Genomic DNA, 72089 nt, shown 5'->3' on the forward strand with positions numbered 1-72089 from the left:
GACATCGCAGTCTAGTACCATGAGTGGTGAAAGTGGACATCGCATTCTAGTACCATGAGTGGTGAAAGTGGACATCACTGTCTAGTACCATGAGTGGTGAGACTGGACATCACTGTCTAGTACCAAGAGTGGTGAAAGTGGACATCACTGTCTAGTACCAAGAGTGGTGAAAGTGGACATCGCTGTCTAGTGCCATGAGTGGTGAAAGTGGAAATCACTGTCTAGTACCATGAGTGGTGAAACTGGCCATCACTGCCTAGTACCATGAGTGGTGAAAGTGGACATCGCTGTCTAGTACCATGAGTGGTGAAAGTGGACATCACTGTCTAGTATCAAGAGAGGTGAAAGTGGACATCGCTGTCTAGTACCATGAGTGGTGAAAGTGGACATCGCTGTCTAGTACCATGAGTGGTGAAAGTGGACATCGCTGTCTAATACCATGAGTGGTGAAAGTGGACATCGCTGTCTAGTACCATGAGTGGTAAAAGTGGACATCGCTGTCTAGTACCATGAGTGGTGAAAGTGGACATCACTGTCTAGTACCATGAGTGGTGAAAGTGGACATCGCTGTCTAATACCATGAGTGGTGAAAGGGGACATCACTGTCTAGTGCCATGAGTGGTGAAAGTGGACATCGTTGTCTAGTAGCATGAGTGGTGAAAGTGGACATCGCTGTCTAATACCATGAGTGGTGAAAGTGGACATCACTGTCTAGTACCATGAGTGGTGAAAGTGGACATCACTGTCTAGTACCATGAGTGGTGAAAGTGGACATCACTGTCTAGTACCATGAGTGGTGAAAGTGGCCATCACAGTTTAGTACCATGAGTGGTAAAAGTGGACATTGGTGTCTAGTGCCATTAGTGGTGAAAGTGGACATCGCAGTTTAGTGCCATGAGTGGTGAAAGTGGACATCGCTGTCTAGTGCCATGAGTGGTGAAAGTGGACATCGCTGTCTAGTACCATGAGTGGTGAAAGTGGACATCACTGTCTAGTACCATGAGTGGTAAAAGTGGACATCACAGTTTAGTACCATGAGTGGTGAAAGTGGACATTGCTGTCTAGTACCATGAGTGGTGAAAGTGGACATCGCTGTCTAATACCATGAGTGGTGAAAGTGGACATCGCTGTCTAGTACCATGAGTGGTGAAAGTGGACATCACTGTCTAGTGCCATGAGTGGTGAAAGCGGACATTGCTGTCTAGTACCATTAGCTATTTTAATGGGACTTGATAAGATTCTATTAATGTATAGATAGATGTGAGAATTGTTATATAGAGTTTCTATCTGGTTAAAAAAATCCTTTGGGATATTAAAGTAAGACAGGGATAAGAAAAGAAAATTCCAGTTAACTCTATCAAATGCTTTGCAAGCATCTAATACTAATGCATACCTGGGGTTTCTTTCCTTCTTAATAAGTTGAATCATGGAGTCTAAAGTTAGAGTATTGTCCTATGTCTATTAGACATAAACCCAGATTGTTCCGGGGATATGAGAGAGGACACGATTTTCTTAAGTCTTTCTGCAAGAAGTGAGGCTAGTATTTTAATGTCAACATTGATTAGTGAGATCTGTCTGTAGTTGTGAGGATTGGTTTTGTCAAGTTTGTTTTTGGCAATAAAGATTGTTTTTGAGTTGTTTATATAGGGATCAGTTAAGCCCTTAATTCTAATGTGATTAAACACCTTCAAGAGTATGGAGGAGAGTTTCTGGTTGAATTGTTTTTAAAAATCTATAGTGAAGCCATCTGGGCCTGGTGCCTTGCCTGGTTTTAACTTCTTAATGACCTCAGTGATTTCCTGTTGTTTGAATGGAGCCGATAGACATGATACTTGATTGCCATTAATCCTTGGAAATTTAAGTTTCCTTAAGAGCTCTTCAATCTCAGAGCTGAGAGCTTGATTGGCATTCACACTATATAATTCTGTATAGATTTGATTAACTATTTCTATTATCTCTTGGTCTGTCTTGTGTAATTTATCTTGGTAATGCAATAAAGTAATTGTAGAGGCTTCCTGCTTATTATCAATTATTCTTCAAGGTTCTAGATGCAGCTTGCACCCACTCAGCATATCTAGCTATGAATTTGAGTTCTTAAAGTATATAGTTTTGCTGCTGTAAATCAAATAATTATTTTTTGTGTTATATTTATTTGGTTCTCCAAATCAGAGCATTGGGTAGTCTGGAATTTCCTTTCGAGCTCCTTAAGTTTAATAACTAAGTTGTTTCCTCACTTTTTTGAAGTATGTGGATTTCTGGATTAAAATACCTATGACTGTCACCTTACAAGCCACCCATTTAACATCATATGGAATATTAAAGTGAATTAGATTGCTGTCCAACTCTGTCAAGATCCCTATTAACTCCCTAACCACTTCTAATTTCAAGAGTAAATTATTATTTACGGACCATTTACATCTATTATAACTACTCAATCCTTTAGTAGACCAATTTATTTTTAACATAATTATTGAATGATCTGACAGAAATCTACATAACTACATAACTGAACCAATTTAAGCAACAGATTAGTCATCAGTTTTTAAAAAGCTTTTTAAGATGTGGAAAATATATATACAGATATATAAAAATAGCTAAAATTATTTTTATGTTCTAAGAGTGGGACGAAGTGAATTTTCTACATATTATTAGTTGTTCTCATTTTAATTTGAATATTTATGTTTGTATTTGGATGGCTTTCATATTATGCATTGAATGGGATTTTGAGAATGTTTCTTTAAACAGTGTCCTGTTCGTGATTGATTAAGTTGATGACTAATATGTTGCTTAAATTGGTTCAATTATGTAGTCTTTTTAAGGCATTGATAGCTGGGTAATAATGTCTGAAGAAGTACATAAGAATTTTTGTACGAAAGCGCTCACAATAAATTGTGTGGTTTTACCTTTTCGCCTTTGTTTTTGTTTTTACAGTTTGAGTTTTGGTTCTTTTTGTTTTGATAAGATCATTAAGCGCTAGTGAAGCTTGATAACTGTATGAGATAGATTTACTAGAACGATCAAACACTAGGTCAGTTAGTGAATTCCAATCTCCTCTAAGTATATAATAATGGTATGGATATTTAAGGAGTAGATTATGTATTTCCAAAATTAAGTTTTCCTGACTTGAGCATGGGCCGTACACATTTAGGAATAGAGTTGGCTTAGGCATTTGATGAAATTAAATAGATTAGTACTAAGCTAACTGCCCTTGTGAGCCATTTTAAGCCTAGCCAAATATCCCTTGTGAGACTTAAACTCTGCACCTTATGTTTGTAAGGCAAACACCTTAACCATTAGGCCACCCTCCCACCATCTACCATTTATATCAGACTTAAAATCAGCAATAGATTTATAGGTTCATAGGTTCATAGGTAGGTACTAGGCTATTAGCCCTAGGGCCTATATAAGCCTAGCCAAACGGTACCCTGGCTTTTGCCACCCAAGAAAATTATTTTCCTGTGCCCCTGTCAAGCAGAGCCACAGAAGTGATCCCTGGGGTGAATTTCCTATCTCCCATCCAGTCATTAAGATTTTTCTTGAAGAGTGCTAATGAGGAGCTTTGTTTGATATAGATAGGTAGTTTGTTCCAGAGTATGGGAAGTCTCTGGGACAGGAATCTATCCCTCCAGCATGTTCTGTTTATTGTGGTGACTAGGTTTAGGTCCCTAGAGTATGTAGCTCGGAGAGATTGGGATTTCTTTGCATGGAGCATGGCCAACAGCTCTGGGTTTGACATATTTTAGGCAGAGATCGCCTCTGAGTAGGTGATATACGACAGAGTAAAGCTGGAGTTTTTTGAGACGGTCTGCATAGGACATATGTTTGAAGCCAGTAATCCTCTTTGTGAGGTATTTCTGTGGCCTTTCCAGTTGTTGTAGATGTCTTGTGAGGTACATACCAAAAGAGGCATTGTACTCTATAATGGGTCTAATGAGTGATGAGTAGAGGGGAACAATGACCTCTTTTTTCCTGGATGAGAAACATTTTGTGATGAGGTGTGCCAAGTAGAAGGATTTCCTGACTACTGTGGCGATGTGATTATCAAAGGAGAGACTACTGTCCACCTGTGTCCCAAGGTGTCTTATCACACTTTCGGTATTAAGTAGACTACCGCCTATGTGATAGTTCATGGGTGCAGAGTTTTTACCCAAAGGGATGACGATGCACTTTTTGGCATTAAGCTTGAGGCCATGGCTTTGACATCAGGCATCTTTCTCAGTGAATCCCTTTTGTAGGATGTCCACATTGTTAGGAGTTTTGATTATAGCTCCTAGTTTGCAGTCATCTGCGAACTTTGTTAGCCAAAGACCTTCTGTGTTAGCCTGTACTTCAGAGAAGTAGATACCAAACAGGAGAGGACCTAGGACTGAGCGCTGTGGTACTCCACTTGTCACTGGTCTGAAGTTGGATTTAGAGTCTGCTACTTTCACGGTGTGGGTTCTGTCAGTGAGCCAGTTGGCAACCCATCTTGTGACATAAGGATTTATACTTAGTTTAGTGAGTTTGTCTATAATTCCAGAGTGGGGGATGGTGTCAAAAGCATTGGCAAGATCTAGATAGGCTGTGTGTACCACCTTACCCTCATCTATGGCTTTGGTGACTGCTTCAAAGAACTCTATCAGGTTTGTGAGACATGATCTGCCTTTTACAAACCCGAACAGGGTATGGTCCAGAGTTTGGCGATTACCAAAGTGATTGTTTCTAAGTTTCATGATGATACATTCCTTAGCCTGGCAGACCAGGCTCGTCAGGCTAATGGGGCGGTAGTTCCCGGGGTCCATGGTGGCTCCCCCTTTGTGGAGCGGGATAACCATTGCTGTGCGCCATTCAGTGGGCACAAAGCCTGAGGTGAGGCTATGATTGAACATAATACTTACATGGGGTGCCAGTTCATTCTGTAGTTCATGTAGAACGCAACCTGGGATGTTGTCAGGTCCCATGGATGCTGTGTTCTTAGATTTGCAGAGTGTGTTTTTTACCTGTGCAGCCATGATTGCAGGTACTTTGCATTCCTCCAGTATAGAGATGGGCCCTTTAGGGGATGAGAGAGGGGTAAAGTTAGCACAGAACCTATCTGCCAGGATGCTGGCAATATCAGTTGTTTCTGTATATTTAGTGCCATTGTGCTGTAACTCAGAGCAGATGTGAGTGTTGCCATTGAGATTCTTGACATAGCTATAGAATGCTTTGTGGTTGTCTTTAGAATCAGTGGCGATTTTTTTTTTTCATAACTAGCTTTGGAGGATTTTATGAGGGATCTCAGCTTCTTACTGAGGCTGACCACAGAGTTCCTCTAATCATGGGATTTTACTCTTTTTTTGCAACAGTTTCTTTCTTCTGTTGTAGAGTTTGTTTATAGCAGGGGACCACCAGACTGGCTTCCTCTTTTTGGAGGATAGCATATTGGTTCTGTTAGGGATTGCACGATCCATGCACTTGTGTAAGTGCTTATAAAGTGCAATTGTATAGGATTCAGCAGTCGTATCTCTATTGTCTGTCAGCATGGGTGTCGTGAAGTTTGCCACTTCTGTCTTAAGAAGTGTGAAGTTGGCTTTGGAGAAATTTTTTACGGTGGTTTCCCTAATGGGGGGTGGGGGTAGGATTTGGATGGCTAGGGTGATTTGCAATGAGGAATTGACCTCTGGTGTGGAACACCAGTTGCCCATGTTGGTAATGACCAGGTCTAGGATATTGCTGGCCCTGGTGGGGGTGTGGATAAGTTGATCCAAGGCATTGGAATTTATGAATTCCAGGAAACATTGAGCACAAGAGTTGGTACATGAGTAGTTTTCCCAGTTAATAGTGGGGTAGTTGAAATCACCCATTATTAGGGTGTTAGGTTGTACCCTAATATTTTACAGTGTATCAAGAAATGAGGAGTGGGAATCCTGGGGCATGGTGGGGGATCTGTAGCAAGCTACAATTTGCATTGTGGTCTTGCCCAGAGTTAGTTACACTTGGATAATCTCAGATGCATTATGCTGAGCAACTAGCCTGGAGGTGTAGATATCCTTAATGAATATGGACATGCCTCCGCCTTTAGTGCTTCGGTCCAGGTTAGGTGGCCGAAAGGTGTGGTATGAGTTATAGCCTGGTAATGCAGGGGTACTCTCTGGAGCATTGAACCAGGTCTCTGTCACTGCACAGATGTCAATGTTCTCCATTTTAAGGAGTGCCTCGAGTGAGTGCATTTTGAGGTTTAGACTTCTAGCATTAAGTAGCATTACCCTCATATTTTGCTTGCTTGTACCTGTTACGGTAGTGAATTTGTCATTTGAATCTTGCCTAAAAAAGGTGCTATAGGGGTGGCAAGAGCCTTAGCCAGTATCCGGAATCCCAAGGGTGACAGGTGCAGGCCATCTCTGGCAAAGCATCGTGGTTTGTCGATCATGTAAACATTGGAGGGGATAAATGTATCTCCAAACACCATCATACTAGGTGACTTCAACTACCCTAATATAGACTGGGAACACTACTCAAGCCCGAACACTCTAACCCAAAGATTCCTGGAGTTCATAAACTCAAATGCCATGGAACAACTAGTCACCATCCCCACAAGAGGAGAAAACATACTTGATCTCATCATCACGAACATGGGATCAAAATGTTCAACACCGGAAGTATACCCCTCACTGGTGAGATCAGATCATAAACTAATCTCGCTGGAGGTCCTCATCCCGCCCCACCTGAAACAAAAAGACCACAGTGAAAAACTTCTCAAAAGCCGATTTCACACTTCTAAATCTAGTGTGGTCTCCTTTAAGGCCCCTGAGCCAGTGGTAAACATTACTCAAACCGCTGAATCACTTACAAATGCCTTCTACCAGCACCTACAGGACTGCATGGATCAGGCAATCCCAAACAAAACTAAGACTCTCTGTACCAAAGGCAAGCGTCCAGTCTGGTGGACCCCAGCCATAAACAAGCTCTACAACAAAAGGAGGAAGCTACTACAAGATAGAGCAAAATCCTTGAAAGGTAAGACACCTTTGATCATTATAAGTAAAAAACTAAGAGCTCTCATAAAATCATCCAAGGCAAATTTTGAGAGAAAAATCGCCAAGGACTCTAAAGAGAATCATAAGGCCTTCTTTAGCTATGTTAGAAACCTAGGAGAAAACTCTCAGATATGCTCAGAATTAGTTCAAAATGATGTGAAAATTACTGAACCTACACACATTGCCAACATACTGGCTGACAGGTTCAGTGCAAACTTCTCCCCTCCCCAAAAGGAGAGATATCTATTCCAGATGATTGTAGCCCCCCAAACATCTCCAACGCCCAGGTGAGAACTGCCCTCACTAAGGCAAAAAACACAGCATCCATGGGACCGGATGGTGTCCCCGGCTGTGTGCTTCATGAACTCAACGAGGAATTAAACCCACAGTTAGGACAGCTGTTTAATCTTAGCCTCACCTCAGGATACCAAGGAGTGGCGCTGTGGTCCCACTTCATAAGGGCGGTGCCTCCACAGACCCTGGAAATTACCATTAGCTTGACAAGCCTTATCTGCAAAGCCATGGAGAGGATCATAATGGAACTCATAAATAAAGACATAGGGAACTTGCAGACTTTGGATCCAACCCAGTTTGGCTTTGTCAAAGGCAGATCCTGCCTCTTAAACTTGGTTGACTTTTTCGAGACAGTCACCAAAGCCATTGATGAGGGAAAGGCAGTCCATACAGCCTACCTCGACCTGGCAAAGGCCTTTGACACAATACCCCACTCAGGTATCATCGAAAAACTCATCAGCTTGAATGTAAACCCATACATCACAAGATGGGTTGCAAACTGACTAAGTGACAGAACCCACAGGGTCAGAGTTGCTGGAGCCATGTCAGACTCAAAGTCTGTCACAAGTGGTGTCCCACAGGGCTCAGTCCTGGGTCCACTCTTGTTCGGCATCTACTTTTCTGAAGTACAAGCAAACACAGGAGGGTTATGGCTGACAAAGTTTGCAGATGACTGCAAACTCCGTAGTCGAAAACACATCTGACACAGATATCCTCCAGAAGGGCCTCACAGAAACGGATAACTGGTGCCAGAGCCATGGTCTGAAGTTAAACGCCAAAAAATGCATAGTCATACCCTTCGGGAAAAACAAGGTTACCCCTAGCTACCATATAGGTGGCAATCCACTGAGCACAGAAAAAGTCATCAGAGATCTGGGGACCCAGGTTGACAGTAGCCTTTCATTTGACACTCATGTTGCTAAAGTAGTTAGGAAAACCTTCTATATCACCCACCTGATCATGAAGGGATTCACATCTAGATCAAGGGAGGTCATCGTCCCCTGTACTCATCACTCATTAGACCTATGATTGAGTACAATGCCCGTTCGAATGTATCTGACCAGACACCTGCTGCAGCTTGAAAGGCCCCAAAAGTTCCTCACCAAAAGGATAAAGGGTCTCAAAAATATGTCTTATGCTGCCCGACTGAAAGAACTCCAGCTCTATTCAGTCTCATACCGCTTGCTCAGAGGTGACCTGTGCCTGACATATAAGGCCATGTCAAACCCAGATTTGATGAATATGCTTCACCTCAAAAATCTAGATCCCTCAGAACCACAAGGGGAGACTTAAACCTTGACACGGTTATAAATAGAACGTGCTGGAGGGACAGATTCATCACCCAGAGACTCCCTATGCTGTGGAACAAAATCCCGGTACATGTGAGGCAGAGCACCTCTCTGGCCTTGTTCAAGAGGAATCTAGACCAATGGATGGGAGATTGCAGATATACCCCAGGGATTACTTCAGTGTCACTGCTTGACAGAGGCACAGCAAAATGATAGGCATAGTTTTTATTCAAACTAAAGGGGTGGCCACATAACTATGGGCTAGGCTTATAAATGCCCTTGGGCAGATAGCCTAGTATGAACCTATGAACCTATGAACCTATGTCATCCCAGGCAAACAGATACTGGATCTCCTTAGAATGACACCAGAAGCTTAGCCAATTGTTAAAGTCAATCATTTTGTCATTGTACTGTAGTATCATTCTGGGGGATGGCAGGATGCTTCTCAGGGCTAGGGTCATACCTGCCTGGACTACAAGATCAGAAAACTCCTCCATGTCTCTTTTCATGTAGCCCAGGGAGGTACATCTCAGATCATTCACGCCAATATGGACAATGACAGAGTCGCATAACGCATTCTATGAACACCTTCAGGAATGCATGGATCATGCAATCCCAAATAAAACCAAGACCCAATCCTCCAAAGGCAGACGTCCTGTCTGGTGGACCCCAGCCATAAACAAACTATACAATAGAAGGAGGAAGCTACTACATGATAGAGCAAAATCCCAAAAAGGGAAGGCATCTCTGATCAGTATTAGCAAAAAACTACGGGCACTCATAAAATCGTCTAAAGCCAGATTCGAGAGAAAAATTGCACAGGACACTATGGATAATCATAAGGCTTTCTTAAGTTATGTAAAGAACCTGGGTGGGAATTCCCAGATATGCTCAGAATTAGTCCAAAATGACAAAAAATAAACCAAACCCACAGACATTGCCAACATCCTAGCTGACAGGTTCAGCGCAAACCCCCCCCCCCTCCCCACCAAAAGGGAAAATATCTATCCCAGCAGAGTGCTGCCCCCCTGACATCTCAGATGCTCAGGTAAGAGCCGCCCTCTCCAAAGCAAAAAACACAGCATCAATGGGACCAGACGGTGTCCCGGGCTGCATCCTACATGAACTCCAAGAAGAGCTAAACCCAAACATAAAACTACTGTTCAATCTCAGCCTTACTACAAGATATGTACCCAAAGAGTGGCATACAGCAACAGTGGTCCCTCTCCACAAAGGTGGTGCCTCAACGGATCCTGGAAACTATCGCCCCATAAGCCTAACCAGCTTGGTCTGCAAAGCTATGGAAAGGATCATCATGGACTTCATAAATAAAGATATTGGGGACCTACAGACACTGGATCCTACCCAGTTCGGCTTTGTTAAGGGCAGATCCTGCCTCTTAAACCTGGTTGATTTCTTTGAAACAGTTACCAAGGCCATTGATGAGGGGAAGGTGGTCCACACAGCCTACCTGGACCTCGCAAAAGCCTTCGATACAATACCCCACTCTGGCATTATAGATAAGCTCACCAGCTTAAATATAAACCCCTATGTCACTAGATGGGTTGCAAACTGGCTCAAGGACAGAACCCACATGGTTGGAATTGCTGGAGCCATGTCAGACTCCAAACTAGTTACAAGTGGCATCCCACAAGGCTCAGTCCTGGGACCTCTCTTGTTCGGTATATATTTCTCAGAGGTACAGGCCAACATGGAAGGACTGTGGCTGACCAAGTTCGCAGATGACTGCAAACTGGGTGCCATAATTGACTCTCCAGCCGACACAAGCATCCTCCAAAAGGGCCTCATAGAAACAGACAACTGGTGCCAGAGCCATGGCCTCAAGCTAAACACCAAAAAATGTATAGTCATCCCCTTTGGCAAAAACAAAGTGCCCACAAATTACCACATAGGTGGTAATCCAATAAGTACAGAAGAAGTAATTAGGGACCTGGGGACCCAAGTTGATAGCAATCTCTCATTTGACAACCATGTGGCGAAAGTGGTTAGAAAAACATTTTATATAGCCCACCTAATCATGAAGGGATTCACATCTAGATCAGGGGAGGTCATCATGCCTCTTTACCCATCCCTCATCAGGCCCATAATTGAGTACAATGCCCCTTTTGGGATGTACCTTACCAGACACCTGCAGCAACTGGAAAGACCCCAAAAGTACCTCACCAAGAGGATCAAAGGGCTCAAACAGATGCCATATGCTGCCCAGTTAAAGAAACTCCAGCTCTACTCAGTGGCATACCGCCTGCTCAGAGGCGATCTGTGATTGACGTATAAAGACATTTCCAACCCGGAATTAATGGACATGCTGCACCTCAGAAAATCCAAATCCCATCGAGCTACGCGCTCGAGAGACTTGAACCTCAGCACTGAAATAAATAGGACATGCTGGAGGGACAGATTCATAACCCAGAGGCTCCCTTCACTCTGGAATAAAATCCCAGTCCAGGTTAGGCAGAGTCCCTCATTGACTCTCTTCAAGAGGAATCTTGATGAGTGGATGGGAGATCGTAGGTTTAACCCGGGTATCACTTCTGTGTCACTGTTAGACAGAGGCACAGTATACTAACCTCGAAAAAGGGCATAGCAAAATTAATTTAAAATGGGTGGCGAAAGCCAAACACACTCTGGCTAGGCTTATAGCCTAGTATGAACCTATGAACCTATTTGTACTTGCTATGGAGTGACCTGAGTGCATGTGTTATGTGGCGGATCCTGACACCTGACAGGCAGCTGAGAGTAACTTTCTCCTTGATTAGCCTGGTGAGTGGAACATCAGTGTGCCTGACTATAGAGTCACCTATGGCTAGAGTGTTGGGTACGTTGTTATGCCTTATGGGCTGTGGTTGAGTGGCACACTGAGTTTGTGGGCTATATGTCATTTGGGTTGTGTTGGGTGGTGGAGGTTGCTTGCGTTTCTGCTTTGGAGGTCCCTTTTGCTTGGGTAGATTTTTTTGAGAGCCTCTGCGAATGTAGGTGTGTGTTTTGTGTTTCTATGTGTGTGTTTTAGTGGTGTAGGTTTTGAGGGAATATGTGATGAGTGTGATGTGGTGCAAGTGTTTACCTTCTCCTCTTGACTGTCTAGTCCAGTCTTGGGTGAAGAGAGCTTTGCTTCCAGTTTGGTTATATAAGAGCATCTCTCGCAGGTTGTAGCGTTGGGTGGTAGGAGGAGAGGGTTGTCTGTGTACATGAGGCAATTGCTGTATTGCCCAAAGATGCCCAGATTCATCAGGTAGACAGGAGAAAACACCAGGAGCTGACCTTTAGACATGCCTGGATAGGTGCTTATTTATTAAGTACTAAAAACTGTTTTCCTCTAGACAAGTGATGAAAGTTGAGTGTTGTTGTAATTTGTAGCTTATTTAGTGCTTACAATGAGTTCTGAACAAGTGCTGAGCTCAAAGAAACAGATTTGAGTGCTAAAACTAGAAAACTGGCTAGTTCTAAGAAACAAAATTAAGCTAGAAGGCTTCCCTCCAACACAGAAAGGCTTGGGGGCTCAGAAGCTTACAAACAATCCTAGATACAGGAAATCTGTATCTGGACTAGACAACTTATAGGAAAGGCAGGAAACAAGCTTAGAAAATATTTTATTCCCAAAAATAATTTTTGACTACGATAGCGACACCTTTGAAATTAGTGCTGTCTCCCGAAGCAAATACGGCTTTAACCCATTTCTTTCTTAGATCTCCCTCCCAGTCATCATGTGGCATATCCGTTTCTTGAAGGAAATATATATTTGCTTCTGATTTAAATATCAGGTGCATTAACAACTGTTTCTTATTCTTATCTTGCAATCTTCTCGCGTTCCATGAGTTTATTGTCCACATCTTAAGTCATAAACCAAAGATTAGTTATTACTACGAGACTTGTTATCAAATAATTGTAATATTCATAAGCCCAAACTTTCTTCTCTCTATGAGTTATGAGAACATAGCTTAATTTAGTAGCACTTAACTCCTCCAAAACTAATCCTGTGCCTATCCATTTAAACTCCCTAACTGGAGGAGTTTGGACGGAACATATTACCAGGTGGGCTAAGGGTGAAAACTGGAGTAACACTGTGAAGGTGTACCCTATCGTATCTAGCATATTCGTTTTTTAAAACCATTAGCCTGTCTTAAACTAAAATATAATACCCTGCCTGTCCCACGATTAGTCATCCTATACTCCACACCACATTCCACTGTTCTCCAAATTAAACTTAGTGCCAGGATTGTGTTACAGTAATATTATTTAAATTATGTTATATCAAAGCTGTATTGCTTTCACAAGATTCCCTAAAGTATTGGTACTCGGAGTGTAAGACACATTCGAGTTAGGGAGAACAAATTTAGAAGTCAAGGCAAGAGCAGCTCTAATAAACATATCCAAATCTGTCCTATGAATTAGAGCCCCAAAGTTTGTTCACTGTAATAAAAATTCTCCATTAGGAAACTGAGAACAAGTCTTAACCAAAGACATCACAAAGACTGGAATGAGTTGTCTTGCAAGGATAGTTAATGCAATTACTCAATTCAACTACTATATCAATCATTAAAATTCACAAATGTCATAGTAAGAGAAAAAACAGAATACAAATGGAATGTCTAGCTTTATCATGTTACGACTCTAGCATTTTCTTGTCTAAATCAACAAACAGATTGACTTGTGTTATTCTTTCTAAAGATACAGTGCGGGTTCTCCCCTCAGAAATACAAATCGTGCATATCAAGAAAAAACAAGTTCCAAAGACCAGTCGCCAAGGCTAATGTGCTCTTGAGATCTTATCTAAAAATGCTTTTATCAGACCAGCGAGATACATGACTTGTATTACAAATATCGAAGGGCGACTAATCTCGACACCTTCTTTTGTTTAGTTCTCACATAAAGTAATTCTTTGTAGAGAACAATTGGTTCTGGAACTCATTATCTCCTAATTTCCAATTAAGTCCATGTAAGGTCAGTCTGAGACAGGGGTGTCTGGAGCCAGACGTGTGTATGATGGTAATGCAAGCTTCCTGAACCATATACACTTTCAATGCAATTCAGACATTAAATTGCATTGCTTACTTAACAGAACAGCCATCACACACCTTTACGATTGGCTGTGTGAGGTGTGTATGCAAAGATTTTAAGATGGCCCATCTATATGCCACAGTACAGGGCAATCGGCTGAAAGTCAATTCCGCTTGCCGAATCCCAGTCTTATTAGGACTTACTCATGTTAATAATATTACCGACATGAAAATCAAAGAGAATCTGGCCAGGAAGTACTTCCTAACTGCACACTACAAAAGTGAATGCATAAACAGCACAGTGTGAACAGCAGCAGTAATGTATAATCGGCATGTATTAACAAAATTCGTTTTAAAGAAACTTTTAATAACAAAGAACCATGCCATACTAGTGTACGTATTAAGGAAAACTAGGAAGATTTAATACATGATACTCTGAATGTAAATATCCACTATTATAAATCTCAAAAGTCACGTCACAGAAACCATCATTACTTTAGCAACAGTACCCATAGTAACAGAACACAACATAGTACCATAGTAACAGTAGCCATACCAACACTACTTCACAAAATTGCTTAAGTCAAAAATGAGCACTGCTGTTTGAAGAGGAAGGAGTGCTTGTTTGAGTTCATCCAAATGTACATTTGTCTTGGATTTCTGTTTATTTGGTGGCTTGATCAGTTCTTGCTGTTTGATTGCTTTTTGCCTTTAAGATAACACTTCCTTTTCGGGGGAGGATATTGTTGAAAGCATTGTTTTTGTAGTCTGAGTTTCTATTATATCGGATTCTTTAGACAACTTGAGCTATCCACTGTGTCCAAGAATTGAATCACACTTTAGGGATGTAGTACAATCTTCAGGCCTGCTCTTACACATGGTGAAGGATACTGTAATGGTACAGTAGTTGCTTTAATGTTTTCCTCAAGTCTCAGCATAAAAAAGGGAGCCAAATCAATAGCTCATTCATTGCAGATTATAGTTATCTACAGGATTGTCACAGTTTGTTAGTAGAAAGTAGGCGTTTGACTGATGTAATTGGATTTTGCTTGGAGCTCCGTGGAGAGGGCCCACCGTCTTGGAATGACCGTGACTCGTGTATTTTTTATCTTTTTTCTCCGCTCACATCATCCTAACAGCTGCCCAGTGGCCCACATCCATCACTTGGTCTTCCAGCTACTTCCAAACTATTACTGATCTATCTGCCAGGATCCCTTTATATGGCACTCTTCCCAAGTACCATACAGTATAACAGTGTTAACATTTCGCAGTACAAGTGCAGATTCATTAGCACCTACACTAAGTGCACGCAATCCGTATCCAACAACATCCCTACTATGTTTTTTGTGCTTTCTAGTCACTTGGAAAGATTACACTAAGTGTACATGTAGTCTATACTTTGCGGTAACCTTTATGAATCCCACTTGATATTTAAGGCTGCAAGAAAGTCAGTTGGAAAACTAAAATTAGGAGCAAGGAGATGCGAGTTATGCTTGTGTTGTCTGTTCACTCAGAATGGTCTACACTTAATGTAGGTGTTAATAAATCACAGGCACTGTTTACACCTCTTTGCACTTTGCAAGGAGCTTGTCTTCCTTGTGCCAAAAATTAGGAAAATCTGAACTTAGTTTTAAAGAATTAATTTTAATCATGATATGGTCATTGCTCATCTTGGAGAGAGTAGTCTAAGAAGCCTCTGCCTCTTGAAGACACAGAGTGTTGGGAGAGTGGCCTAATGGTTGGGGTGTTTGCCTTACAAACACAAGGTGCAGGGTTTGAGTCTCACAAGGAATAATTGGCTAGGCTTAAAATGTCTTACAAGGGCAGTTAGCTTAGTACTAATCTATGAACCTATGTAGGCTATCGAGGAATTACTGGACATCCTTGCTGCAGGCTTGGGAAAAACACATCTCCTTAGCAGAATTCTTCCATCCCTTCATATGGTACCTAAATGGATTGATATAAATGTGGCCTCAAATTAGACAGTAAGAACATGATATCATCGGCCTGGTGTCATGGCATGTGGTACAGATGGAGTGCTCCTCTAATTGGATTCACCTCTCTTCTCTGGGAGTACAAGTACTACATTTTTTTTCATTCCTCACTGAGACTTTTTAAATGTCTTCGCATTCAAAGAAAAAAAAACACAACTTAAGAAAAACTGAAGGTGAAGGCATATATACGCAGAGATAGGCAGACCAATAGATAGATAGATAGATAGATAGATAGATAGATAGATGGATAGATAGATATGCAAGTAGCCCCAACAATAAAATAGGTGAATTAGAAACTTTCCTTTACTCCAAGCATGTGTATATCTGTACCATTAGTGAAACATGGTTTAAAGATCCACAATACATATCACATATTTTTGAATTTACCTCCTTTTATTGTAATTAATTTCATAGGATATGTGGTGATGTCTCAGTCTCTCCAAAAGTACACCTAAAGGCAGAAGTGAAGAAAACATCTCATTAATAAAAATTGTATAAAAATGTATTAGCATCAGCGGTATTACATATAGAGCTAGATTATGGAAAATCAGTATAGTGAGGGCACATGACAGTTGCAATTCTAAATATTAATAAAATTAAAAAATGAAAACAGCATATATAAAATGGAGCCGTAACACTAAATGGCCTCATGGCAAAGCATCTCCACCTTTATGACAAAGTTGGTACTGCAAGCAGGTGCCTTTAAACCAGTACCCGTTCCTTCCTACAGATGGAGATGATCTAGCTGAGAACGTTTGGTGTCCCTGCTAAATCCCTGGCTACTTCACACCATGCCTGGAAAAGGTAACATGGTTCATTAGCACAGAATATCTCTGAGTATCATTATTTTACCTGGAAGTAGTGGTTCTCTATTGAAGTCAATACATCAGCATGCAAAAGTACTGAATTATTTTGATCCTGTCCTTGAGGATGATATCATCCCCTCTCCCAGTTGTATTTTCTTATTTGGTGTAACAAGGTCAGAATGATGGAGATTGTGCACCCTTTCTGTGAAAATATCTAGGAATCTGACCTAAACATTAATGAAAGTTGTAACTGCTGATGTTTACCATGTAATTTGTGATCAACCAAGATGAGAAAATGAAATCTAAAAGTGTCCAGCAGTATTTTATTTATTTATTTTATTTACTTCAGTTTGTTAACCGGGAAAGTCCATTGGGCCAAGGTAGCCCATTTTCAATGGAGGCCCGAGGAGAAAAGCTCCAGACAAAAAGACAATATGCAATGTATTAGTACAGCATATAAGAACAACAGGTTAACATTCAATATACAGCAAGACAAGATTTTACATATTTTGAAATGAATGAGCTGAGTCAATCACTTATAAGATATTTACAAAAACAATAAATTCATGTACATATAAATACAATACATGTATTTAGGCAAAGGGATTTTAGAGAGATGAATTGTAGTTGTGGCTGAGATTAGAGTAGAATAGAATAGGGATAGGTGTCAGGAATCAGGTAGGATGGGTCCAGGAGCACTCCCAGAGGGAGGATAGGTGAGATGGGAGTAGGGTTTTAAAGGAGGGTATGTTCGGGGTGGTTCTAATGTGAGGGGGAAGAGAGTTCCATAATCTGGTAAGGGAGAATGATAGTAGAAGTTGCCCTGGTGCATGTAATGGCTTGTAAAGTTCTAAGAGGTTCTGATTTGTGGATCTAAGTGTTCTGTGTGGCTGGTGAAGTTTTAGTGAAGAGGAGAGTGATGGACAGATAGAAGGACTGAAAATTAGCTTGTGTGCTGTAGTTAGTTGAATGAAATTTAAGTAGCCAGGGAGTTCCAACCAATTCAGAGCATGTAGGGAGTTGCAATGGTGAGTAGAGGATTTGGATCCTGTGGCAAACTTTGAAATTTTGTTATAACATGAGGAAAGTTTAGATTTTAGGGATGATTGGAGGTTAGAGAGTAGCGGAGCCCCATACAAAAGGGAGGGTGGGAGGTAGGTGGTAGATAGGAGTTGTCTAGAAGAAAGGGAAAGGTAGCGTCTGTGTTTATTAATAAGGGAAGAGTTTTGGCTGAGCAGATGATAGTGGAATCGTCTGAGTATTGCACCAGTTTAGCATTGGGGATCTTTTGGTGGAAATCATTGATGAAAATGTTAAATAGTAAAGGACCCAAAATAAAGTAGAATAGAAATGTTTTGATTATGTCATCTCTTTATCTCTTTCATGTGTGTGTGTGTGTGTGTGTGTGTGTGTGTGTGTGTGTGTGTGTGTGTGTGTGTGTGTGTATGTGTATGTGTGTGTGCACACACATGTGCATGTGCCACTGTGTGTGTGTTTGCATGTTACGCCTAGGGAAGCATATTTACTGGTGTGTGTGTGTGTGTGTGTGTGTGTGTGTGTGTGTGTGTGTGTGTGTGTGTGTGTGTGTGTGTGTGTGTGTGTGTGTGTGTGTGTGTGTGTGTGTGTGTGTGTGTGCGTTTGCGTGTTACAACTAGGGAAGGAGATTTAGTGATGTGTGCGTATGAGTGTGTGAATGATTTTATGAGACTGTGGGTGTGTGTGTGTGTGTGTGTGTGTGTGTGTGTGTGTGTGTGTGTGTGTGTGTGTGTGTGTGTGTGTGTGTGTGTGTGTGTGTGTGTGTGTGTGTGTGTGTGTGTGTGTGTGTGTGTGTGTGTGTGTGTGTGTGTAGTAGTGCTGTTAGAGAAACAATTTTTCATAAGGTAAAATGTAGGGTTGGGGTTAGAGGCAGTGGCAGGTTGTGGGACTGAGACAGCACACAAGAGTAAGGTTGTGGTGGTGAGGGGGCAAAGCAATCTTTACACATGGTTGACAACCTTAACCTTGTTGCTGACCCTCACCCCAAAACGTATTACATTACTAAAAAAAAAACTTTCCCTAACAGTTCATCTCGTCATACAAATAATATCTGAAGACAATGAACCATGAAAGGTATTTTGATCAATGTAGTTTGTATCATAGGTTCAGAGGTGATTACTATGCTAAAGACCCCTGTGGGATCTATTTAAGCCTAGCCTTGCTTCACAATTGTATCTGGCAGGTTGATACTCTAGGGTTGTTTTATGTTATATATATTTATACTTGGGCATGGGTGGTCACGCTTTTACATGCTGCCTCTATTAGAAACCAAGATGGCATACCAGGAGTAAATTTCTGAGTCCCTATTCACTGGTCCAAGTTACACTCTAATTGGGTTAGGGAAGAGCTCTGCCTAACATGGATGGAAAGCCTCCTCCAGAGAAAGGGTAGTCTATGAGGGACATAACTGTCTATTCACCAGCAGGTCCTGCTTATGTTGCAAGTGAGGATTAAATCTCTAGATTGGTTAATTCTGGTTCTGTTTGTTTTGCAGATATGCAGCAGGTCCATCAGAGAGGATGCTTTGTAGGCCAGGCATAAATCATCTCTCAGCAGCCTTTGGATATTGAGTACAGGGACAGGGATTTTGAGATGTTCTGCCTAGGACATGTTGTTTATACCTTGCATTCTTTTTGGGAAAAACTTCAGCGGATGCTCCAGCTGTTGCATATGCCCGGCCATGTACATACCAAAGGGGATGCTGTATTCAATGATCTGTCAGATGAGGACCAAATACAGACTTAGTTGCCATAACTTGCTTATAAGTTACTCTACATGAAATGATTTCCTTACTACTGTAGACACATGTCAAATTGGTCAAAGGCCAGGTCGCTGTCTGCATGTGTTCTCAGATCCCTGAGCACAGGGTCTACTTTTAGGGTTTATATCCGCGCATCGAATACGAATTACAGAGAACGCCTTATAATCGAACATGAAACAGCAAAACTTTAAACTACTGAAAATGCTTAACATCATAAAGTAATTCATTGAATGGCCATAGTTGGCCAGCATCAGAACGTAATCAACCAAGGTGGAGGGCTTCAACCCCCACACCTCCCTAACTATTTATACCAGTACTGAGATTGCACTACAATGGAGAATATGGCAAATTTAAAAAAAGGCTTCCTCCGCTTACGTTATGCATCGAGGTTCTTCCTGGTTGTTGGCTAACTATGGCCATTTGGTTAATTATTTTACAATGTTAAGAATGTTCAGTAGTTTATAGTTTTGCTGTTTCACATTCTATTAAATGGTGTACAGTGTAATTTTTATTTGATGCATGAACATAGACCCCTACTTTTAGGGGTGCATTGTGAATGTGGCAGTTCCCCAGGGTAGCCATCTTCCCAAAGGATACTATTATGCATCTCTTAGCATTGAGTTTTAGACCATGGCTATGGCACCAGTTATGTGTATCTGCCAGGCCTTTTTGGTGGGTATTTGTGTCATGGGGATTCTATGACTGTGCTAGTTTGCAATCGTTAGCAAGCTTGGTCAGGTTCAATCCCAGTGTTTAAAATTCAGTTCCAAACTAAAGCTGACCAAAGTAACACCCACATTACCACGTCACTCACATTTCCACCTACAGTGTCAATTTTCTTTTAAACGTCCTGTATATCTTCAATCCCAGTCCTTATTTGGCTCCTAGTGTTAACTACATCTCAGATTTAGGTTCCTATCACAGTAAATCAGACTTCTACTTGCATCTTTGCTCCCATCTGTCTGCATGCAAAGGCGATAACTGCACAGCTGTTCACGGTTTTTTCTGGGTTTTCTCTCGTATCCCGAGTTCTTTTACCATTTTTTTATTTATTCATTTATGTTTTGCTGATGTAATTTCTGTTGCAACTGCAAACCATCTTTCAAAAAACAAAGTTGTAATACAACCAGCAGTTGTAAGCACTTCCAAGCACATGCAGTTTTACTTTAAGTGCCTAACAACTTATGTTACATTACAATTTTGGTTTTAAGAAGGATCGTTCATTGTGGTTCCCTTCTGCAGGTTTTGAAGCTGGCATGTAATGACATGCTCTACAGGTATCTGTTTGCAGCGTTGGCAGTAAAAGTTAAAGCAAAATAAGTGATGCTTCTCCTGCTTGTGATTTACTTACACTAGTTTAAACATACCGTGAGATTCATGAAGCTCGGCGCAAGGACGGTTTTAGCCTTGCGCCGAGCGTCCTCCTTACAGATGGTGCAGCAGCACCATATGAATATTTATGAGGGCGTGCTTCTGCACCCTCAACGTGCACAGGAAATGTGTGCGAGTGCAGGGGCGTGTTTGAGTGCTCTACAGGGGCTTAAACATGCCCCCCACAGTTGCACAACCTACAATGCTTGCTATTATAGCCCATCTCTAATAGTAAGCAATTAATTCATTGTCCGTGGATACTGAAATGTATGCTAAGCATACAAGAGTGTCCACGAACACTGAAATAAAATCAAAGTAGTAAACACACAAGCACATAGTAGAATGTTGAGCCCCATCCCTAGAACAATCACAATTAGATTCCTCGTGTCCCTATTTTACATTTGTATTGCTTCATTATTGAAAGTGTAAGCAAAGTACAGCGTGTTTTTGGGTCACTGCCCTCTGCTTAGCGTAGCTTGCACATCAAAATCATCCAAATAGAAAAAAACACGCAGAATCAACGTCAACATCAACAGTGTATTGGTTAGTGCATCCACCTACTGAGTAGGCATTCACAGTTTAGTCCCATTATAGCACATATCATTTTCCATGTGGAATGTGTATATGAACACATTTATGCATCTTTTTGCTATATAACCTACATAATAACATGTAAATGTGAACTGGGGTACTGCAAGAAATGTTTAAATAATGTAATTCAATCAAAGTGGTAGTGTCATAATGAATAAGGCACTAGTAAGCAGGTGTAAGCACAAATAAGCAGCAGTAAACACATATAAGTACCAGTAAGCAAGTCTAAGTGCGTTTGCGCAGGTGTAAGCAGTGCCCACACACATTAAGCATAGTATGAAATAGTGGAATTATTCCTGTGATCTGTCTGCTATGGCAATGCCAATCAGTAAACCGTCCTATTTGTAATATAATTTCACCGAACTCGTACATTATTAGCTCTCATGTGTAACGTGTGCGTTACCACATAGTCATAGTAATTAATTTATTGTAGTGTCTTGTTAACGGGAGTAATGATGTAATGAAGTATAGAGTCTAATCTTGAAATAAAGGCATGTGTGTCCCAGGTGGGACAACCCAAAAATTGTGAATAGTGTCCTGTTGGTCACTCATTTCACCAATGTTTGTGGACTAAAAGTTTGGAATGTCTGAGGATATGTGGAGTGAGTCAATCCATGGGATGGGTCTACAGGAGTAGGGAGTGGCCAATGTGTAGTGGTGTGGATACACCATGTATCCAACTGGAGAATGGATGACTGCTGTGTCAGTGAAGTATTGGGGTGGGTGTTTGGGGAACTAGGATCCATGGGTATATGGGTATATATGCAAATGAAGCAGCACAGCAATAGTGTAGTGATTAGAGCAACCGCCTAACGAACAGACATTCCCATTTCGAATACCACTGCAGCACATACCATTTTCCATTGTTAATCTGTATATGAACATATTTTGACATCTGTCTGCTGTATAACCTGCATAATAACAATTAAAAGTGAACTGGAGTGAATCGTCAGTATCATAATGAATAAGGCACTAGTAAGCAGGTTTAAGCATAAATAAACAGTAGTAAGCATATATAAGCACCAGTAAGTGTGTTTAAGTGTGTCTGCGTGGAGATATGCATTGCCTACACAGATTAAGCAAAGTAGAAGCTAACTGAGTGTAAGAAACTGTAACCGGAGGTTACAGACATACATAATATATATGTGTGTGTGTGTGTGTGTGTGTGTGTGTGTGTGTGTGTGTGTGTGTGTGTGTGTGTGTGTGTGTGTGTGTGTGTGTGTGTGTGTGTGTGTGTGTGTGTGTGTGTGTGTGTGTGTGTGTGTGTGTGTGTGTGTGTATTTGTGTGTGTGTGTGCGTAGATATACCCAGATATACAGCTATGATAGGAAACAGCACACAAGAATGACATATGTTCACAGGCTATGCCAATGGAAGTGAGGGGCCCAAGCAAGAAACATGTAACACGTAGCATGACCCCCCCCCCCCAGCCGGACAGAGGAAACATACACACAAACCCACAAACAGTGTAAATAGTCCACTGCTCCCCAGACCACAGGCAGGATACAACCAGGGGGGTGTACATAGTGCACCCGTGAAATCTAATCTTGGAACACAGACAGGAGTGTCCTTTGCGGGACACCCCAAAACTTGACATATAACCAAAGGAAGCCAATACGATGACCATGCTAGCTGGGGTGTGTACATACCCGGAATACAAGGGTGGGAAAGCCTGATGACCCATGGGTCGAGACAATGTATGACATGGGTCCCGTGAAGTGGGGAGTGGGCAGCGTGTAGTGGTGCATTCAGACCTGACCTGCACCCAGAGTAAGGATGGGTGCTGTAGAGGCGGTGCGGGTGGGGAACTATGGGTAGCTAGTTATGGGTCTAGGTGTGCAGGTGTTGGCTGATGTCGGTCTATACAGACAACCCCAGGTATGTGAGCAAAAGTGTTCACTGGGCAGAGACGTTGCCCAATGAGCAGCCACACCCGCTACGAGTCCCACTGCAGCAAAGTCTAATCTACATGGCAAAGAATGGAATAACCAGATGTAGATGTATATATGTAGAGGAATGTGTGTGTATATCTAACCATAGCTACATGGAGATATACCTCTCTCTCTCTGTAGTAGAAATGTATACATACAGAGACAGAATACATATACATACCCACATATATATATATATATATATATATATATATATATATATATATATATTCATATGCAGGCACCCATACACCCATATGTTGTTAGATATACATAGACAGCAATATATAAATATATACATGTATGCATACATATACAGATATATCTGTATATAGTAATGTAGATATAATATATATATATATATATATATATATATATGTGTGTGTGTGTGTGTGTGTGTGTGTGTGTGTGTGTGTGTGTGTGTGTAAATATACGCATGTAAATAGCTAGGATATGATACAGCAGTTTCAAATTACATATGTTCACAGGCCATGCAAATGGGGGTGAGGGGTCCAATCAACAAGCATGTAACACATAGCATCAACCACCCCCACCTAGACAGATAAAGCATACAATAAAAGTAAACACACCACTGCTTCCCAGACCACCAGCAGGATACTACCAGTGGGAGAGACCTGCCAGGTCTAATCTTGAAACAAAGACATCAATGTCCGTCGTGGGACACCCCAACAATTACTGATCATCGGAGTCAGTCCTGTAATGATTCATCAAACCAGGCTGTATACGTACACGGACCAGTAGGTTGTGCAAGCCGTATAACCCATGGGTTGACACAACATACGACATGGTTCCTGACACGTGGAGAGTGGGCAGTGTGTAGTGGTGTGGTTAGACCCCATCTGCACTCACAGTAAGGATGAGTGCTATAGAGGAGGGGCTGGTGGGGGAACTATGGGTATGCAATTATGGGCCTAGGCATGCAGGTGTTGGCTGGTGCAGTTGTATTAGGACCGCCCCGGGGATATAAGTAATATTGCGAAATGGGCAGAGCTTACGCCCATACCTCTCAACCCCTAAGAGCAAAACCACTGGTCAGAACATAAACTGTTGGGGGAACAAATAGGGACAGGAAGCACATATTCCACTCACAACCTTAGAAAGCTGATAGAATAATAGGTTATGCATTAGCATGACTCGGCTGAAGGGTGTGGGGTCCTAGACCCAATTACTTGTCTCTATTTAATGATGTCAGTTCCCAGGTATTTGCCAGACAGGTGCAGATTGTAAGAGGAACACACCAATAGTATGAAGCAAACTCTGGACATGCCGCGGATTCTGTACAGTCAACAGGCATGCTTACGCCTAATGAGCAGCCATTCCCGATATGGGTCCCACCGCAGCACAGTCCAGTTTACATGGCTAAGTATGGTATAACCATATGTGTCATTGCACAACACCTATGAATACATGGTCACAACACCCCACTGTAGGCATATAAGCCAGTGTAATAGGCATCACAAGGTAGTATTGTAATCCTCACCCCTCACCAGGGGTGTGAGTGTCTGACGCAAACACCAAATGCAGTGCATATGCACAACTGTTGTCATAGACAACATGGACAGCTGTGGACCTTCCCTGCAGCCATCCTGCACATCCCTGGATAATCCCCCTACTATCACCACCCTTTGTGCCCCATGCACACCACGTACTTATCAGCCCCTGTTCCATTTCTATTAATGTCTACAGGTACGCGTAGGTGACATCCTCTTCCCCCACTAAATTGCCAGTATCTGGAACCCCAACCCACATGTAGTATCACAGCTGAATGATTTGGCCATTTTTGGCTTAGGTTTATCTGATGCGGATAATCATTTTTCGGGGGTGACTCAAGACCTGGATAAACAATGTGAATCCATGTTCTTTAAGTTGGGTAAAAATATGAAAGGTCATCGGACCAATGTTTGGCATTTACGCCTGTTCAAGACTTACCAACATAAAAAGATTACACCACGGGGTTTGAGGGTGAAGGTACAACCTTTGGTACATAATATTGATGAACAATTAACAGATGAGTGGACACAGATTCAACAATCAGCACCCTTGTGCTTTGTGGATGCACTTGCTGTTTTTTATGAACGGGCTGTTAAACAAGGGATTCAGGAGGTAGAAACACTTTGTATGGAGGTTAACAAATTTGAATCTGGTGGGTCTTTCACCTCTCGGGTGAATCGGTTAACAACAGAACTACTTGAGCTGGAACAGGTTCTAAAGGACAAAAAATTGAAAAAGTTCCAAAGGGATATAGGGGACTATGAAAGAGGCAAACCATTTGATATGCCTAGGAATGTGACTTTTAGGCTTCCGAGTAACAAACCTTTGGCTCCCAAGAGAAAAAGACCTAAATCCATTTTGAAACGTAGCTCGGAATCATTGAGTTACACATCTGGGGATGAGACGCCCTCCAATACTGAAGGGGAGGGCAACCACACAGATGCCTCACCTTATCCCAAAAGAAGGAGTTTGTCACACCCTTTGGGTTCAGGTACAGATGAGGGGGGAGGAAACATAAAAAAGGCCAAACCTGTGGAGGGTTTGGAATGTCTGTTACAACTGATGATAGAATACTAACTAATTGTATGAATGTGCATAATATCTCATCTGTACACCTTTCTGATTTACAGTTAAAGTTCTTAATAAAGGGTTTAATTTTGTCCCCGACATTTTTGTTCCAGAATACACTTTAGCACAGGATGTGGTCAATTTCTGCCGTTTACTCAATTTAAAATTGTTTTTTGAAAATGACACTATTCAGGAAGTTCCAGAGTTTAGATTCAAAAGATCCACTTTTACTCCACCTATGTCACATTTAGTATCCACATTTCAAGCTAATGTCCTGAAAGATCTACATTGTAACCTCAGGGATTTTCAGGTATCCTACAATAACCTTTCCATAGAGAAGGTACATTGTATAGAGGATCTGAAAAACAATAAAGAAATTGTTATTGTACAAGCAAATAAAGGTGGGGCGGTAGTGATTCAGGATTGTGTCAACTATAATGAAGAAGCAGTCAGACAACTGGGTGACAACAAATATTATATGGCTATGCCATTGGACCCAACTAGTAATTTTAAGACCAAAATTGATTCATTTCTGATACAGGCTCAGGACGAGGGCATCATTACGGTGTCGGTTAGACATCATTTGCTAGTTTCATGTCCGTGCAAACAATATTTTTACCTTTTACCCAAAATACACAAGGATGCTAGATGTCCCCCTGGAAGACCAATAGTATCAGGGCGGGGGTCTATTACTGAACCTCTCTCTGAATATTTGGCACACTATCTGAAACCACTACTAACCATGATACAGGCCAGAATTCAGGGCACTACTCAATTCTTGGATATTATTTCTGACATGCAATTGGAGCCCCATTGGCTGTTATGTACTTTGGATGTAACCTCTCTCTATACGAACATTCCACATTGGGCAGGTTTGCAGGCTTTGGATTTTTGGTTGGGAAGATCTGGTTTATACCAACCAGGCCTTAATACTTTTTTAGTATGCCTGGCGGAATATTTTCTTACTAGTAACGTATTCTACTTCCAGGACCAATGTTTTTGGCAGGTCAAAGGTACAGCAATGTGTGCTTCTTTCGCACCCATTTATGTGCACCTTTTCATGGCTTACATTGAGGAGGTTATCATTTATGACTCTAGTCATAATTTATACATTGATGAATTAGATATCTGGAGGCATTATCTGGATGATTGTTGGGTGGTGTGGAAGTAGGATGAAAACTACTTACAGGAATTTATTGGCTATCTCAATGACAATGTATGGGGAATTGAGTTCAAATTAAATTTCCATAAATCAAAGATCATTTTCCTTGATGTTAAGGTTAGCAGGAATCCTGATGATACCATAGCCACTCGGGTTTTCAGGAAATTCCCGAATATAATTCACTTTTACATGCTACAAGCTTTCACCCCCAACATATCATCCAGAATATCCCCAAATCACAATTCCTCAGAGTCAAAAGGATCTGTTCTAGCCAACAAACATTTGAGAACACCAGGGATGATTTAATACACATGTTTCGTGAGAGGGGTTTCCCCTCTGGTACTGTCAGCACTGCTTGTCATTGGGCTTCCAATCAGAACAGAACTGACTTGTTACAATACAAGGATAAACATAAAGATTCATCTAATTCTCTGGTTCGTCTGGTGACCACATATAGATGCTTCCAATCAGAACAGAACTGACTTGTTACGATACAAGGATAAACAAAAAGATTCATCTAATTCTCTGGTTCATCTGGTGACCACATATGGGCGCAATACATGTGGGTTTATGAATATTATTAACAGACACTGGAACATTCTCATGGCTGAGGAGAGATTACACCATTTTTTGAGTGACAGATGCTCTTTTTCTTTCAGAAGAGGGCAGACATTGGGATCCCTTTTTAGCTATTATAAGAGGGTGGGTCCTAGTTCCATTGTCCCCACTCAACATACACTGAAGGGGGGCCCAGTGCTGGGTTGCATACCATGTGGCCATTGTACTTATTGCAACAAGGTCCAACATACAAGGGAATTTAGTAGTCGTAATACATCAGAAGTTTTCAATATCAACTTCTGCGCTAACTGTAGTACAGAGTGGGTCATCTATCTAGTCACATCTACATGCTCCTCATTCTATGTGGGACAAACTTCCAGGCCTTTTTGCCTTAGGATTGGGGAGCATCTTAGTGACATTAGGAATAAGCATCCTAATAATGCTCTGTATAAACATGTGTGTAAACATAACTCTGCATCTTTTTATTTTACTGTTATTGATTGCATTGTAGGAAAATGTAGGGATAAATCAGGATGGCATGATTTACTAAACTTTAAGGAACGTAAATGGATTATTAAATTAGGGGCTTTGTTCCCACCTGGGCTTAATGACCAATTTAATGCACCAATGAACTGTCTTTGTGGTACTATATATACATATATTTATATATATATATATATACATATATATATATATATATATATATATATATATATATATATATATATATATATATATATATATATATATATATATATATACTTATATGAATGGTTACTATTGGTTTTTGTTAACTCACTAAAGAAGGCTATTACAGCCGAAACTGGTTTGAGACAGGTAGTTGGGCTTACTACCCTCTACCTAGCTATGTGTTTTTTACATTAAATTTTTTGAATTCCACCTTTTCTGCTGGCTATTTTGGTGTTTTGATGTGCTGACTTCACAGCCGTGCAGTTGCCGTACATGACCACGTTGCTTCATAGTATCACACCTGTCACACAGGACACGTAACTAACACATGAAGGAACACCACAAGCACACCTGGAGCAGCACAGGCTCACCACCTTGCGAAACCCTCCCCACCTCACTCTCTATAAAACTGCATCAACTAGTGATACCAACACCTCTTGTCCTGCGTCGTATACAAATCCCAACATCCGACATGCCTTCCCTGTTGCTCCCCATCCAATTATTCCTACAGGCTACTATACAGTTACAATGTCACCCCCACTACCTACCTGCCTACTCCCTAGCTATTCACTTCTACTGTACCACACAGGTATGGAATAACTATACCTACCCCAAATACCTGCATGTAACCTACCCAGACCTGTGAAACAGGAATCCTATCTCGCCTTAAACTGACCTTTGTCAATAGTCATCCCTGACATGTAAACCTGAGCTAAGCATGGATAATACCGACAGTTCAACATAAACTAAGCATTATTAATGGGGGACGTAGCTATGTTATGTCTTTTACTCTCTATGAATGTGAACACCCCAGTATTAATTGGGATACATAGCTGGGGTCAATGTGGAGCTCTACACCCCAGGCCACCGCTGACAATGGACAAGCATACAGTCCGACTGTCCCGGTTGACAGATGTGAACAAAATGCACGACGTTGCTCATGTGTATGCGGGAACAAGCAGGTGTCAGCCTGTTTGGCTGCCAGTATGCGAGTGCCACACTGGTGAAGCAATGTAGAGGCTAACTGAGTGTAAGAAACTGTAACCGGAGGTTAGCATTGCTTAGCTCCACGCAAACCCACACACACCCGCTTTAAAGTGCCTTAATCACTCTGTACCCAACGGCTCGTGTTCTGGCCAGCAACAAAATAAACAGCCTGTGCAAGGCTAGAACTCAGGACCCTGTACATCACAGTAGTTAACCACTATGCCATCATAGCAATACCTATAAAGGAGGTGTCAGCAAACTAGCAAACTAATCCTCACCACAGGGAAATCAAATCAAACATGTGAACTGAATCTATGTACAGTGTAATGTTCTATAACCCGCCATAGACCATAAATATGTGAATTGGAGTACTGCAGTAAACATAGAGTTGAGGTGTCACTGTAATAAAGTTTTGAAGTCCCCAGGACCCTATACAGTGTATATACACATGCATCACAGATACCAGACACATATATAACCTGTAATGAATAAGACATTGTTGACAAAAGGCAAATATAATGCTAGATAACCAATAAGCAATGGTAACCACAGCACAGCCCAACTAAGTAATTGTAAGCAATGTGTAGGGAAGCCAATACAATATGCGCACAGATACACCTCTTTAAACAGTGTCAACCTGAACTAAGCAGGTGTGCCCATAGCTTAGCCTTTTTGAAACTGGCCAATTACGGAAAAGTGCAGGAATCCAGCCCTTCTTAAACCGAAGAGGTGGGAATACGGCTCATAACTGGTTGTAGCATCCCCTTGCAGGCAGAATGGCTGGAGTGAGAGAAGGCACTCACTTTAGAGTGCAGTGCGGGGCATCCAGGAGTCCAAATTCATGGTATGGCTCCTGGTAAAGTACCATAACAGGAGACTACTGCAGGGCCAGTACCAGGGCTCACAGTACAAAACAGAGGCCTGGGACACTCTCACCTGTGACCTCACTAGTGCCACAGGTATCCCCCGGACTGGTAAGCAGGTCAGGCACCACCATGAAGACCTGAAGCGGTGGAGGGGTATGTCCTGGAACAGTGGATCCAGGAAGCAAGGTAGCTGCAGAATGCTCCAGAACTGAGTAAGTACTCCTTCCACTACATAGTTAATTGCCTAGCTTGTGTATACTATGGATAGGTATGGCTAAATATCACTGTACTTCTCTGACAGCTGCAGATGAACGTGCTGCGAACCAGCAAGCCTATGAAGCTAGGCTGCAAAGGATGCATCGTCAGGCAGGTTAGTAAATAGCCTGCATGTACTGTCATACAAATAAATGTAAGAGCCTCAGAAAGTGTTATACCAGTATACAGAATTGTGTAATATGCTGCGAATAAAGGTGTAACCCCTGCATTGCTTCTGTTTACTCTGCAGTCATATGTTGTTGTACTGTTGCAGTTATTAAATAGTACTGTTGTAGTAAGCAGTGTTACCCACACTGTGGTATGCAGATAAAATGTGTATGAAGTGCTGTATAACAATGTTGGAAGTGCAAATGGGTCAGTCATATTAGACAAAATACATTGCAAAGCCTCACAACAATTGCCTGATAGCATAGTGTACAGTGATCTTAACTGTAATGCTTTTGTCACACACAGCAGGGCTTTGGATCCCAGGAGCGCTAGTAAGTTGTATGCATAATCATTCCACACAACTGCACACAGTCTGTTAAAATGTTCAGAGAGAAAGCTATATGCATATATACACTTAACAACTGTACAGATTTTGCTAGAATGCTCAAATAGAAAGTGGTATGTATATTCATACCCCTCAACTGTTCCAGTCTGCCCAGTATGTCCTGATAAATGGCCCACATCACGTGCCTTTTGCCCTGTTCCCCTGACAAATTAGTGTGATGATCCAAGAAATGTAGCAACTGTTAATGACATATACTGATAGCCAGACTTGTACATAGTCAGAGAATGTACATGCAAACATACCTGTCATCCCAGCATCTCACCCAAAGTGTATGACAGCAGCCTCAAAACATGTTGCATTAACACCTGCATCTTGTCAAGCCTGTACGTAAGACACAGATCCCTTACATACTAATCTACAAATATACCATTGCACAATATAACGCCATTGGGTAGTGTAATGATACATGTAAGGGACAGACCACTGCAGTGACTATGAATGTTCTGAAAACTACAAGGATTTATTAGTTGTCAACTGAACTCTCTCTCTCTCACCCCTACCATATGTGCAAAAATAACTGATTTACACAACTCATTTGGTATGTCTGCACTCCTAACCTTTGTTGGGACATATGTCCTATTGGTTTATAAATATTCACATCTGTTTCTATGCATGTGCCATGTTAAAATACTCCCATATTGATGGCCTGTTGCCATCAATGAAACCTGCATGTTGTTGTAATGGCCACTGTTTACCCATATATGCATGTGTTCTGCCTCCTCTGCAACTATTTTATATCTGGTGCCCTGGGTAATGGGAATACCTATGCATGCTGTTATAACTAATCATAAATGCTGTTGACTATTACTAACCCATATCTACGTTAAACATGCTACAACATAGCTCGTATGGGAAGGCCAGTCCCAGTGGACCCACCTGTCCCACCTCAGCTGGCCATGGCACTGGGCACCAGCACATCTGGGGCCCAGCCTGAGACCTTCTCATCTGTTGGCCCTCCACGACCTTCAGGTGGACCCGCTGCAGGGGATGGGGCTCGGCCCCCCGGGAGCGGGCAGGAATCTGTCACCAGTGGTACGGTCCGGGCCGTGGTGCATAGGGAGCTTAACAGGGAGATTCAAGACTGCCTATGCCAGCTTGAGGGCCAAGTGGTGCAACTAGAGGGTGAGCCTGCCCCTCCTACAAAGCCCCTACCTCTGCCACCTTCTGGGCTGTGAAGGTGCAGTGGTGACTGCCCATGGGTGGGGACCTCAGTCCCACTGTATCCATTTGTGGGCTCATGGGCTTGCGACTTCCAAACAAACCCTCCCCATCCAAGGTGCCCCCCCACATGTGTCATATACCACCCCTGTGCACATCTTGTTTGTCTTGTCTGTCATCCTACCCAACCTATCCTCCCTGATCATACCTACTGTCCTTCCCCAACATCCCACTCTCACCTCAACATAAAAGAAAAAAAGAGCAATCTGTTCCCGCAAAAAAAGCACGCCCCATGCATAGCTGTCCATTTCACACACATGTCCACTGGACACATGTAAACATTTCTAATTGACATCACAATATACTATTGTTGTCCTCACCCCTCTCTCAGGGTTGTGAGTGTCCAAATGTACACCCAAATTTATTGCATATGCACATCCGTTGCTGTAGAAGAAATGGACAGCTATGGACCTTCCCTACACCCTTCCTGCACATCCCTAGCTAACTTGCCTACTGTCTTTCCCTCTTTGTGCCTCTTTTTCACCGCTTTCCTATCACCTCTTTTCTCTTTTCTTTTAAATAAATTAGCGCGGGGTAAGTGGGAGTAAGCACTTTTAAGCAGCAGTGAGCGGGTTTCAGCCTGTTTGCATGGGAGTAAGCACTGCCTACAGAGGTTAAGCAATCAAGAAGGTGACTGAGTGTAAGTAACTGTAACCAAAAATAACCACTGCTTACCATGGCGCAAACCTGCACACACGCGCTCACAACTGCTTAAAAGTGCCTTAATCACTTTGTATCCAATGGCCCTTGTTCTGCCCAGCAGCAAAATAAATGGCCTCTGCAAGGCTCAAAACCCGGACCCTGCACATCACAGCCAATGTGATTTACCACTAAGCCATGGCAGATATAAAGACATCAGATGTTATAACAAACATATCATCCAACACAGTCATTCAACAGTATAGGAAATGTATTTCATTATGTAGATGTATGTGTGTGTGTTTATGTCCAGATATATATACATACATAGATACATATATATATAGCTGTATCAAGAACAAACCACGTGACAACAAAGCATTAAAAAGGAATGAAAAGGAAAACACCAGCAACCCCTGTATTATGTAGTGGTGTTGTCCTATGTAATATCAAGACTCCCTCAGGCAGACATGTGTCATTAATACACGCATACATTTGTACATTGCCCAAATACATTACTTTGAGCATTTTATTTACATTAGCAAAACAGTTTCTCTCCAATCATTATGTGAGAACAGTACTCTTGCAAGGTGCTGTGTGCAACATCATCATTATTAAAAAGTTAAATGGGGTAACCATAGAGGGACCGGTAGTGTCGTGTGTACACTGGGGTCATCTGCATCACATGTACCTGGAACCTTTAGGAGTCATGTGCATACCAGGATTGTGTGCCTGAGAGATTGGAGAGGACAACAGTAGTATGTTGTGATGCAAATTAAAAAGGTTACATGTGTCCAGTGGACACATGTGTGAAATGGACAGCTATGTATGGGGCAAAAGTTGTTCTGGGAACAGATTGGCCTTTTGTTTCCATTTTTATAAGGTGAAAGTGGGAAGATGGCAAAGGAGAGTAGGTATATTTAGTGGAGGATAGGTTGGGTAAGATGACAGACAAACAGACAAGACAGCATACAGGGGCGGTATATGACACATGTGGGGGAAAACACCTTGGATGGGGAGGGGGCTTTGGCAGTCACAAGCCCATGAGCCCCCAAATGGAAACAGTGGGACGGAGGTCCCCACCCATGGACAGCCACCACTGCACCTTCACAGCTCCAAAGGTGGCTGTGCTGGGGGCTGTGTAGGAGGGGAAGGCTGACCCTCTAATTGTGCCACTCTGCCCTCGAGCTGGCATAGCTGGCCTCGAAACCCCTTATTGAGCTCCCTATGCACCACTGCCTGGACCGTACGATGGCTGACAAGTTCCTGTCTGGACCTGCTCCCAGGGGAGGCAAGCCCCTTCCACAGTGGTGCTTCCACCTGAAGGTGGTGCAGAGCCAACAGAGGTGGAAGTCCAAGACTGGGCCCCAGACGTGCTGGTGCCCAGTGCCATGGCCAGCTGAAGTGGGACAGGTGGTTCCGCCAGGACCTGCAATCCCATACAGCCTATGGTGTTGCAGTTTTAACACAGATAAGGCTTAGTAATAGGATTACTTATAACAGCATGCATAGATATTACCATTAACCCAAGACAACATATGTCATACATTTGCAGAGGGAGCACAACACATGCATATATACTGCATGACATCTGTCCAAAGTGTAGATGACTTGTGACTGCAGCTATGAACAGTGGCCCATTATTGGCATGTCACAGTGATAACCTCAGACAGTGACTGTCATACCACTGTTTCATGTGACGTATGTCCAATCAGGGATGCAATGACAGTAACTCTTATCACTGTCACCATGTACTGACTGCAATCCACACACTATGCTTCTGCATTTCACAGATGTGTGTTCTGTAAGTAACACAAGAAACAAATGGTTCCACACACTGACCAGTCCACAGATGATCCTACAGATGGGGGTTTCCTCACAAACAGAGCACTGTGTTGTCAGTTATTAAAACATGCAGACTAGCCATTACCACACACAACCTGTTAAACTGGCAGTAGTCTGAAAGAAGCATAGCTACACTTACATGCTGTAGTCATGTCTGGCACATCATCCTCCTATCTTTAGGCTATTTTCCACAATGTATGTTGTTTGAGGAATATCCAGATTTCATCTGTGATGCTGTTCACCAAACATCAGATCCAGGTTCCACTCACAGCGACTGTCATGGGCAAACACCAACATGATGTTCCTAAATATTGTACTGTGTTTCCATGCAATTGGATATGGGAATGTCACCACAGCTGTTCCACATGCAATCAGCTAGAGGAGGACTGCAATAGGTGCAGGGGGCATCTTGACCATCACTTACAAAACACAAGCTGCTGCTGAGCAGGTGTACATCTCCAAATCTACCAGAGAGTGTGTGGGAGGGACAGACAGATGCAAAGTACATCAGAGAAGGGCTGGGAGACTAAACCCTAAGCATCACCTGTCACACACCTACCAGTACAGGGGTTCAAACCCCTGACTGACTAGCCATTACTATTACAAGTGCATGCAGTTACTCCATGTGCCACATAGCTGACATATTGGTATGCTGTAAGAACATATATATGTGTTGGTGAGCGACATCTGCAACAGAGATATAGCAGACATTCATTAGGTGCAGCACACATGGCTGTCCACATGAACAGATGTCATTGTCAACACAGCCACACTCTCTAAGGGACTCAGACACATTGGCACACTTTGGCAGGCTCACAAATACACTTCCTAACTACTTAGTTTGCCACACTACAGTAATGCACAGGTATTACATGCACTACAGGGGTTATCCTGAGGTTCTATGGGCTAGGGCATGTGAACGTATCTGACATCAGTCAGTATTCCAATGGGAGTTATACTGGGTGTGACTGTGGTTGGGAACATCATACCCCACACACAGACACAAAGTGCCAGTACTGACATGCATATGTGCATTGCTTCATGGGTGTGTAGTGGTTGGCTGTGCAAGATGGCTGTACAAGGCAGGGTAAGGGGTAATCCTTGGCATCATGCCACCTGACAATGGTCTGCAGTGTGGTTCAGGAGTGTAGTGTCTGCAATGTCCCACACAGATGGGTATTGTATTAACCATCCTGTCATCCTGGTTACTATTGTGTGTGGCCATTGCTTTGCAATGCATGCCATGTCTGTGTTTGTTAGTCCTTGACATGGACATTGCCTGGGATGTGCATGTCCCACATTAATGTACAGTGACATGTTTAAGTGTACCTGGTTTGCCTGGCACATGCTATGAACACAGACTGTTATCATAAGATGTGCCAATCCTGGCCTGGTGTGGCAGGACCTGCTAATAGACAGCAGATTGACCCTGCACCTGCATTGATAGCATGATACAGGTATTCCCTGGTGTCAGTGGCATTTGTCCATATGGGACATGTGTGTAAGGCATTGTATGTCCTTTGTGGATCACATTTGATGGCACCACATATGTTGCAGGTGTCTAGTAGGCAACATAGTGAAGGTGCATTGTCCGCAATTATGTACCTATTGTACTGGTGGGCAGGCTGCCATGACCTCTTTAGCCCACTGCAATCACACCATGCTTACTATCTGTAAACAATGTGCAGGGTACTAGCAACATAGCGGTATTTTTCTAGGCATGTGTGTTTGTGTATGACACATGGGTTCAGACTGTATTCTGGGTAATAGGGGTTGCTTACTTTGTTCACCAGGCCTTTTGCCAGATGTAGGGATATGGCTTGCCAACCTAGTCTCTTGGCTGATTGAAATCTGTAATCCTCGTGAGGTGGACATTGTGACATATAATATGGCCACCATGTAGGAAAACTACACAACCCACTCTTCAACATGTCCAGTGGTTAGACATTCACAGCCACTTTCACATTGGATATGACTGACAAACAAACACATACACACACACACACACACACACACACACACACACACACACACACACACACACACACACACACATACACACCTGCCATGTCTCGGAAGCCCTAACTACACTACAGCATTATGCAGTTTTAGCACGTGCTATAGAGATTAATGGGCTACCCCATCCCCAAAGGTGCATTTCACAAGGAATGACATCAGCAGGTTTAGCAAAGTAGGGCATATCAAATTTCCTGCAAGTGAGTAGCCTAAAATGCATTGCTCACAAAACAGACAGTGAGACACACACAAAACATCCACAGCTGACATGTGTAAGTATAGAACCCATGACCAAGATCTATATTACACTACTGCATGGAGATGTTATAGAACGTACCACAGGGATTACTAGGGAACTCATTCCCCAAAGGTGTATTTGATAAGGAATGACATCAGCAGGATTACCAAAGTAGGGCATTGTAAATGTCCTGTGAGTGAGTAGGCTATAATGCATTGCTCCCTACACAGACATTGAAACACACACAAAACATACATAACTGCCATGGTTGTGAATGGAACCCTACCACAGTTCTAAATCACACTCCAGCAGTATGCAGTTACCCGACGCACTACGGATTACTGGGTTACAATATTCCCAAAGGTGTATTCCTAGGTGGGTGACATCAGCAGCCTTGCCAAAGTTGAGTATATGAATTGTAAGGAGTGTGAGTACTCTAAAAAGCATTGTTCCTTTCTCAGGCAGACACACACAGTTGCCAACTCTGGGATTAGGACACCAACCAAACTAGTTTATCACACTATAGCATTACACAGTTACAGGACTCACTACAGAGATTACTGGGTTACAGAGTGGTGTACAGCTGCAGTTATCCCACTCCACAAGGGGAGATCCACCTTGGATCCTGGAACTACTGTCACATCAGTGTGACAAACCTGATCTGCATGGCCATGGAATGCATTATCAGGGAAGTTTGGAACACAGACACTGGCAACCCTCAAACACTGGACCCCACACAAATTGGGTTCATGAAGGGCCAGCCTTGCCTCTTGAAATGGATTGTCTGCTTTGACTTAGTCTGCATAGCTGTTGAAGAGGGTAAGGCAGTCCACAATGCCTATGTGGACCTTGCCAAGCCCTTCAATACCATACGCCAGTCTGGAAACATAGATTAATACAGTAATCCGGCCATACATCCCTATGCCACTCGATGGTTTGCCACATGGCTTACTGAAATAACCCAGACTGTAGGTGTAACTGTCTCCAAATCCATCCCCAGACAAGTGACAGGTGGAGTACCTCAGGGTTCAGTCCTGGGACCACTGTTGTTTGAATTCTACATCTCTGAAGTACAGGCCATCAGTACAGGACTCTGGCTAACAAAGATAACAGATGACTGCAAAATGGGGGTCATTATGAGCCTGACTGTACTGCATGATATGTTACTGATACCAGCCTGACATCATACAGGTGGGATGGGGTACTGTGAACATCTTGTGGCCTTGTTGTGTAAGGTCCTGGTTATGGGATCTGTAACAGTTGGTAGTGTATTGCAAGGTCAGACATGTTTTGCTGTGGGGGAGAATACCTATTCGTGCATGACGTTTGTTGTTTGTGCCTGTCAACCCCATTCATGATACATGTGGACATACATGTTTCTGCTACGTTCCCACCTTATCTACAGATATATGTCCCTATATACCTATATAGATATAAATATCTGCTTACACATATGTGGATATATATATATATATATATATATATATATATATATATATATATATATATATATCAATATATCTCTCCTTCTCTCTCTCTCGCTCTACATTTGTATCTGTGTTGACATTAATATATTTTCACACACACATACATCTGCATATTAGAATACATACTTTGTACTGTTGAATGACTGGGTCGGATATGTTTGTGAATACAGCAGGGTTCTGCATATCAGAGGTGGCTTAGAGGTAAACCACTCTGGCTATGGTATGCATGGTCCTGGGTTCAAGATTTGCAGAGGTTGTTTAGCTGTTGCTAAGCAGAACAAGGGCTGATGGATGCAGATTGATTAAGCCACTGTAAAGTGGTTGTAAGCATGTTGTCAGGCATGGTATGTCTGTTGTGAGTCACATGTGTAGGCACCATAGGTGGTGCAGGTGTCCATTGGGGAACATGGTGGAGGTGCACTGTGTGCATGTACATGCATATTGGACAGATGGCCATGGTGACATGCCCACTGCTATCACTGCATAGTTACTATCAGTGGCCAATATGCAGTGTACTACCCACATATTGGATGTGTGTGTTTGTATGACACATGGGTGAGTGTGTGCTCTGGTAGTGGGGTTGGGGTTGCTAACTGTGATTGGCTGGCCTTGATGTCACATGTATGGGTATGGCTTTGCACCCCAGCCTCACAGCTAATGCACATCTGTTATCCCTGTATGGTTGACATTGTGATATAGAGTATAGCCAACATAAAATATATGCAAAACCCCTCCACATTGCCCATAAGTGTCACACACTTACAATGACCACAGAGGATACAAGTTGCACACACACCTGTCATATCTGGTATTTGAACCCCTGCCTAACTAGTTTCTTATACTACAGCAGTATGCAGTTACAGTATACACCACAGACATTACCAAAGTATTTCTTCCCCAAAGGTATGTCACAATGAATGACATCAGCAGGATTACTAAAGAAGGGCATTTCAAGTGTACTGCAAGTTGTACATGTCTTTTAACTGTGTGTACCCACTGCTTACTGTCACGAAAACACATTTGCACCCACTTAAAATTGCGTTATTCAATCTTAAATTACATTATTTACAACCCTTGCAGGTCTTGAACCCTGGACCATGCACACCATGGTTAATGGACTTACCACTAAGCCATCTGGGTTATATACATGTTTCCTGTTTTTTATAATAGACATTTTACTACAGGTATTCCACAGTACTGAAAACAAATGGGACAGTCACTTTGTGTACATATGTACAGTACCCTTGACTGTATTGTACTCTGTGAAACAACATAGACAAGTCTACATATGTACAAGTGTTATAAGTAAATACTAAATACATATATGCACTTACGGGATGTGTGCACGCACACACACACACACACACACACATATATATATATATATATATATATATATATATATATATATATATATATGGATATACACAGACACATCTATAGCCATATATATAAACAAGTCTGAACATCCTTTGTGACACAGAAGGGTTCCAAAGGAATTGATGTGTACACAAAACAGAGGCAACTCTTGTATTATAACATTTAAATCTTAATCAGTTCACCAGAGAAGGGATAGTTGTTGTGTATGTGGAGTTTGGGGTGGGGAATGATGGCTAAAGAACTATACCCCGGGGATTGTGGTGTTTGGGTGGGGGAATGATGGGTATGGAAATACACCCCGGGGACCACTTCTGTGTTACTGCTCGACAGTGGCACAGGAAAATAACATACACAACAGTAGTCATTCTTGACAGTCTATTCTTTTATCTTCCTAACTGTGTAAAAAGTTGTAGACTCCACTCACCACAGATGACTACCATGGTGTGCAACATGTTAAAATACATAACACATGTGTGTGCCTGGCTACAGGGTAGTCTCACACACACACACACATACACACACACACACACACACACACACACACACACACACACACACACACACACACACACACACACACTTGCCGGCATTGTGCATTTGTGGACTGGGCAACTACTATCACTATACAGAGTTACAGTGGTCATGCTCATACACATAGAATCACAGGACTTGTTTGGATGCATTGACTCTAATTACACAAGGTGACAGTGGGCATGCTCATACACTTAGTAGCACAGGGCTGTTTGGGATGCACTCTGATTCTAACCACAGAAGGCCACAGTGTGCATGTTCATACACCTAGATGTACAGAACACGTTGTAATGGACTCCCATTGTAAACACACAGGTTTACAGCTATGTACATCTTAACTGTCAGTATATATGCACATCATACAGGTTTACTACCAGATACCTGTATGTGGTCCGTAAATTATATATCTGCGTCTGTGCATGTGATACACATGCATACATGTACATGAAGTACTGCCTTATATATGTGAAGTATACACAATCATGCATGTGTGGAAGTGACAGACATTTGGTTAACTGGGACACACATGTGGATGCAAAGTACATCATGTGTCACACACATTGCTGCCCTGAAAGGCATACATTGATATCAGGTTGTGGACAGTGGCATTATACTTGGAACAGTGGCATGTGCAAGCATAATATGTGAGCCCCATTGTCTAATGGTACTGAGGTGCAGGTGTCAAGATGACCTCTCCCAGCTGTGTTAGTAGTTGTCATTATTAGCAGGACTGCTCCACTAAGTATATCTGACATTGGTCATCTACACAATGTCTGCTGCTGTCCGTCACCTTAGATGTAGCATTTGATACCAAGCAGAATACTGCCACTTGCAGTGATGTCATGGTACGAGTGGCAACTGCTTGGCCAAAACAATGAGCCAATATCCTGTTGTAATTATGAGGTTGTCCAGTGTCTGTCATTCTGGGATGACATGATTGAAACACGACAAGCCTTTGTCACAGATCACATGCATCCATGATTCAAGGGAGTGTGGATAATACCCAGGTCGCATTTACCCATATAGTGCCATTCCATGGCAAATGTCCTAAACACAGAAGTAACACCCTGACACCTACAAGACAATTGCATTGGATGCTTATGCTAACCAGTGCTAGATGTGTGGCTTTCGTAATCCATTTGCACAATGTAGAACCTACAATGGGGAATACTGACATCTGTGCAGTGAGGAACACCTGGCTGAAGGCTCTGTAGTGCACAATAGCACTACCACCATATAACTCAGATCCAGACATGTAGGCCATAACACTGGTATGGACCACTTCAGGTGGTGGTGTCCACATATTCATAAAGACTACTCACAAGTAAAGACCACTACTCCAATATAATTCATCACAGATGAGTCAGGTACAGGTGACAGTGGCAAAAGCTGCATTCTAGGTTGTATCCTCATATACATCCACCACCATGTCCTCAGACTACCAACACACATCCATAAATGTGGTGTGAAATATTATGGTACAACACCAAATAACCTTCGACTGGTGGACTGTACCTAGCCCTACATCAACTATGCAAAGTACCCATGTACTGACACAGTTGCATAATGTGTGATGCAATGCAATAATACCACTGTTTGTAACCAGGTCAGTTGTACACATGCAAGGGCCCCTCGGATGTTGTCAGCATTAACACAGTTGACTGTTACTGTACACCAGTAAACAACACCCTCATGGTTGGATATGACCAAGATGTACCTGCCCTGGATATGTACATCCCACACTCATACAACATAAATGAAAATACCATAGCTGTTGTTGTCCTTTGTACATACAGGTGGCTACATTCATTACACACATGCACATGGAAGATAGGTTCATGGCTGCTGAATGCTAACAGTACATAAGGTTTGATATCTATGTTGACAGAGGTAATAATCCCTCTCTACTGGTCACCCATGACACCTATCATATCATACAACAATCCATGTGGCATGTATGTCATTAGACATGTCCACCAAATGCAATGCCTACAAACATACCCAAATAACAGGATCGTATGACCTACACACATGGCCTGTATTGACAGACTCAGGGAAATAGAGCTATGCTCTGTATGTTCCTGAGTAGTTACAGGTGATATGTCCATGACATGTACAGCCATGTGTGACCCACAGCTCCTACATATACCCCATGTCAACAATTGCAAGCCATGCATGCTGTGTGCTGTCTGGATATTAACCTTATTACCACAATAGCCAGAACGTGCTGGGTGAGATGTTTATAAGCCACAGACCTCACACATGCTTGAATAGGTGTAATGCCTAGTTCAAACAGAGCACATTGCTGGCACTCTTCCAGTAATCATGGGGTATGTGTGGCAAATATGATGTGTGTGTGGAAAATATGATGTGCTCACTGTTGACCATTACAGTGTCCTGGCTTCACAGTGGAACTGTCAACTAACAGTTTGTGGGATCATGACATGGAATGTTGCTGTGTGTGTGTGTGTGTGTGTGTGTGTGTGTCTTGCTGATATGTGCTGTTGGCATAAATGTTCATAGGTTAGTACTAAACTAACTGCCCTTGCGAGCCATTTTAAGCCTAGCCAATTATCCCTTGTGAGACTCAAACTATGTACCTTGTGTTTGCAAGGCAAACACCTTAACCATTAGGCCACCTTCCCAACCCCTGTATACTTAGCTACTCAGTGAAGCTGGTTGTGTGTCCTACCAGTACATGAATACAACATCCATTGTGGTGTAATGCTCAGCTAGGTTTCACACATGGTGTGGGGAAGGCGTGGAATGTATCCTCTTGACCTGCTAGTCCACTTACTGATGGAGACTGCATATGTGTACATGTATTGATGTGTGTTTAGATTCCATGCGTGTGCAGTGTCTGAACTTTGAAGGTGACTGTTATAGTACATCATGCAGTTGTAATGCAGCCTCAACATTGCCAACTGTATATGGTGATATGCTCAAAGTACAGTAAGCTGTACTTTAGGTATGGACAGATGTTTGGACATAACTACTAAGTGGTGGGGCTACTTTGCAGATGAATGATTACTGAGGACAGCTCACAGGTGTGTTACAACCATTCCTACAATAACCTGTGTAACTGCTAAGCTATGGTTTTATTAATTGAAGGGGAAGACACACAATGCAGAATGCAGTAAGGGTGACACTGAAGGCAAACCTCTTGACACCTGTAACAGTAACACCTCCCTGTGCATATATTGTGCATATATCAGCACAGTTGGCAAAGGAAAGAGTCAGTATGTTTTGTAGTGCATGCAACAGTGCTGTAACTCTGTAATACCTATCATGAGATAGGCAGATGTTTGATTCACAGTACTGGCACGTGTGGGTGTGTGTGTGTGTGTCCATATATGTCACGTATGGTGGGGAATACATCCCAAATGTTTTTCACTCTCCTGTACACTATTGTAGACATCTGTACAGAGTGAAGTGTAGAAAGCAAGACATAGGCAGGGGTTTGAATCTCACACATGTCAAGTGTCTGTATGTGTGTGACATAGGTGTATATCTTTGTGAATGCCACAGTGTGTGTGTGTGTGTGTGTGTGTGTGTGTGTGTGTGTGTGTGTGTGTGTGTGTGTGTGTGTGTGTGTGTGTGTGTGTGTGTGTGTGTATGTATGGCTGTCTGGTCCCTGGAGTGAGGCTGTATTTTACCATATTGAAATGATAAGACCCTCTCCCCCCACCCACTCAATGCAATCTAGTATCCATGTTGATGTCATGAATCTTAGAAGGACATTCTAACCACCTGTAAACATGTACACCCTGGGATGAGGCTTTTGTTACATAGCCTACTGATGAAACCCCCTACCCACATACATTCACCACAATCTAGTATCCCTGTTGATGACCTCGATCTTTGGCCATTCTGACTACCTGTACATGTGTAATCTCTGTGGTGTGTCTTGTAATTGCGTAGTACTATAATGATGATTTGCACATAGGCAGAGGTTCTCATCCCAACGCTGGCAACTGTGTGTGTGTCAGAGTGTGTGTTACTGTGTCTGTGAATCTCTGAGTGTGTGGGTATGTTACTGTATCTGTGAATCCCTGGGTGTGTATGTGTGTTTGCATCCTGTCATGAGCATGGGTATTACTGCTTCCCAATGAGAAACCACTTTTTCCACTGGCCTTTACCCTTGTCATCTGCTAAACCACTCTTTTACCTCCTCCCTACTCCAGGTAACTATACCTGTGATGTCACCCACTATGGATGTGATGGCTCTGGTCACAGTAGCTTACTACACATCTATCATGCTCTTAGATCATTAGATCAGTAAACATGTTTGAAACTTGAGGGATTATAACTGTGATGTGGAAGCTCCAAAGTGCATGCAGGTATTGTCATACAGACCTGTGAGTAGTCTACATTTACATATGGGACACTAACTGCAAGCACTGACATCCCCGGCACATGCAATTACACCTGAAAGAGGAAGGCAGAACATCAAGATCAACATGCTGTTAGTGTTGTTACACATGATACATACTGTCAAAAGTACAAAATGCATTCTAAAACTGTAGTACATGGTATGTCTGCTGCCTGTCAACACTACTCAACAATGGTAATCTACAATTGTCTTCTTAGTATGTTCACCCTGTGCATCAGACCATATGAGCATGTCCCTGCACCAATGGTGTGGACGACAGGGCTGCGGCACAGGCATCATCATATGCACAAGGTGATAATGTTTGCCAGAGGCCTAGGCTGCACCATTGGATGACATCATGTGTGTGGGTTAGGGCCTTTTATCTCATTGGGTGTGTGTGGATGTTATGCGTGTGTGGGTTGAGGTGCCCTACATTTGTTTCTGGTGTGTGTGTGTGTGTGTGTGTGTGTGTGTGTGTGTGTGTGTGTGTGTGTGTGTGTGTGTGTGTGTGTGTGTGTGTGTGTTTATGTATGCACACAGGTCTGGCATGTGGCTAGCCTACACAGGGGTATTATTGACAGCTGCAGATAGTACAGGGCAGGTTTTACAGTTCACTGTGTCCAGCCATGACCACGTGACCTGCGCCTGTCAGGGGTTGCACAGGCACTACCAGGCAGAGGTCCAGATTGGGTACTGTCTGATGACACATGTCCACTGGAACTTTGTCCCTGTTGGGACCATCCAGAACCATGTGCACGTGGCCTGCTGTGTCCTGGTGTGAACAGCACAGCACCAGCTGCACTGCTGCTGCTACCGCCACTATAGGAGCAGGCATGTGAAGTAGCATGTTCAACAGGTGATGTAGCTTGCCTTTGTCCACATGCCCAATGCCTCACTCCCACCAGATGTTCCAGCACAGATATTCCACACTCGAGGATTGACATGCCATGGTCAAGGACTCCCACCATGTCACCCAATTGTCTATCCAAAACATCTGCCAGATGATGGGGAGCATTTGCAATTGCCTGGATGTTGTCAGTTAAAGAATGGACAGCAGCCCTCTGAAGCCTTAGACCTTCTCTGTTTTGCTGTTCAGCATGTGCCTGTGCCTCCATTACAGCCTGAAACATGCATCTGGTAACACCAGCTGATGTGCTATGTCTTGCAGGGGCATGTTGCCAGAAGTCCTCCTACGAGCAGCCCTGGGCACATGCCTGTTGTGGGACATCACCAGTCAGTTGGCTGGGATCATGGTGTGCAGGCACACCTTCCATACTCTCCACACATTCCTGTTCCATGCTATCACCCACCAACTGTCCTTCCACTATGGCCACTGGTGATGGGGTATGTGTAGGCATGAAAACTGTGCGTGGGAATGAGAGGGCTACAGATGGAATGGCAACCAATGGCACAGATTCAGCCCCTGACAACCCTGCCTGTGCCTCAATCATACTTTCATCATCACTGCTAGAGTCTGTGGGGACACTAACATCAGGTGGAGCACAGTAGGGCAACACAACTACATCAACACCTGCGAGGGGGCAGACAAGAACTGTACATTACAAGTTATACAGCACAGTACAGACACACATACAGACAGACACAGAGACACATGATATGGCACCCAATGGCATGCAACATGCATGTGATATGGCAGAAGGCATTCAGCTTAGAGAATTATAGTGGTAGTTATCATACATCCTTGAGTTGCACACAACAGCATGCATGTGTTATAGCAGAAGGCATGCATCTTAGACAATTATAGTAGTAGTTAGCATACATCCCTGTGTTGCACCATTTGTGTTAGTAGGTTATGCCCCAAACCTGCAACACAGTGCATGCACTATGCACCATTGTCCGCACTGCCATGTTTTGTGCAACATACCCCACATTTTAACAGACCATCGCTGACCTGTGTACATCTGCCACTGATGCTTTGCATTGGTCACTGCCTCTATGTGTGAGGAGGACATGAGCAGAAGGGTATGTTGAGTGAATACTATGTTTGCCTGAGCCCTAGCTTGCATATCTCCTCCAAAGCAGTGCATGTCTGTTCAATATTATTCTGCTTACCCCTGAGCTGAGTCTACAGACAATGTGCATGTGGCTATACACACATGTTTGACATGGCTGTCCCTACTTTGCAATGGTGCCACAGACCAGCACAGGTTAACAGTACACCAGCCTGATGTGTGGCATATGACCTTGCCAATCACATGTAGTATGACATGTCTTCTGCTGACGTGTTGAATGACAAGCATATATGTTTAACACAATGGTGTCCTTTCAAATATACAGTGAGGTAATGGTGTCCCAATGCAGGGATGTGTTATACTAACATGGACCTTCAGCTGATGCAATGTTGTCAGTCTGCCCTACAGATATAAAGTGACATACTGCACATTAAGCTGATGTGCATAGCAATTGCAGGGCATCATGTGGCTTCACTATTGCTATACAGTGTGAGTTACAGACACAGTTCAAAGCCATGACTGTATTCAGATACAATACATATCTAATGTGGAATGTGACCCACATCACTGAAGTGTATACACACTAAACTCTAATGTGGAATGTGTGACACAGGTCACTGAAGGGTATACAGATGACACTCCTGCACATCTGCAACCATATTGCTGATGCCTGGCAACTATGCTCAGACATGGCTAACTTAGCAATACTCCATGTCCCACTTGCCATTTGGGCCCTCACACACATGAGAAGCAAGCATGACAGTGATGTCTGACACCAGCAAGGTGAATGTACTGTATCTGTGGCCTGATGTGGTTGTATGTGTATGTTGTGCAACACATGTATGTATTTGGATACTGTATAGGTGAAAGCTTTCATGTTGTGACACACTCAAGATGTTCAAGACATATGTGGTGGTTTGATGTCATGCCTACACAAGCTGTGCACAGGCCTGTGTGATGTTTAGTGTGTCACATCTGCAATATCACCATTACACAAAGGCCATAGTTGTATTGTGTCGAGCCAATGTACAACAGGGTGTACACACATGTACATCCCTTCTACTGTGTGTATTGCTTCATGTCTCTGGCCATCCTCCATGACCATGTGTAAACATGTTTTGTCCAATGGCTGTGATGGGCATCTATTTCACATGTCAATGTTGTCCCATATGACATACACCCTTAGATGTCATATGCTCCACTGCAGACAAAGGGTGGTATGTTTGGGATGTGAGATATCATGATTTGCAGGTTAGTTAACCAGTGTTGCAGTCAGCCCACCAAATGTCATGGACATGTCAGATAGCACATGACATTGTGTGACATTCATAGCAAGGGTATAATCCACAAGGGTGAATCCTGTGGGCTTGTCATACTCCAGCTCCAAAACATTTAGAGTGTGTGCACACATATGCTCTCTGTATAGTACTGTTTGTATTCCCCACATGTGTAATGCTGATCTGTAGTACATGTCCCTACAGTGAGCCACACCTCCACCATTGTATTTACAGCTATCCACACACCTGGCAATGACAGTTTGTAAGGTTTAGTGTAGGTGTTTCATATAGTCTTCAATTATTCCACATGGGCAACCACTGTGATCCATTGCAGGTCTGACCTGTATATATTAACAGGACCACCATTCATTATGTGTACGTGTGTTAAATGGCCACATGGCAGATAACATGCAATTAATATGATCCGTGAATTATCAAGCCTGGTAAATAATAACAATCTCAACTGCAACAGGCTGCTGTTGCTGCAAAATGCCAGAGGTACCTAAATAGGAGTGTCACAGCAGTAAGATCATTATCCACACCTGTGTGATGGCTACAGGGTGCAATGTCCATGTTAGCACATAAGCCAGTACAATAGACTATACTATGGAGTATATTTCTTCCCTTGAAACTGCAAACACCTTCAATTCCTTTTTCACTGATACTATAAACTCACTAGCCTCTCACCTTTCATCTGATAACTCTAATGTTCCTCAACATGCCACCACTAATTTACCGAGCTTTACTATTCAGCCCATCTCTACTACCTTTATCCTAAAATGTATTCAAAATCTTAAGCCATGTACCCCATCAGCCGATCAACTTCCATCTGAATTTCTTCAAAAAGCAGCCATAGAAATAGCCTATCCCATTTCAATTCTTATTAACAGAACCATTAATGAAAGAAACATCCCTGATATCTGGAAAATTTCACACATTATACCCTTACAAGGGTGGAAACTCTACAGAATATTCTAATTATAGACCCATTGCCCTCCTGTCTCCACTAGCAAAAATCATGGAAAATGTATTCACAAACAGCTAATGTCCCACTTAACTAAACATAACATACTATCTCATTGTCAACATGGCTTTAGGCCTTTCATAGTACTACTACTGCTCTCCTTTCTTTTACTGATTTCATTAACAAAACCAATAATAATACCCTTTCTTCTGCACTTTTCATCGACCTATCTAAAGCTTTTGACATGGTCAATCACCCTCTTCTCCTAAAGATCTTGGAATCACTTGCTATTGAACCAAATACCATCCAATGGTTCACCTCCTATCTTTCTAACAGGAAACAAGCGGTACTCTGGGAAAATAAACTCTCCTCTCTTCTCCCAATCTCCTCGGTGTACCACAAGGCTCAATTCTTGGGCCCTTCTTTTCTCCCTATTCATAAATGACTTACAAGTAGCTATTCCCCAAGCTACATGCATACAATATGCAGATGACTCCACACTCATCTGCTCTGCAAACCATCCCAGAGCTTCAAAATGTTACACAAAATGTATTCCATTTAGTGGAAGCATGGTTCTTAAAACGCTGCCTACTTCTTAATGCCAAAAACAAAACTCCTCCTTTTCAAACCCACTACCAGATCCCCTCACTGGACTTCTCTATCTCTTCTATTAACAATACTCTCATAACACCTGACTCTTCTACCAAACTACTAGGTGTGACAATAGATAACAATCTTACCTTTGATTATCACATAAACAACACTATCAAAACTGTACATAGAAAACTGGGCTCCCTCTATAGAATTAAAACATTCCTATCCCCAACAGCCAAAGCTACTTTGGCTCACTCTCATCTCATCTCCACTCTTCTCTATGCCTCACCAATTTACACCAACCTAAAGAAAACTAATCTTACTAAATTGACCACTACTTACAATAGTATAGCTAGATTTGTTACTGGTAATCAATTCAGAACACATCACTGCCTGAACCTACAACAAATTCACTGGCTTGAATTACAAAACATGTTGCTTCTTTCTCAACTTCCCATCATCCACAAATCTTTTTATCTGCCAAACAACACTCCTTCATTTTCTAACCTCCTCACCCCTTACTCTAACCTGAGCTCTCTTCGCTCCTCTAACAAACTCCTAGTTACTGCTATCAAATCCAATAACCTTGCTGGTGACTCCCTGTTTTCTAACTCCATTGGTAAACACTGGAACTTATTGCCCACTGAACTAACTTCTATTTTATCTCCTGTCCTCTTCAAACAAAAACTTAGACTCCACCTTACTAAACACTGGCTATGCCCCTGCCTTAACCCTGACTGAACCCATGTATTTAGCTCATCCCACTACCCCTTGATCTCTGTGATCTTTGCTACCTTTCTACTTTTTTTCTCACTATTCTATCACTTACCTCTCCTTCATCCTTCTCATTCCTAATTATATTACTCAGTTTACTGAAGACTCCTAGAAATTTCTAATATAATCTATCCTACTTACTTAGCTGTCCTTAAACACCCTTTTCTCTTTCTTATAATGTTTGAATATTTTAAATAACGATGCCTGTGTTCTGCTTCAAAGAGCCATAAGTACACTTTTGTACAACTGTTTATTTGTGCCTATTATAAGTTTGACTCTTTGTATAATATTGTTCTGATATAGAATACTTTGTATGCTGCTCTCTTTTGCATCTTATGTAATAGTTATTATGTCTTTGTGGAGCTTTTCTCCTCGGGCCTCTGCTGAAAATGGAAATATATCCAGCCAGACTAGCCCGGTTAACAAATGTAAAATAAAAATAAAATAAATATTGTACAGTAACACATGTAACTATATGACATATAGTTGTGATATATGTGCAGTAGTGACTTACCAGGCAACTCCTGGCTCAGTGGTTGTAAGACACCAACCTCCACAATACCGGCTAAAGCTTGTAGATGGAGTTCTGCAGGTGTCCCCATGTTGGCCAGTAGCTCCTCGGTACGTATGAGTGGGGGCTGGGTAAGTGGCCTCCCCACCTGTTGCAGCTTGTTCCCTGGCGATTGCATTTGCACACTGTTTCACCTGTCTAATAAGGTCAGTGCAGTGTCGGCACACCTGCTGATAGGTGTGATTGTGGCTGCCAACATCATTTACCCTCCTGCAAAGTTCCTCCCACTGGGCATCCCACTGCTGTGCATCCTGTGACACATGGCTGAAGAGTGTTTCATGGTTGTCAAAGAGGTATGGAATGAGGACCTCATCCTCCAAGCAGGTGTATGGTGGCAGCCTGGCATGCAGCATACCTGGAAGACATAATAATGGAGACAGGTCACAGTAACTCACAGAGAAGTACAGAAGTACAGCTGCACATACATGCGTATCACATTTATTATGATTACAAATATGTCTTTGCAAATCTGCATGACACTAACACCACTGCCATGTTTAACTCACACACATTTGACACTTACTGGTGATTTGATGCTATTACCATATATGTGTGTGACAAGTGATGACATTGCTCATACTGCATGTGGATGTTGTCTTGATGTGGGCATGTCTGTTTGCCTGTACTTGTGTCTTTACCTATCAGCACATGCCTGGATGTGTTCACATTAATGCAAGAGACATTAATGCTGTGTATATGTCACATATATAGTCATACACAGCCTTAAGGGACATGACCTGTGACCCTGCAGACTTGCTCACGGAAAGTTTTACATGTATGTGTTTTGCCATATACATCTACATGGCACTGTACAGCAGTATAGCATCCTGCCATGTATTACCTGTGTTGCACATGTGAAACACATGGGACAATGGCTAGCCTGATGGTATTTGCAGGGCTGGATATCAACTATAACATGTATGGTCATAGTGAACTAGTAGGCTATATTCCCTGGGCCATTTATGAGCCTAGGCTGAAAGGTTACCTAGCTGTAGCCAACAGACAGGTAACTTTCAGTGGCCGGTTCAAACAGTGCCACAGAACTGATCCACTTGGTTACTGATATATTTGCCATGCGGTCATCACACCATGTCTCAAAGAGGGGCAATGTGCAGCTTTGCTGGACAGGGATGCATAGCATGGCAGGAGTATGTAAAGTGTATGGGACAGAGATCTGTCAGGCATGTTGTGATCCTTGTACTAGAAAGGTGGATGTCCATGAAGTATGTGTTTATTTGAAATCAGGATGTGTAAGTGTAGCATGTCCAACATCTCTGAATTGGACATGGCTTTATTCAGGGTAGGCATCATGCTACATAGTGGAACTAGGGTTTGGGAAGGCCGGTGTAGGCCATCTGAACATGGTCAATAACCCTTAAAGGAAATATTTGATCTATTATGGGTCACTTGAGTGTTGAGTATGGCTGAACAATGATCTCTATATTCATGGATGGCACCCTGTCATGATTAGTGGTGCCACTTATGACTACCTGACTGGTGTGGTGAAGTCACTATCAAAGGAAAGACTACTGTCCAACTGCATCCCATACACATACAGTTTCCATTATGTTGATCACTGCCTAGGTGGTAGTTCATGGGTACAGGGTTTTTAACATAGGGGATGACAATGCAATACTTAGCTGTCAGATTGTGGCCATACATCACACACCACACATCTGACACACAAAGGCCCTTCTGTATGTTGAACACAGCACACAATGAGTCGACTATTGCTCCTAGTTCATAGTCATTTTCAAACATGAATAGGCAGATGCCTTCTGTGTTAGTCTGTGTGGTATAGATAACAAACAGAGGTGTACCAGGAATGAACCCTGTATTACTGTAGCTGGCACTGGTTTGATGTGCGTGTATTAGTCAGACACCTTCTGTAGTGTTAGTTTTGCCAGCAGTCCAGTTGCCAACCAATCCTGTCACATAGGAATACACACCTAGTTTACTGAGTGTAGCTGGAACACAGTATGGGTGATGGTGTCCTAAGACCTGGCAAGGTCATGATATGCTGTGTGAATCAACCTTACTGTCATCTACATCTGTACTGACTACATCAAATAAGTTGATCAAGGTTCATGGCCTTACAGACCAGACTCAGTAGGGTATTAGTGCACTATTTCCCATTATCAGTGGTGTCTCCCCCTTTGTGGGGTGTGATAACTGTTGCTGTGCACCATTCAGTGTGTACACAGCCTGACATGATGCTATGATTGAACATGATGTGTACGTGGAGAGCAAATTGTTCTGACATTTGTGTAAAATACACCCTGGGATGTTGACAGGTCCCATGCAAGCTGTATGTATGGCTTTAGAGAATGCAGCTTGCGCCTGCATAGTTGTTATTACAGTGGCTCTGTAGTATACATCAATATATAAATATGTGTACATGCTAGGGGGGGGTGAAAGTGGGTTTAGATTATCCAAGACCCTATCTGAATGAACAAGTGCTATTTCTGTAGGGGCAGTACTTCTCATGCCATAGTGCTGTGAAGCACGGCAGGTCTTGTTGTTGCCATTATGATTCATAACACAGCTATATAATGCTCTGTGGTTGGCCTCATAATATGTAGCTGATTAGTTTCACAGTAGCTTTGTGTGGTTTTATATGGTGTATCTGCATCTTACTGAAGCTGACCAGTTATCATCTCCAGTCATGTGTGTTCACTCTTGCAATGGTTACTACCTTCTGTGGTACAGTTTAAGGCAGGGTACCACCAGTTCGCCTTCCTGTTTGTGTTTGGTTGAATCTTGGTTCTGTTTCAGTGGTACAATCACTGCACTTATGTAAGTGCTTAAAGTGCATTTGTGTAGGATTCAGCATTTGCATATGCATTGTCCATCTGCATGGGTGCCATGACAGTCACCACTTCACTCTTAAGAAGCATAGCATTGGCTTTGGAGACTGACTATGTGTAGCATACTGTTAGCCCCGTTTGTGTGACTATGGTGATCCAGGTCATTGGGGTCAATGAAATCCAACATGCATTGAGCACAGGTGTTGGTACATGAGGATTCCTCCCAGTTCATAATAGGATAGTTGGGAGTAGCCATTATTATGGTTTTCTGTCTCAAACCTAATATTCCCCATTACAGCACAATATGACAGTTGGGAATTCTGAGACATGGTGGGTGATCTATCACAAGGTGCAATTTGGATTCCACTTTGGCACAAAGCTAGTTGCTCAGCATAATGCATCTGAAGTTATGCAAGTGCAACTAGTGTGGGGGTGTACATATCCTTCAGGAATATGGACACACCTGGGGCCTGTGTGTTCCAATAAAGGATAATGGCCAAGAGGTGAGGTATGTGTTATAACATGGTCATGCAGGGGTGCTCTCCAGAGCATTGAACTGTATCTCAGTCACTGCACAGATATGTTCTCCATGTTAAGGATTGACATGAGTCCATACTGAGTTTCTGAAATGTATCATTGGGCAGCGAGACCCGCAGTTTATTGCTTGGCTGTCCCTGTTACTGCAGTGGACTTTCACTTGAACCTTGCATGATGAAGGCACTATAGGGGAAGCATAAGCCCTAGCCAGTATCCAGATTCCCAGGGGTGACAGGTGCAGGCCCTGTCTGGAAAAGCATCATGGTCTGTCAACCATGTTATCCCAGGCAGATAGATACTGGATACCCTTTGACTTACACCAGTACATTAGGCAATTGTGGAATACAATCCTTTTGTCCCTGTACTGCAGTATCATTCTGGCCAATGGCAGAATGCTACCCAGGCCTTGGGACATACCTGCATGGGCTACAAGACCTGACAATTCCTACATGTGTATTTCCATGCAGTCCAGGCTACTGCATCACAGGTCCTACACAACAATATGGAATATGCCAGAGCCATGTGTATAGTTCAAAAGGTGGTCTGACTGTATGGGTATGTGGCTAATCATGGCAGACAGGCAGCTGACAGTATGTTTGCCCTCGTATAGCTTGGTGTGTAACATAGTGCTAGAGTTTGCATTCACAAATGAGTACTGTTGGGCATGTTTCTAGCCACATGTTCTGAGGTGTGGCACAATTTGGCAAACTATGCCATACAGTTTGTGTATTTTGTTGTCTGTCTATTCCAGCTTGGGAGGTCTCTTGCTTGGCCAGATACTTAGAAGCCTCTGTGAATGTATGTGATTTCTGGTGGTATGTGTGGGTGTTCTTACTGTGTTCTGGTAAGGATATGTGTTGGTTGTGGTGATGAGATGCATGTGTTAACCTACACCTCATGACTGTCCAATCCAGTCATGGCTGTAGACTGGACTGCCTTCCAGCTTACCCCTGTAGCTGCATCCCAGACAATGTGTGGGGTGTGGTGTTAGGTGGGTTTGGCAGTGTACATGGCATAGAGATTATATTCCCCCAGGATGGCCACATACACAAAGCTGACATTAGTAAACACCAGTAGCTGACTAGTGGACATGCCTGTATGAGCATTCAGTACTACAAGTACCAAGTACTGTATTTAGTTTACTTATTGCTTATGAAGATGTTTTAGATAGTGATGCTCACAAGTAAATATTTGTGTTATGGACATGACAACACTGGCTATTACAGAAACATAGTAGCTACCTTTAGCAGCAATCCTCATCTGAGGAGCACATCACATCCTGATAGCTGATTACAGATGATGCAAGTATCAACAGGTCTGTATCCTTTTCTGGGTATATACTCACATATCCACCAGAACCATGAGCTCTGTTGGGCATGGACACCCACTCCCCAAACAGAGTCAAGTATCAATAGACTCTGCTGCCACTATTAACATGATCAGGATATAATCAGATAGTGTAAGTCATCACCTATGAAGCAGCTATTACACATGGGCAGCAGTCTCCTACATCTTACACTCCTATGGCAGATGTTACACTAGAGTTAAAGATGATATGCAACTTGTTTCATTACCAGTACTGTGCACAACCTTACATACAGTATTTGCAAGCAGCTGATAGGGTGGCAATGAGAGGTTAGGCTACACAAACCTGAAAGTTCAACCAATGTATCTCTACTCTCAATATCCACTCTATGTAGGTGTGCACATAGCCATTTGGCCCAGCCCTGTAACAAGGGTTACTACACATTTGCATAACATGTACACATGCACAGCTGTTATTGCTTGCAAACGATACTAGAGAGGTGGATATTACATGTCTTATGTGCATGGATAGTTACCTAGCTCTTTCAATTTTCTTTGCTATCATGCTGCTAAACTGTCAGATGAATACAAGTCATAAGTATTCTGTTATTGAGTATTGTAATTGCCAATAGACATAACTAATGTTTGCATAACATAACAGAAATGCTATGTAAAATGGAATACAGATGTGCCTAGAATACTGTACATTACACAGTTATTGGCACAATATCCCACAATGCAAATCATGTTTGCACAGTAAACCCACCTTTTACATGTTCATCTCACTAATACACCCATACATATGTCTACTGTTACAATATATCGACATATACTATCCCCTGTTATAGCACATACTTGTTGGACCAACCCTGACACTGACAGTGGCTGGAACAGAATTGGTGAATTCCAAGCCCATATATAACATCCCTTGTGGTGTATGAGGAGTTTGCCTTGTGACCTACAGCAGTACACACATAGAATACTACAGGCATTACTACTGCTCAACAATACATCGCTACAAGATAGCTATTTCCACTGTATGCATTGATTACATTGTAATTATTACAGAACAGGTACTACATACACAGACATACTAAATGTTATACATACCTTCTTGGTAATTCGAGGTGTTATTGACTGGTATTTTAATCTTTTTCAGTTTGTGTTTCAATCTTCTATTGGGTATTTTGTACTGTTCTGCAGGTATATACAGATGGTTTGAATGTGTGACAAGGCATCCTTTTATAGTCAGAGATCAGTAACATGTGCTATCATGATCACCAATTGATGTTCCAAAATAGTTAATTACATGCACATCAGCTGTGCAGCTACTCCATTAGCCAATACCATGGCAATAGTGGAGTATAATTGATTACTCCACTTGGGCATTGTCCCTTTGCCTTACTTGTGAGGAAGACGGCCTGGAAGTGTTATCTGAAATCTATTGCAACAGCTGTATGGAGACAAACACAAATATATTGTGTGTAATGCCTAGAAGATTTGGTCTAAATGTGAGTACTGCTGTTATATTTCTGAACATTGCTACTTGTGCATGGTTTGTCTGTACGTAATACTTCTGCATATGTGTCAGTCTGGCCAGGATGTTTGACCAGCTCAAGGCTGTATGGCTATGCATATAATGTTAGGGGGTTTACAGTGTGCTCACCAGACATCTTTAGTTTGGTGTAAATGTGTATCATACTGTGCTGATAATCAGTAATTGGTAACACTTTCTGGTGTATGAACCTTTCAACCCCCTGAAACAGGATTAGTTCAAACAAACCCTGTAACACCAGCAGCTATTCCATTGTATAACAGCAACTATTGCCCATAGAGCTATGTTAGTGTGGCTCTGACTGGGTATGTCAAGGTTTCAGCAGATGTCGTACAGTGGGTGAATAATTGGTTATGGTATGACAGTATGTATTGTTGTAATAAGTTTGGGTGTGGGGGAGATGTTGGTGGGTGTACATAGCAGATGCAGGTGTGTAGGAACTGCTTTTATACATATTCTATATTTGTGTGGGGGTTGTTTTCCTATGTGAACACCTATCCCTTAGTGGACTAATACTATGGTAATTGCAGGCTGATTCATTAAGGCACTGTTAAATGCTTCCTGTATAGCATGCAGGTAATGTTAGTCCTTGAATCCTTTCAACAATACATCGGAAAGTAATAAAGTTTTGCTAAATGAAAGATGTCTGTGTATTTCTGTCATGGATATTTGCAGTCAATGTAGTTGTGTTGGTGAGTAACCCTATTTGGCTCATGTCCATAGAACATATTTGTAATAGTGTATTGGTATATACTCTTCATATGTTATGTTCATATTGTTTGGGGGTGGCAGAATGTGTGATTGCTATGGTCCATGTTATACTCAGATTTGAACACTTCAGATGCTGTACACACACATGTATGTATGGATATATGTATGTATGTATGTGTATATAGATATATATATGTATACAACAATAAGCAGCACTGACACAACGGCCAGGGCAGGTATGTTCCACTACCACTTTTCAACACAAAAGTTTGTTTGTTGCAACACCTACGGGTGTTTGCTTACGATTGTACTCCACATGTAAAAAAGTTCAGCAAAACACTCGGGTGAGCAGCCATAAGATGAATATTTCAAATGTACTGTCTTTCCCAAGCACAACATATATAATCAGCTGTACTTGAATATCGGCAAGTGTAGTTCACCTTCGTTACCATAGACGACAACTGCATTCATTAAAACTATCAAGTATTTATTCACATCGAACAATAACTTAAAAATAAAAACAAAAATAAAAACAAACAGAACAAAGGATTAGCACTTCCGGGTCTCCTCAATGACCCTTCATCAGATCCATGTATACTGTGCAGTTAGTGCCTGTTTAAAAATTACTCTCTACCAATAGAGTGTTAGATGATGGGTGATGTCACATCACACAGATCTTCTCAAACCATGCCTCTTGAGTGCTGGTTTCATGGGAAATGTAGTGTTTAGTCCTGGCCTTCTATGAGCTTGTAGTCTTCCAATCCAATACATTCCTTCCTGCTCCAGTCTGTTGTTGTTGTCACCTCCCCTTTCCGAGGTTAGAACAACTCTAAGTACTCTGAACTTGAAACTATGTCCTTCATTGTCCCTGACATGTTTGGCAAGAGGATTCTTATAATCTTTGAGTATGATGTCACTTATATGTTTGGATAGCCTCTCCTTAAGTTGTCTTACTGTCTTCCCAACATAGAAATGGTCACATAATGAACATGTGGCCAACTATACTATATTTTTTGTGTTACAATCAGCATAGAAACTACAGGTGTATTTCTTTTTGGTAATGGGATGCTCAAAGCTGTTGTCTGTGCATGTATACCTGCACATAGTACACCTTCTCCATGGAAATGTCCCTCTTCTATCAGAGTTGACACGTGGTGCTAAGTAGTCTTCTTTGCATAACCTATTTTTCAGATTACTTGCATTCCTGTAACCAAACTTGGGTACCCCTCCAATCACTTATTTGCATTCTTCACTTGACAATAGTACCTTCCAGTTCCTTTGAATAATGTTACATATCCCCTCAGTATCTGTTGTATGTGTGAGAATCATTTTAACTTCTCTTTGCTCATTCCTGTTGTTTCTTGAAGGTGCACTATCTTGTTTACCTTTCAGGTATGGCTTACCTCTCATTTCTCTTTCCAACAGCACATTGTGTCTCATTCTCACTATCTCTTCCTCTCTATCCTCTCCCCCCCAGGTGTTCAGACATATCATTCATGGCTCTGTCAAGGGTTACATCATTCGAATGTATCCTAGATGTTCTAAGGAATTGACCTCTCATAACATTTCTGTATGTATATTTTGGATGCATGCTGTTCCTTGGTAGGATATTGTTCTTCCAACATTCTTTTTTAAACAGGCTGGTTTCTATGTTCCCTTCTTCATCTTGTAGTATTCTCACATCCAAAAAGTCCATTCGACTTTCATTACTCAAAATAGTAAACTCCAAAAAGTTGGTGCTATTCTTTAAATATCTATGGAAATTGTTGAGCTCCATGACATTACCTTCCCATAAAATATAAATATCATCCACAAATCTCTGGTATATCTTTAAGCATTCACTCCAAGGATTGTTTTGGAATACACCCCTTATGTACATTACATTAAGAATCAAAAACAGAAAGTGGAAATAACGAATTCGACCAGCAAAAAACGGAGCACGGAACTTTTAATTGTAAGCGTTTCGGTAGAGACAATTTCCCCACCTTCATCAGACAAACTGTTTTGTCTGATGAAGGTGGGGAAATTGTCTCTACCGAAAGCGCTTACAATTTAAAGTTCTGTGCTCCGTTTTTTGCTGGTCGAATTCGTTATTTCCACTTTCTGTTTTTGATTCAGTTTTTTCGTGGTTTATTGCATTACATTAAGAAGATTATGGAAACATTTTGGAGGATATTCATGGTGGATGAAAATTTGAGTAATTGTGCTGGAGAAAAAACACAGTTTGTATATAAAATGGGATACAATTTAAAGAAGTTATTGGAAAAAGGAACAACAGAGAATCAGAGTAAAATAAGTGACTTATCTGTAAGAGCAACTACCAAATGTGGTAGTTGTAATCAGTGTGAGGCCATTATGGAGGATAGCGAGATATTCCTAAGAAACATTAATAAAACTAAAATTAAGTTTAAAATTGGAAATTGTAATACCAGCTATGTGATATATATGGCTAAATGTGTAATATGTAACGGATACTATATAGGAAAAACAGAGAGAGCATTTAAGAAGAGAATATATGACCACTTGTATACTATAAGGAGGAAAGACAGTAAAAACACTTTATATAGACATATTGAGAAGTGTGGAGAAGGACATAAATTTAAATTTGCAATATTGGAACAAATTAAATATAACCCTAGGGGAGGAAATAGAAAGGATACATTAAGTATAAAGAGGTGTGGTGGCAACTATATACGGATTCATCAACCTCAACGGGATTGAATGACAATATATCTTTGAAACCTATATTAGTTAAAAGGGATCAAGGAATTGATTGAAGTATAACATTAATGTTAGAGGAGTTGTGACAGTTAAGAAAATGTATAGAAGTTGATATTTATATTGAAAAAATTAGTGATAGTACTTGGATACACCTATAAGGTGACAGATTAGCGCTGATGTAGATATTTGTGAATAACATACAAGTAGTTGTTAAGACAAGATTTTTAAGATAAAGTTTTTAAAGTAATAAGTAGAATATTTTATAAAATTATATTATTTTAGCGTCATAAAAGGAAAATATTTTAATATATTTTAGAATGAGGAAATATTTTAGAATGAGGATTACATAGAGAAGTTTTTAGGATGTTGAATAAAATTACTTTTTTATATATTGTGGTTAATATTAAAAAGAGCAGTACAACTTTAAGGGCTGCATATTGAAAATGGCGCCAAAAAAGTTATTTAAACGCAAGTGTAATGAATGAGCACAGTTGTGAAGAAGCCTACATTCAGCAGGTGAAAGCGCTTAACTCATTTGTGCTTATTTAATATTCTCAAACGTCTGGACATTTTATTCAGTTACTAATATATGTACATCATCAGTTGTAATAGTAATAAAAGTTGGTTTATCGGAGACTGCACTGCGTTTCCTCTGTGTACACCGCTGTTAAAGGGAAGATAGCGTAGTAGTTGAATTCAACGTTTACTTCATTAATTGCATGTTTTCACATAAACCTTCCTGTGTTCCTTTCATATCTTATTTGCTAGTTGTTTAGGATCATGGCTCAGAAGGGTCTTTAGACTCCACCACCTATCCAGTCAACAAATTATGAAAAAACGAAGAAGGAAAAATAAAATATTACAAATAGTGACACTAGGGACAACATAAATGTGGATGAAGAAAAGGAAAACTGTGATTTGTTGAGCAGGCTGATCAGGGTATTTAAATACCTTCTTTTGGAAAGACAGTCAGGTCCTGGTGATCATTTACTTGAATATAATGTACCACTTTTTTCAAATATCAGATTCAGAAAAGCAGTTTAATATGGAAATGTAAGATTGGTGTAAAAATCACAGAGACTTGTTTTCAGTGATACGTGCAGGTCTTCCTGTAATACTGCCCTGACAGGTGCCAAATTTAAGTTTTTCCTTAGTCTGGAAACAGCGACAATGACACTCTAATCAGAACCTTTCATAATAGCCATAACAACAGTGACCACTGACCACGATCCTCAGTTAAATATATATGTGTGTGTGTGTGTGTGTGTGTGTGTGTGTGTGTGTGTGTGTGTGTGTGTGTGTGTGTGTGTGTGTGTGTGTGTGTATGTGTGCATGTAGAGGTACTGTTATAGAAACAATTTTTCGTAAGGTAAAGTGTAGGGTTGGGGTTACAGGCAGTGGCATGTTGTGGGACTGAGACAGCACACAAGAGTAAGGTGGTGGTAGTGGGGGGGGCAAAGCAATCTTCTTTACACATGGTTGACAACCTTAATCCTGCTGCTGACCCTCACCCCAAAACATATTACATTACAAAAAAAAAACTTTCCTTAACAGTTCATCTAGTCATACAAATAATATCTGAAGACAATGAACCATGAAAGGTATTTTGATGAATGTAGTTTGTATCATAGGTTCAGAGGTGATTAGTAGGCTAATGACTCCTGTGGAACCTATTTAAGCCTAGCCTTGCTTCCCAAATGTATCTGGCAGGTTGATACTCTAGGGTTGTTTTATGTTATATATTTTTATACTTGGGCATTGGTGGTCAAGCTTTTACATGCTGCCTTTGTCTATTAGAAAAGTACAGTTGTGTACACGTACCATAAATGTAGATGTTCAAGTGTATTCACTGTTGCAGTCCTTACAAAATGGGTTATCTGGTCCCCGGTAGCACGCAATCGGCCAGAATGCCAACATCCTTGGTATATGACATCGGCTGCCTTTGGATTAGGCCTGACGACAGGACGTCAAGTACAAAAGAAGGCAGCCGATGCCATTTCCTCAGTTTTTCTTGCCTTAACAGTCAGGAGCCCCCAAAAAGGGTTAGACCAGGAAAAGAAAAATCCAGTCTGTGCACTAGAAAAAAAGGGGGTTGGAAGGTGGGTAAACCAGGACTACAACAGTGAATACATTCAAAGATCTGCATTTATGGTAAGTCTACACAACTGTACTATGTTCATTGTCTTTCACTGTTGCAGTCCTTACAAAATGGGTTGATTCCCAAAGCCCAGGAAAAAACAAAAGGGAAAAGGAACACCCACTGGTTAAGGGTTGATAAGGATGCCCTGCAACACTGCAGTGGCAAAACCAGCCCTGGACTTATAAAACAAGGGTAAATTGTAATATTTAGTGAAAGTGTGGACAGAAGACCATGTAGCTGCTTACAGGATGTCCCTAGTAGGTACACCTCTTAAAAAAGCTGCTGAGGTAGAGGCTGCCCTAGTAGAATGGGCCCTAATACTCTGTGGAGGAACCTTGCCATGCTGTAAGTAACAAAAGTGCATACAATGAGCAATCCACTTAGAAATGGTCTGTTTAGAAATAGCTTTGCCCTGAGCTCCAGGAGCAAAACTGACCAACAACTGATCTGACTTTTGAAAAGGCTTAGTCCTGTCCAGGTAAAATCTAAGCTGTCTATGCACATCCAGGGAATGCAGTGACCTTTCCCCTTTATTCAGAGGATTAGGGAAAAGGTAGGCAGGTGGTACACTGGTTAAGAGTCAGACTAGAAACCACTTTAGGCATAAAGGAGGGATTAGTTCGAAGAGAAACCCGATCCACATGGAAGATGATAAAAGGCTCTACTACCATTAAGGCCAGCAGCTCAGAAACTCTTCTAGCTGAAGTAATAGCCAAGAGAAAGGTAGTTTTCCAAGAGAGAAACTTCAAATCTGCTGAGGCAGCTGGTTCAAAAGGAGGCAGAGTAAGTTTCTCAAGTACAAAATTAAGATCCCAAGCAGGAGTAGGTGCCATTCTGGGAGGCTTTAAATTGCTAGCTCCCCCGAGGAACTGTTTCATCAAGGGATGAGGGAAAATGGGCAGCTCAAAAGAACAATGACCAGAAATAGCTGAAGCATGGATCTTGACAGAAGAAAAGGAAAGTCCACCATTAAGCAAGCCTGCCAGATAGTCAAGAATGAGAGGAAGAGAAGGCTGAGAAGGGTCTTCCCCTCTAGACTGCATCCAGACGGATAATCTTTTCCACTTATCTGCATAAGAGTTCCTAGTGCTAGGCCTCCTGGCCTCACGAAGGACCTCAACCACCTGTTGGGAAAGGTTAAATTATAAGCCAGGCTGCCAAATGCAGAGTCTGAAGATGAGGATGCAGAAGTTTTCCTCCTTCCTGAACCAAGAGATCTGGTATCAGGGATAGATGCCAAGACTGAAACTGGGAGAGATTGCGAAGTAGTGGATACCAACGCTGTCTGGGCCAGTCTGGAGCTATGATGATGGCCCTTGGTTTTTCATCTGTTATCTTTAACAACACCCTGGGAAGAAGAGGCAGAGGAGGGAATGCATAAATTGAGAGCTGTGTCCAAGGGAAGGACAGAGCATCCACTTTTCAAACTTTGTTGTAATGATCCCTGGTGCAAAAGGTTGGAAGAAGGTGGTTGGGTGGAGATGAGAAGAGATCCACCTGGGGAGTGCCCCAACACTGAATGATGTGATAGAAGATGGTCTTGTTTAGTTGCCACTCGTGAGGATCCAGGACTTGTCTGCTCAACCGGTCTGCCAAGGTGTTGAGCCTTCCTGGAAGAAACTGAGCTATCAGATGAATGCCCATGGAAGCTGCTATGGACCATATTTCATGCTTTGTCTCCACAGGGGGTAAGAGTGAGTCCCTCCCTGCTTGTTGATGTACCACATGACTGTGGTGTTGTCTGTCATGACCAGAAGAGTACCAGGAGCTAGAAGATGCTTGAAAGCCATTAATGCTTGCTGGACAGCCATCAATTCTTTCAGATTTATATGCAAATGCACCTGTTGAAAGTTCCAAGTTCCCTGAATGCATCTGCCCTGTAGATGTGCTCCCCAAGTGTAGTCCAAGGCATCTTTGGTGAAAGGCTGGCTGGCAGGAGGTGGACAGAAAGGCATGCCTTTGTTCTGTGCACAGGCTGTCACCCACCAAAGGAACTCCATCTGCAGGCAGGGAATCAGAGGAAATATCAAGTCTAAATCCTGAGGTTTTTGAGGTACCAATGTATTTTTCCTCATATGCAGTATGGCATACGGAATTATCTGAATACATGAAGCCATGAATCCCAGGGCTTGCAGGAATTGCCTTGTAGAGAGCTGGGTCATGCTTGCCAAATTCTTGAAGTAATTTGAAAGATCCATTTATTTCTCTTGAGGGAGGAATACCATCTGGGCAGCTGTGTTCAGGCTCACTCCCAGGAATACAATCTCCCTTGTGGGTACCAATTTTGACTTCTTTTCTTTGATGGTGTAGCCCAAAAAGGTGAGAAGATTCTTTACAAAGTCTATATCTTTCAGAAGTTGCTCTGGAGAGTTTGCCTGAATAAGACAATCGTCCAAGTAAGGGTAAATTTGAATGTTTCTTTGTTTGCAAAAAGCAATGACTGGAGCAAGGCATTTTCTAAAAAAACTGTGGGAGCAGTAGATAAGTCAAAGGGCAGTGCAGAGAATTCGAAGTCCCTGTTCCTCACCCTGAAGTGAAGGAACTGCCTGCAGCTTTCCCTTATTGGGATATGGAGATACGCTTCTTTGAGATCCAAAGTCACCAGCCAGGAATCCTTGGCCAGCATTGGCGGCAACTGCTGAAGAGTCAGCATTTTGAACTTGGGAATCATCAAAAAAATGTTTAGGGTGGACAAATCCAGAATGGGTGCCAGGTGCCCCCTTTTGTGGGAACCAGGAAAAGTCTTGAGTAGAAACCCTGGCCTATCTGCTGTGCAGGAGCTATCTCTATTGCTCCCAGGTTTAGCAAACAAGAAACTTGTTTTTCTGCTTCTGCCATTTGATTTGGGGGGATATCTGGGTACCCTTGGTGAGCAGGGAAGGTGTGAAAGGAGAACTTGTAGCCTTGGGATACTATCTTGAGCACCCATTTGTCATCTGTGATGGTGGGCCAGACATCTGCAAAAATGGCTAACCTTCCCCCCAAAGGAAACCCTGGGCCCACAGAGGCAGGCAGGGGAAGGCCAAAGTCATTGGGAATGCTTGCTTTGGGAAGCTTGCTTAGAACCTCCCGATTTTGAAGAGGAAGCCTGACAGTGCTTAGCCTTTTGAGGGGTGGAAGTCTGTCCCCTAGAAGACCTGTAACCCCTAGACCTAGCATGACTCTTCTTACTAGGGTCAGGAAAAGTCCATTTCATAGAAGGGTAATGTCTACTAAAGCGAGGAGGTTGAACTTGCAGAAGGTCCTTAACAGTTTGCATAGATTTGCCCTTATCCTCCAACTTTTTCAACACCCGTTCTGCTTTGCTACCAAAAAGATTGTCCTTGTGTAAAGGCACATCCAGTAATTTAGATTTGACAGGTTCAGAAAGGAGCTGTTCCCTGAGCCAAGCATGTCTTCTAATGACAGAACCATTGGCTGCTGCCCTGCAAGAAGCCTCCAAAGTGTTGAAACCACAATGTAAAGAATGTTTAGTGACAAGACAGGCAGAATTCAATAAATCATACATGTCCTTACTCTCCATCAGGGAGCGAACACCAGAATTCAATAAATCATGCACGTCCTTACTCTCCATCAGCGAAGGAACACCAGAATTCAATAAATCATGCAAGTCCTTACTCTCCATCATGGACACCAGAATTCAATAAATCATGCACATCCTTACTCTCCATCAGGGACACAAGAATTAAATAAATCATTCATGTCCTTACTCTCCATCAGGGAAGGAACACCAAAATTCAATAAATCATGCATGTCCTTACTCTCCATCAGGGAAGAAACACCAGAATTCAATAAATCATACATGTCCTTACTCTCCATCAGGGAAGGAACACCAGAAATCAATAAATCATGAATGTCCTTACTCTCCATCAGGGAACACCAGAATTCAATAAATCATGAATGTCCTTACTCTCCATCAGGGAAGGAACACCAGAATTCAATAAATCATGCACGTCCTTACTCTCCATCAGGGAAGGAACACCAGAATTCAATAAGTCATGAATGTCCTTACTCTCCATCAGGGAAGGAACACCAGAATTCAGTAAATCACGCATGTCCTTACTCTCCATCAGGGAAGGAACACCAGAATTCAATAAATCACGCATGTCCTTACTCTCCATCAGGGAAGGAACACCAGAATTCAATAAATCATGCCTGTCCTTACTCTCCATCAGGGAAGGAACACCAGAAATCAATAAATCATGAATGTCCTTACTCTCCATCAGGGAACACCAGAATTCAATAAATCATGAATGTCCTTACTCTCCATCAGGGAAGGAACACCAGAATTCAATAAATCATGCACGTCCTTACTCTACATCAGGGAAGGAACACCAGAATTCAATAAATCATGCCTGTCCTTAACTCTCCATCAGGGAAGGAACACCAGAATTCAATAAATCATGCATGTCCATGTCCTTACTCTCCATCAGGGAAGGAACACCAGAATTCAATAAATCACGCATGTCCTTACTCTCCATCAGGGAAGGAACACCAGAATTCAATAAATCATGCATGTCCTTACTCTGCATCAGGGAAGAAACACCAGAATTCAATAAATCATGCATGTCGTTACTCTCCATCAGGGAAGGAACACCAGACTTCAATAAATCATGCACGTCCTTACTCACCATCAGGGAAGGAACACCAGAATTCAATAAATCATGCACGTCCTTACTCTCTATCAGGAAGGAACACCAGAATTCAATAAATCATGCATGTCCTTACTCTCCATCAGGGAAAGAACACCAGAATTCAATAAATCATGCACGTCCTTACTCTCCATCAGGGAAGGAACACCAGAATTCAATAAATCACTTACGTCCTTACTCTCCATCAGGGACACCAGAATTCAATAAATCATGCATGTCCTTACTCTCCATCAGGGAAGGAACACCAGAATTCAATAAATCACGCATGTCCTTACTCTCCATCAGGGAAGGAACACCAGAATTCAATAAATCGTGCACGTCCATACTCTCCATCAGTGAAGGAACACCAGAATTCAATAAATCATGCATGTCCTTACTCTCCATCGGGGAAGACACACCAGAATTCAATAAATCATACATGTCCTTACTCTCCATCAGGGAAGGAACACCAGAAATCAATAAATCATGAATGTCTTTACTCTCCATCAGGGAAGGAACACCAGAATTCAATAAATCATGTACGTCCTTACTCTCCATCAGGGAAGGAACACCAGAATTCAATAAGTCATGAATGTCCTTACTCTCCATCAGGGAAGGAACACCAGAATTCAATAAATCATGCATGTCCTTACTCTCCATCAGGGAAGAAACACCAGAATTCAATAAATCATACATGTCCTTACTCTCCATCAGGGAACACCAGAATTCAATAAATCATGCATGTCCTTACTCTCCATCAGGGAAGAAACACCAGAATTCAATAAATCATGCACGTCCTTACTCTCCATCAGGGAAGGAACACCAGAAATCAATAAATCATGAATGTCCTTACTCTCCATCAGGGAACACCAGAATTCAATAAATCATGAATGTCCTTACTCTCCATCAGGGAAGGAACACCAGAATTCAATAAATCATGCATGTCCTTACTCCCCATCAGGGAAGGAACACCAGAATTCAATAAATCATGCATGTCCTTACTCTCCATCAGGGAAGGAACTCCATAATTCAATAAATCATGCACGTCCTTACTCTCCATCAGGGAAGGAACACCACAATTCAATAAATCATGCCTGTCCTTAACTCTCCATCAGGGAAGGAACACCAGAATTCAATAAATCATGCATGTCCATGTCCTTAATCTCCATCAGGGAAGGAACACCAGAATTAAATAAATCACGTCCTTATTCTCCATCAGGGAAGGAACACCAGAATTCAATAAATCATGCATGTCCTTACTCTGCATCAGGGAAGAAACACCAGAATTCAATAAATCATGCATGTCGTTTCTCTCCATCAGGGAAGGAACACCAGACTTCAATAAATCATGCACGTCCTTACTCACCATCAGGGAAGGAACACCAGAATTCAATAAATCATGCACGTCCTTACTCTCTATCAGGAAGGAACACCAGAATTCAATAAATCATGCATGTCCTTACTCTCCATCACGGAAGGAACACCAGAATTCAATAAATCATGCATGTCATTACTCTCCATCAGGGAAGGAACACCAGAATTCAATAAATCATGCATGTCCTTACTCTCCATCAGGGAAGGAACACCAGAATTCAATAAATCATGCAAGTCCTTACTCTCCATCAGGGAGGAAACTCGAGACTTCAATAAATCATCCTTGTCCTTACTCTCCATCAGGAAGGAACACCAGAATTCAATAAATCATGCATGTCCTTACTCTCCATCAGGAAGGAACACCAGAATTCAATAAATCATGCATGTCCTTACTCTCCATCAGGGAAGGAACACCAGAATTCAATAAATCATGCATGTCCTTACTCTCCATCAGGGAAGGAACACCACAATTCAATAAATCATGCATGTCCTTACTCTCCATCAGGAAGGAACACCAGAATTCAATAAATCATGCATGTCCTTACTCTCCATCAGGGAAGGAACACCAGAATTCAATAAATCATGCATGTCCTTACTCTCCATCAGGAAGGAACACCAGAATTCAATAAATCATGCATGTCCTTACTCTCCATCAGGAACACCAGAATTCAATAAATCATGCATGTCCTTACTCTCCATCAGGGAAGGAACACCAGAATTCAATAAATCATGCATGTCCTTACTCTCCATCACGGAAGGAACACCAGAATTCAATAAATCATGCATGTCCTTACTCTCCATCAGGGAACGAACACCAGGATTCAATAAATCATGCATGTCCTTACTCTCCATCAGGAAGGAACACCAGAATTCAATAAATCATGCATGTCCTTACTCTCCATCAGGAAGGAACACCAGAATTCAATAAATCATGCATGTCCTTAGTCTCCATCAAGGAAGGAACACCAGAATTCAATAAATCATGCATGTCCTTACTCTCCATCAGGGAAGGAACACCAGAATTCAATAAATCATGCATGTCCTTACTCTCCATCAGGGAAGGAACACCAGAATTCAATAAATCATGCATGTCCTTACTCTCCATCAGGGAAGGAACACCAGAATTCAATAAATCATGCATGTCCTTACTCTCCATCAGGGAAGGAACACCAGAATTCAATAAATCATGCATGTCCTTACTCTCCATCAGGGAAGGAACACCAGAATTCAATAAATCATGCACGTCCTTACTCTCCATCAGGGAAGGAACACCAGAATTCAATAAATCATGCAAGTCCTTACTCTCCATCGGGGAAGGAACACCAGAATTCAATAAATCATGCATGTCCTTACTCTCCATCAGGGAAGGAATGCCAGAATTCAATAAATCACGCATGTCCTTACTCTCCATCAGGGAAGGAACACCAGAATTCAATAAATCACGCATGTCCTTACTCTCCATCAGGGAAGGAACACCAGAAATCAATAAATCATGCACGTCCTTACTCTCCATCAGGGAAGGAACACCAGAATTCAATAAATCATGCACGTCCTTACTCTCCATCAGGGAAGGAACACCAGAATTCAATAAATCATGCATGTCCTTACTCTCCATCAGGGAAGGAACACCAGAATTCAATAAATCATGCATGTCCTTACTCTCCATCAGGGAGCGAACACCAGAAATCAATAAATCATGCATGTTCTTACTCTCCATCAGGGAAGGAACACCAGAATTCAATAAATCATGCACGTCCTTACTCTCCATCAGGGAAGGAACACCAGAATTCAATAAATCATGCAAGTCCTTAGTCTCCATCAGGGAAGGAACACCAGAATTCAATAAATCATGCATGTCCTTACTCTCCATCAGGGAAGGAATGCCAGAATTCAATAAATCATGCATGTCCTTACTCTCCATCAGGAAGGAACACCAGAATTCAATAAATCACGCATGTCCTTACTCTCCATCAGGGAAGGAACACCAGAAATCAATAAATCATGCACGTCCTTACTCTCCATCAGGGAAGGAACACCAGAATTCAATAAATCATGCACGTCCTTACTCTCCATCAGGGAAAGAACACCAGAATTCAATAAATCATGCACGTCCTTACTCTCCATCAGGGAAGGAACACCAGAATTCAATAAATCATGCATGTCCTTACTCTCCATCAGGGAAGGAACACCAGAAATCAATAAATCATGCATGTTCTTACTCTCCATCAGGGAAGGAACACCAGAATTCAATAAATCATGAATGTCCTTACTCTCCATCAGGGAAGAAACACCAGAATTCAATAAATCATGCACGTCCTTACTCTCCATCAGGGAAGGAACACCAGAATTCAATAAATCATGCATGCCCTTACTTTCCATCAGGGAAGGAACACCAGCAATATTAGCCTTAATAGCCACCAAAGTATGCTGCTGATACTTACACATATGAAAAATACAATTAACAGACCTAATAGCAAGGGTGGAAGAGGTATAGAGCTTTTTCCCCACCTATCCAAGGCCTTAGATTCCCTGTCAGAAGGAACAGGATTTTTAGCAACCATAGCTTTAACACCCTTTGGGCCCTGAGAAATAATCTCTGGGTCAGCAGTACGATTCTTGAAAAGGAACTGATGAGAATCAGGAACTCTATAATACCTTTCAGGCTTTCTGGGAGCAGGAGGAACATAATTAGGATTCGAATTCTCCATAAAAACATCATCAACAACTTCCAAAACTGGAGGGATAGCCAAAAGGTTATGCTGAGGCAAATCCAAGAATTCCCTAATCCGTTTCTTAGAATGAGGGTAGTCCTGACTTTCCCATTTGAAATGCTCCCTAAGAGTATTCAGAGTATCTCCAAAAGAAAAATCTTCTGGAGGGAAGGCAGAAGGGATGGAGTCTTCTGCATCAGAATCCTCAAAACCAGAAAAAAGTGGAGAGTTTCCCTCTTCATCAGCAGAGTTGCTGGAAACCTCAGAATCTGAAGCAGAGAAAACTTCTGGGGGACAATTCCCTAATCCTTTTAGAAGGAGGAGGCTGAGAGCTTTTGATAATGGTCAAGAGATCACTAGCCATTTTAACCATCTGAGCCTGAGGCATTTGAGGGGAGGCCGACACCTGCTTAGGAGTAGATTTTCAGCTGGAAGGCCTGCTAGAAAGCTGGAGGGACTCGGGAGGCCTAGCCACCGCAGAAGCCTGAATTAAGATCGTCAGTCTGGATCTGGTCTCTGGGCTGAGAAAAGAGGCCTCAGACGCCGGCGCCTGCTTAGCGGCTCCAGATCCATCAGAGGCGGAGACTGGCAGAGGGTCAGAAGATGAAGTGAAGCCTGCAGTATGGAGGACTCAGAAAAGGTCTCTGCAGATGCCTGCTGCTGAACATCTGCGGACTGCAGGTGCAAGGAAAGCACGTCACTGACTACCGCTGGCCTGACGATCAACTTAACAGGGACGTCGTTGGCTAATTTGACCCTAAGTCTGTTGCAGTCCTTATCGTTGCGCCTCTTAGGAACATCTGAAGTCGGGAGAGCAGAAGACGACATACCGACGAACTTAGGCCAAACTCCAAAATGCTTGAACAAGATCCTAGCTCTATGGTGTATGGTACGTGGGTTGAAAGAAGCACAGAGAATACATTTAGGGACATTGTGATCAAGACCAAAAAAAAGTAATAA

Source organism: Protopterus annectens, chromosome 2.part1, assembly GCF_019279795.1.
Source record: "Protopterus annectens isolate FY-2018-M chromosome 2.part1, PAN1.0, whole genome shotgun sequence".
NCBI classification, from domain to species: Eukaryota; Metazoa; Chordata; order Ceratodontiformes; family Protopteridae; genus Protopterus; species Protopterus annectens.